At 46.0% G+C, this 71604-nt stretch overlaps 4 protein-coding genes and 1 pseudogene across 4 annotated transcripts; 2 read left to right on the top strand and 3 right to left on the bottom strand.

Moving 5' to 3' along the window:
* Positions 1 to 29566: 29566 nt before the first annotated feature.
* Positions 29567 to 32110, top strand: LOC123428296 (ubiquitin-conjugating enzyme E2 28-like). The gene is made up of 5 exons (XM_045112494.1): positions 29567 to 29694; positions 29774 to 29854; positions 31195 to 31322; positions 31487 to 31591; positions 31733 to 32110. Exons 2-5 carry the CDS (start codon positions 29785 to 29787, stop codon positions 31874 to 31876), a joined length of 447 nt encoding a protein of 148 aa, XP_044968429.1. The 5' UTR covers positions 29567 to 29694; positions 29774 to 29784; the 3' UTR covers positions 31877 to 32110.
* A 1369-nt stretch (positions 32111 to 33479) lies between these two features.
* Positions 33480 to 38629, bottom strand: LOC123428295 (actin-related protein 8). Its single transcript, XM_045112493.1, has 12 exons — positions 38165 to 38629; positions 37952 to 38046; positions 36749 to 36819; positions 36496 to 36563; positions 36143 to 36204; positions 35883 to 35980; positions 35395 to 35476; positions 34848 to 34990; positions 34416 to 34564; positions 34192 to 34325; positions 33963 to 34081; positions 33480 to 33891 (listed from the first exon to the last, which is right to left on the bottom strand). The coding sequence occupies exons 1-12, from the start codon at positions 38524 to 38526 to the stop codon at positions 33796 to 33798; spliced, it is 1479 nt and encodes a 492-aa protein (XP_044968428.1). The 5' UTR covers positions 38527 to 38629; the 3' UTR covers positions 33480 to 33795.
* A 14585-nt stretch (positions 38630 to 53214) lies between these two features.
* On the bottom strand, positions 53215 to 54737 carry LOC123431167 (uncharacterized protein At4g15970-like). Its single transcript, XM_045115006.1, has 2 exons — positions 54419 to 54737; positions 53215 to 54322 (listed from the first exon to the last, which is right to left on the bottom strand). Exons 1-2 carry the CDS (start codon positions 54713 to 54715, stop codon positions 53474 to 53476), a joined length of 1146 nt encoding a protein of 381 aa, XP_044970941.1. The 5' UTR covers positions 54716 to 54737; the 3' UTR covers positions 53215 to 53473.
* Positions 54738 to 57865: 3128 nt separating this feature from the next.
* On the top strand, positions 57866 to 60250 carry LOC123431166 (probable F-box protein At4g22165). Its single transcript, XM_045115005.1, has one exon. It carries the CDS (start codon positions 58560 to 58562, stop codon positions 59958 to 59960), a length of 1401 nt encoding a protein of 466 aa, XP_044970940.1. The 5' UTR covers positions 57866 to 58559; the 3' UTR covers positions 59961 to 60250.
* A 981-nt stretch (positions 60251 to 61231) lies between these two features.
* Positions 61232 to 66532, bottom strand: LOC123428294 (annotated as a pseudogene).
* Positions 66533 to 71604: the final 5072 nt, after the last annotated feature.

The raw sequence follows: 71604 nt of genomic DNA, 5'->3' as shown, positions 1-71604 counted from the left end.
CCCCAATGCTATTTCCGTACAGCACTGACAGAAAATGTCATCGTGTCCATCATCAAGAAGCTGACCGGCGAGCCCTTGGCCAAGTGTGGCCAAATAGGTCTTAAGCCATTCTGCAAGATCAACCCGGCACCTAAGGTAAATAACTTGACCCGCCTTTACTTTATTCCTTCCAACTTACTTGAATTATGATCCTCATAATAAAAATGCCACTTCAGAAAGGTGACAAATTCTGGTCCAAGTGGCCGAAATAGATGGCCCTGAAGCAAGCCAGGCCGCCCCCAAAGAAGAAAACCAAGGGCAAAGGCAAAGCAGCCGTTACTGAACCGTCTGGTGCGGACGAATCCCAAGTCAGCGACGTACTTTCAGAGGTAAAAATTCTATCTTCTTTGTCTTGCCATCCATTGCTATAATTTTGTGTTTACACCTCCGTATCTCTTGTGTAGAACGAGGACAACGAGAGCCAGGAAGACTCCGTAGAGGTAATTTATGTTTCCTCCGACTCATCTTCTCCTCCGCCTAAGCCGTCCAGGCGGATTTGTGGGAAGGTTCCCATGTCTCACCTAAATGCTTGTTTGGATCCTAATTTCCTTTTGAAGAAAACGCAATATCCTTCCAATCGGAAAACTCGGAGTCATTCTGGAGACTTGGTGTCCGGGTTACCAACGAAGACTCCTACCAAGAAGAGGCAGAATGAGGTATCCTTTTAACAGCATCCCCTTTCGTTTCCTTTTGGATCATATTTATAACTCGCTCATATCTTGAGGCATTACTTTTGCAGAATTCTCCCCCTTTGTCAGGCGACTCAGTGATGTCAGCCCTTCCGCCGATGATCCGCGTTTCAGGGTAAGTTGTTATAGTACTTACATTATTCTGATAATGATGATGTCTGTTTTTAAGCGCACCCCTTCCCCTTTAGGGCACAAGCGAAGAAGAGGAAAACTGGCGTGTCAACTTCCACTACAGCTCCGGAGCTTATTGAGAAACCGGCGCCGACTCAGGATGACCCGGCCAAGGATAAATCTGATGATCAAGCGGATCTCCCGAATTCGCCCAAGGAAGGCATGGAAACGCCCAATCCACCGAGTCCGTTGAAAACGGCAGAGGATCGAGATGTTGTGATCATCACTGGTACTCGCTTCTCTAAGTCGGCTTTAGCAGTCTTGTCGAAGCATGTATCATCATCATCCCAACCTTCTATTGAACATGAAATTTCCAAGGCCAAGCTATCCCAATATGAGAACCTTGAATTTAAAGAGCTCTGCTCCGGCTTCGCAAGTCGCCTGGAGGTGAGTTATGAAATGGAAAAGAGTCTGCTCCTTATGATGAAGAACAAACATGAGGTACTCCTTAATGCATACTATCCTCATTAACCCCCAAGGGCCGGGTCATCTGTTTGAAAGATGAGCCGGGTCTTGTCATTAGAAAAATCTTCCGACCTGTAACCCCCAAGGGCCGGGTCATCTTGTTGAAAGATGAGTCGGGTCTTGTCATTAGAAAAAATCATTCGACCTGCAACCCCAAAGGGTCGGGTCATCTGTTGAAAGATGAGTCGGGTCTTGTCATTAGAAAAATCTTTCGACCTGTAACCCCCAAGGGTCGGGTCTGTAACGACCAAGATGCGGTCCTTTCCGATCTGGGGGTCGATGCCCCGAATAGGAAAGAAGCGCATCTAAGCGTTTCGCAAGCGAGTAAACATAGCACAGAATAATAATTACAAGTAGACAATTTGGGATTCAACTGCCTTCTTATTAATAATACAGAGTACAACGCAGATACAAACAAGGTAGTTCCGGTACGGACTACAAAACAAGGAAAATGCTATGCTACCCGCTGCAGGCCCACGATCACGACCACGGCTCAGTCCTCTGGATAGTTCACGTAAAGGCGATCTATCTCCTCGTCGTACTGCCACGCCAGCTGGGTGCCGTCGGGATCATCTGCCTCAGGGGTACCTATACCTGCCGGGAGTTTCGGAGGAATCCGTGAGCCACGGGGACTCAGCAATCTAAGACCTTGGTGCCAGAACTAGTCATGTTATTGGGAAAGGAAGGGATGAAGTGTATCAGGCTACTGCAACCTAGGATTGAATAAGTGGCTAACTTACGCAAAAGAGAAGTGAAGGTGGTCTACACTAACGGTCGAGATTACTTGATCAGAAAGTGATCCTGAACACCTACCTACGGCATTCATAACCCCACCGTGTTCCCGATCGAAGAGAGATCTTCGAAGGGACAGTCACGATTACGCACACAGTTGGCATTTTTATTAGTTTATGTTTAAGTTCTCTAATACCGGATGTTAACAAAATATTCCAAGTTGCCACATAACCGCGGGCACGGCTTTCCGAAAGATTAAACCCTGCAGGGGTGCTCCAACTAGTCCATCACAAACGAACACAGGCCGCAAAGGCATCCTCTATCACGAATCTCGTGATCTCGTCGGATTCCTTAGAGGAAAACCTCAACCCTGGGTGAAACCAAAGCTTCATTGGGATTCCTATACGCAAGATATACCGCTAAGGTAAGACAAGGCTAGCAGGACCTCCCGACGTGTCGACGACCCCGATAAGAGCCGCGTATCTCAGTCTCAGGACACGCCGGATGGAACTAGCTACACGTACCAAACCTCAAGTTTCCTTGTGGTGGCCCCACAGGCATACCAGTTTGGACCAACACTCATGAGGAGCACTGGCCCGGGTTGTTGATTAAGAAACCTCGGGGTAGCTACTCCCTATGCAGATTATTATTAAGTGATTAGCAAATTAACACCAAAGTTGGGTCCTGCCGGACAAGCCTTAACACTACGCGATTTATCAAGGGGGTCCCCATAACAACCCCGAACGTGTTAGGAGCGATCATTATGGAATCAAACACCGGTAACCGGTAACTAAGGCGGCAATAACGGAACAAGACACCCGACAAAAGGCTAGGCCTCCCGTCATTTACCAAGTATATAGGTGCATTAAATAAATAACAGAATTTAATATATAATGATATCAAGCTCATGTCATCACATGAGTTTAAAACACCTGCAACTAACAGTGCTAACATTAGTAGCTGAGCAAGCCTACCTAGCCATACAAGTTTGCTAGGAAAGAGTACGGTGTTTGGGCTCATGGCATATGAAGAGGAAATTTAAATTCAGTGGTAGGCAGCGAGCAATATGACATGGAATTGAAACTAACATAACAAGTCTAGAGATGGAATCAAGGTCATATCATCTTGCCTGTGATATCCTCAGCTTGGAATGGTTCTGGATCGTTCTGCACGTACTCTCCTGACTCCACGTATTCGTTCTCCGCTCCCGGTGCTACCCAACATAAGAATAACAGACAATGAACAACAGCACCACAAAATGCAACAATCACATGATGCATGAGATGAAAGTTGAGCATGCACCACTATTTCTATCACTAGCACAAGCAAAATAAACTACAGCAAGTTTCTGGACAGAACTGTGCACTAAGCTATTTTGACATGCATGAGAATGACATGAACAGATGCATCTCGTAAAAACGGTGCAAAACCATATGAAGAACATTGCAAACGGAGCTACGGATCAACGGGAATCAACGAAACAAGATATGAAGCTCTACGTGAAAGATTCAACACCACACACACAATTGGCACAAATCTGGTATTCCCAGGTTGCCAAGACATGTAATAACCCAACATGAATGAAATGGAGCAAGGTAGAACACCACAACATCAATGAAGCACAAACTTTGAACAAAAATGGCAAAACTTCATAATCTGCCAGAATCTGCATCTTAGCTGTTTGGGAGCAACATGCAACATAGCTACAGGTCTTCAAACATGACAACTAATATATGTGGCTGTTGCCAACGAAGAACACTACAAGCCCCAGCAAGAATCACAGCAAAAGGAATTAAACTCTAGAAGATACAAGGCCACAAACTTTCCCAAAACCATCAGATCTCAGGGACTTAGTGAAAATTCCTGCACCTGAGTTTCTGTTTCTGTTCTGAAGCTTTTTTACAGCAATCAAAACACAACCTACTGGACTCCAAATGACTTGAACATTTACAGGAAGCTTCACAAACATATCAGGTTCAAAATACTAGCACTGAACTAAGGCCAGTTCTCAACAGAATGACCAGCACATCCTCATCTACAGGGGAAGAAAATGTTTCCAGCATCCCAGACTTAGTGAAATTTTCAGAGTTCAAAAATCTGGAATTTTCCAGCCACATGCCCACTTTGTCTAGGCATAGTTTGCACACACATGTCACCAAGAGTTAATTGACACCACTATGGTGTTGAGCACAAACCCCTACTATTAACACACAAAAACTCATGCCCTTGGGCTCCATCTATACCATGGAATCAAGGACCAAACTCTCAACAAAACTGCAAACGCAACTCCATAAGGTATTCTTCTAAGATGACAATTACATAGGTTGAGTTTCATGTGCACAATGACAAAGTGACATGGGGGTTTGAACCCCATGTTTGTGTCATGCACATCAACAACACCAACACATATACCACACTATCACTAGCATCAAGCACAACAAAATATAACTCCTATGCTACAAGAGAGCTTGCACACCCTCACATATGGGCATGTGATGGTACACACTCTCACATGCACCACAAGGAACACCCTAGGAATCATGTCATCCTCAAGGTGCAACCCCCACAAGAACCTACCCATGCTTAACTAGTAAGCTCCACCTACACATGCTTATCATAGCTAGCCACCTAGTGCATCACATACACACCAAATACTTGTGGTGAGGGGGGAGGCATCCACACTCCTAATAACACTCCACTAAACCTGAACATGCAAATAAACTACAAACACAACATAGCCCATCCAAAGCTCTTAAGATAGGGCTACACATGCTTATCTAGTACAAACTTTCACACCTTAAAGCACAACACTTACAAGTAACCAAAACAATAGAACCAACTCCTATCAAGGGTAACTTCACATCACAAAGGTGCAATCACCATAAGTTCTCAAGGCTAGCAAACATCATCTATCACTCACTAGTGTGCAAAACACACACACAAAGAAATCTGCCCTAACTATACTAGCAGGAAAAGAACTAAAACACCACTATGTCTAAGAGTTAGCTAAACAGAAAATTAGCAGAACTAAAATGCCACTTTGTCTAAGAGTTAGAAAAACAGGAAAAAAATAGGCAGAAAAGACAAGACAACAAAAAAAAGAAACAGGGGCTCCTGGGAATCGAACCCAGTACCTCCTGGTACACAGCAGCACCACCTAGCCACTACACCACTATCACTATGTCGACATGATAGGGGAAGAGAACAGGGTATCATATCCCTGATGCTCCTGCACAGGGAAAACAGAAAAAAAAACAGCACCGAGGGGGGAATCGAACCCACACCCTACTCATCAGGCTCACAGCACCACTACCACTGGACTACGGCACGGCTTCTGAACTAGAACGCGCAAGAAAAGAAAAAGAAGGGATTCTCCCGAACTGACTTGCCCTCTGATCTACCTTACTCAACAGAGACACAGCAGGCAACATACGCAGATCCATCTGCTCACTCCAACGTCGACGGGGAAGCACCCCGTCCGCGTCGCTGCTGGCACGAGGGGGAGATCCACTTCTACTGCTACGAGCCTAACTGTCGCTCTGAAAAAGAGATACACGCGCAAACACCTGCTGCCTTGGGTCCTGCCGGACAGAAGCCTGGCGACAGAGAAGAAGGCGCACGCCCTCTGCCGCAGCGGCTCATCGTGCTGGATGGAGGCGAGCTCCTGCTCCTACCACTACCAAACAACAGCAACACCCTACCACACCATGCTACGCACACGCACAACTCGCTATTCTCTGACGAACGGCAACAGAGAAGAAACGAAGAACCCTACTTCGGATCTTGACCGAACCAAGGAGGAGGAGGCAAGGGGGCGATGATCCTCACCTTGGGGAGAAGAGGGGGCGCCGATCGGGAAGGAGGAGCGCCGGAGGGGAAGAAGGCCGTCGACAAAGAAGTTCTTGAGCTGCAGAATCGAAGGAGAGGAAGGAGACACCGCGGGCACGTCCTTAACGGGCTTGGGGTCGTCGGTGTGGCCGATCTCTGGGGCTTCTAGCGTCGGGAATGGATCGCGGGGATCCACCCGGAGCTCCCGGACATGGCGACGGCGACGGACAGAGGCGGGGGCGCGACGGTTGCCGGCGGGGAGCTGCTCACTCTCGGCCTAACCCTACAGAGTCCCACCTGCCGACGGGAGAAGAGAGAAGGGAAGGAAGAGAGGTGGCGGCGGCAGGAGGGAATGGAGGAACCCTAGGCGAGGGGAGGGAGGCACGGACGCCAACGCGCTTAAAAAGGGGGACCTCGACGTCCATGAGACCTCACGGCGTCGCGCGTGTTCTCTCTAGCGCCTGACGGACAGCTCGCACGGGGAGGTAACGGCGTCAGGAAGAGGGAATGAGGCCGCTGGCGTGGGCTCCTAGCGCCGGGAGGAAGATTAAATGGGCCAGCAAGTAGGAGGGAGCCCACAGGCGACCACTATAAGAAAGGCCCAAGTGGCCTTTCCAAATAAAAGAAACACCAAGAAGGAAAAGAAATAAAACAAATAATCTGGTGGGAATAAACTTAAAAGGAAGAATCCCCTGGTCATAGAAAAATACGACCTAAATTAAAAAAATAAGAACAAGATTTTTAGAGTAGGCAAATATTTTACAAAATAGCATTAAGTTTGTTGTTTTGTGTCATTGCCACATGTATAAATCACTCTCAAAATTCACCAAACTAGCATAACTACACACTCACCTTAATCCCTAAACACAAGACATTTTAGAACAACTTTTGGGAAGATGGAATTTTTGAACATGAGATAAAAGGAAAGGAAAAGGGTTTGAAATAGCAAGGAACTTTGAGATTACATAGCACTCACTCCTACACTCCACACACCATCATCACATGTGCATCAACACAAGAAATTACAATACCACAACATCACACCTAGCAAGATCACATGCAATCATAACAGGACATAGAAACATAAGGTATGGCAAGGATGGTATGGCATGGATGCATGCATGCAAAAGAAGAATAGAAGGTGACACATGAAATCATACATGCATAGAAACTCTCATGACAAAGTCAAGGTGGTCCCACATGGAAGGTTACAAAAAGGGAAAGTCCTACACTTGGGGCATTACAGGGTCATCTTGTTGAAAGATGAGCCAGGTCTTAATAGTAGAAAAATCTTCCGACTTGTAACCCCCAAGGGCCGGGTCATCTTGTTGAAAGATGAGCCGGGTCTTGATAGTAGAAAAATCTTTCGACCTGTAACCCCCAAGGGCCGGGTCATCTTATTGAAAGATGAGATGGGTCTTGATAGTGTATAATTTTGTCTAAAAAATTATACATTAGCCCCCAAGTGTCAGAGATGTTGCTTGCAATAATTCTGAGACTTGCCCCTTGATAATATATTTTGACAGGAATCTCTTGCCCAAGCTGAGTCGGCATTTGGCGATTTAAAGAAAAGTTTAGCCGATCAGCAAGATGCACGGGCAAAATCAGAAGAAAAATATCAAATAATCTTATCTGAGATGGAGAAGCTGAAGGCCGCACATAAGAAGGCTCAGGCTGATCAAGACGCCACGGTAAAGCGAGCGGAAAAAGCTGAAGCCAAATTGGAAGCCGTGCAACAAGAGCTGGCCGGCTTAAAGCAACATATCACCAACATGGCACAGGCTATCTTTGGTAAGAAGCAAAACCCTGATCTTGCACTTTGTAAATAAATAACTTAGTATGAAGAAGTTACTGACCATCATTATCCCTTATATAGGTCCGAGAGCCGCCAACCTTCAGAATGATTGCATCCTGATGCTGAAGGCAATTTACACATTAACAGAGCAACTGCATACCGGAAGCGTGCTAACCGTGAAGGCAGTGATGGGTGCCAAGGAACCCATAACATCAATCAAAAAGATGCTTGGCTGCTTATCTACCCTTCCGCCTCAGATCGGTGAGCTAACCCGGTCAGCTGCCCGAAAAGGGGTACTGACTACATTGAGTCGGTGCTTAGCGTACGCTCTAGAGTTGAAACCCGAAGAAGTAGCAGCAGGCTTTCCTCAGCTCAAGGACGACGGGTCAAAATTTGCTCAAGAGGATTACCAACGCGTTGTCAAAGAATCTCGCTTGGCGGCGACTCAGCTTGCAGCAAGCTTGGATTTATAAAAGTATCAAGCTGCTTATGATGACAAGAATAAAAAAGTAAATCCGCCAACCTTTGTGACAACCAGCTTGACTCCGCGTCGACCCAAGAACCCTTTTGATTTGGAGGCGGATCTCTCGTCATTTCTGAACGATGAAGATGAATTTTCCACCTTATCCAAGTGTAACTGGGTATTGGGCGACTTGCAAATTGAAGTCGGTCAGAGCTCAAAGCAGGCTGACCCGGGGACATCAGCAGAGTAATTCTTCGTGGATTTGTCCATCAGAGCCATGTAATAAGTCATTCGTAGAAAACAACCCTGTTCTATGATTTCTTTAAAACCCTTGTGTCGCCCTCAGGGCGCCTTATGATGCTTGACCCGCCCTCAGGGCGTCTTATGATGCTTGACCCGCCATGGCAATAATGATTTTGATCATCAACCTGTTAGGCTTAAAAACATACATCAAACCACCTCAGTGAGTAATGGATGATAATAAATAATAACCGACTCAAGATGTTAGGGTGAGTCGGAAAAATTTGAAAAACCTTGTGGCAGTGCCAGGAAGGTGAAAAATAAGAATTTCGTTGGCTCATTCAAGTCGCGATAGGATAGGACGAGTTATATAAACTCAAGTGCTACCCGAGGGAGACTTTTGTATAAAAAAGCTCAAGTATTTAGATCGGCTGATCAGGCACGAGTCAAGCTTTAGTGAAGCAGGTTCAGTGAACCAATGGTTTCTCTATTTTCCATGTGGGGCGCTAGCCGGTACCAGACATGTTTTAACCAAGGCGAGTTCAGGGTCCATAAAGCGGAGTAACTCACCAAGAGTTCATGGGTCCATATGGCGATTCGGCCAACACACAGTCTAGTATAACCATTTGTAATGCGGTAATTTTTCGCAGACCAAATGGGTACTAAGGCTGATCTCAGTGAGAGGAAGCCCCCAAGTGACCTATGATTAGGGGAAAGACCGGTCATAGGATTGTAGAAGCGTATACGCTATTACCACAAAACGACTTGGGAACAAATTGCCCCCAAGTAAGCCGGCCTAATCCACAGAATCATATAAGGCGCCTATGTTTGAATCACGCGCTTGTAGCGACTTTTGTCCTCTTTGGCTTATCGATACCCAGTTTTGTAATAAGTGCATCATGGCGACTTATGCTCTCTGGTATGGATAGCGTCCATGCTTGGGCGACTTGTTGAGGAGCAAAATAAAAGATCCATACTTTCAATAAGATGAAATAGCAGGAAAGCCCCCGAGCTTGTAGGCATCAATTTTATTGCTTCATAAAAATGAAAAACTTACAAAAAAGCAGAGCTAATAGCTCAAGTGTAATAAGGCCGCAAGTGGGCTATGTTCCAGGGGCGAGTTGACTCAGCCTCCGTGGTTGGCCGATCAGGCCGAAGATCCACCAGATAGTATGACCCGTTGCGAAGGATTTTGCTGACGACGAACGGTCCTTCCCATGGTGGTGATAACTTATGCATGCCAGTGCGATCTTGGATCAATCGAAGCACTAAATCGCCCTCCTGAAAGGTTCGGCTCTTAACCCGGCGGCTGTGGTAACGCCGCAAGTCCTGCTGATAAATAGCCGATCGGGCGATAGCCAAGTCGCGTGCTTCCTCCAAAGCGTCCAAAGAATCTTGACGCGCCAACTCGTTGTCCTGTTCCACATAAGCAGCAACTCTGGGCGAGTCATGCCTAATGTTAGTGGGAAGAACAGCTTCTGCTCCGTATACCAGGAAAAAGGGAGTAAAACCCGTAGAATGGTTTGGGGTGGTCTGGATGCTCCATAGTACTGAAGGCAACTCCTCAACCCAACACCCTCGGGTGCGTTCCAGGGGAACCATAAGTCGGGGTTTGATTCCTCGCAATACTTCCTAATTCGCCCGTTCGGCCTGCCCATTAGATTGTGGATGAGCCACTGCAGAGATATCAAGCCGGATGTGCTCACGATGGCAAAAACTCCTGCATCGCACCTTGTGATAGATTAGTACCATTATCAGTAATAATGTTGTGTGGATATCCGAACCGGAAGATCAGTTTTTTCAAGAACTTGACCGCTGTCTCCGCATCACAAGCACCAATAGGTTCTGCTTCGACCCACTTGGTAAATTTATCAACCGCCACCAGCATATGAGTTTTTTTGTTGGACGACATCTTAAAGGGGCCAACCATGTCTAGCCCCCAGACCGCGAAAGGCCAAGTAATAGGTATCATCCTTAGTTCTTGAGCCGGCACATGAGCCCGTCGTCCGTAACGCTGGCAACCATCACATCGACGAACTATCTCTTCTGCATCTGCATGAGCCGTCAACCAAAAGAAACCGTGACGGAACGCCTTTGAAACCAGGGAGCGTGACCCGGCATGATGCCCACAATCTCCGTCATGGATGTCGTTCAGAATCACGCATCCTTCTTCGGAAGAAACGCATCGTTGGAATACCCCAGAAGTGCTTCGCTTATACAATTCGCCATTGATGATGACCATGGATTTGCTTCGACGAACAATTTGGCGAGCCAACACCTCATCCGAAGGTAACTCGCCTCGGGCGAGATATGCCAGATACGGAAGAACCCAATCCGGCGTAACACGGAGAGCCGCCACGAACTGGGACTCAGGGTCTGGTATTGCCAACTCCTCTTCTGAGGGCAGCCTTACGGAAGGATTATGCAAAATATCCAGAAAGACATTGGGAGGAACCGGCTTATGCTGTGAGCTGAGACGCGAAAGAGCATCAGCTGCTTCGTTAAGGCGTCGGTCGATATGATCAACTTGATAGCCATGGAAATGACCTACCACATTAGACACAGCCCTTCTGTAAGCCGCCATGAGGGGTCCCGAGAATCCCAAGTACATGAAACTTGCTGAGCCACCAGATCAGAATCGCCGAGACATCTGACCGCGTGAGGTTCATCTCCTTGGCGAGTCGCAAACCATGAAGAAAGGCTTCGTATTCTGCAGCGTTGTTGGTGCATGGAAACATGAGTCAGAGAACATAACAGAATTTGTCTCCCTCGGGCGAAATCAACGCCACGCCAGCCCCCGAGCCATCCAATTGCCTAGACCCGTCAAAGTAAATAGTCCAGTACGTGAGGTTGTGCCTGTCTTCCGGAATCTGTAATTCGGTCCAATCGTTGACGAAATCAACCAAGGCCTGAGACTTGATAGCCGTGCGAGGGGTGTATCGCACGTGGTGCGGCCCAAGTTCGATCGCCCATTTGGCGATTCGCCCTGTCGCTTCTCGGTTTTGGATGATGTCCTCGAGAGGAACGGAGCTAACCACCGTGATGGGATGCTCTTGGAAATAGTGTTTGAGCTTTCGACTCGCCATAAAGACCCCATAGACCAACTTCTGCCAGTGCGGGTATCGTTGCTTGGAGAGAGTTAGCACCTCACTAATGAAATACACCGGGCGTTGCACCGGATATTCCTTCCCTTCTTTCTTCCTTTCGACGGCTACTGCCACGCTCACCGTCTTGGAGTTTGCCGCAACGTACAGGAGCATAGGCTCTTTTTCAGTCGGGGCGGCCAAAACCGGAGGGTTGACCGGCTGCTGCTTCAAGGCTTCAAAAACTTCATTGGCCTCGTCTGTCGAAACAAAACAGTCAGATTTCTTAAGCAACTGATAAAGGGGAATAGCTTTTTCTCCCAGGCGGCTTATGAAGCGACTTAAAGCCGCGATACGACCCGCCATCCGTTGAACTTGATTGATATTTGCCGGTTTCCCAAGCGAAGTAATCGCCTTGATTTTGTCCGGGTTGGCTTCAATGCCGCGCTCAGACACCAGGAAACCCAACAACTTTCCTGCAGGAACGCCAAAGACACACTTGGTGGGATTAAGCTTCATCTGGTATACCTGCAGATTGTCAAAAGTCTCCCTTAAATCTTCCAAGAGCGTCTCCTTCCTATGAGTTTTGACCACAATGTCGTCAACGTAAGCATGGACGTTGCGTCCGATTTGGCCACGGAGACAATTTTGGATGCAGCGCTGGTAAGTCGCCCCAGCGCTTTTGAGCCCAAACGGCATGGACACATAGCAAAAAGCCCCGAAGGGGGTTATAAAAGTTGTCTTCTCCTGATCTTCCTCAGCCATCTTGATTTGGTGATACCCGGAATAAGCGTCCAGGAAACCCAAACGCTCGCAGCCCGCCACTGAATCAATGATTTGATCGATACGGGGAAGGGTGAAAGGGTCCTTTGGACAGGCTCTGTTAAGATCTGTGTAATCAATGCACATGCGAAAGGTGCCGTTCTTCTTGAGCACCAGGACCGTGTTAGCCAACCATTTGGGGTGGAAGACCTCTACGATGAATCCGGCGGCAAAAGACGGGCGACTTCTTCCCCGATTGCCTTGCGTCGTTCCTCATTGAACCTGCGAAGATATTGCTGAATCGGCTTTGCTTTTGGGTAAACATTAAGATGGTGCTCAGTGAATTCTCTCGGTACACCAGGCATGTCAGAAGGTTTCCACGCGAAGATGTCTCGATTCTCATGGATGAATTCTATGAGCGCACTTTCCTATTTGGGGTCCAGACCCGCCCCGATAGTGAACTGCTTGGTTGAGTCGCCAGGGATGAAATCCACTATCTTAGTGTCATCTGTTGGTTTGAACTTGAGGGGCGGCCCAGCATCTGTTGTTGGCTTCTTTAGAGGTGACATATCTGCTGGATCAACATTGGCCTAGTGATATTTGAGCTCTTATGCAGCGCAAGCGACTTCTGCATAAGCCGCATCCCCTTCTTCACACTCTCTTGCTATCCTCCTGTCACCATCAACCGTGATGGGTCCCTTAGGACCGGGCATCTTGAGTTTAAGGTAAACATAGCAAGGGCGAGCCATGAAACGGGCGTAAGCCGGTCGCCCAAACAACGCATGATAGGGGCTCTTTAACTTGACCACCTCAAACATAAGCGACTCACTCCTGTAATTAGATGTTGTTCCAAACGCAACTGTGAGTTTAACCCGGCCTATGGGGTATGCCGATTTACCTGGGACAATTTCTTGGAATACCGTGGTTGAAGGCATTAAATCTTTCTCCAGCAGGTTCATCCTTCGAAAAGTGTCAAAGTATAATATGTTGATGTTGCTACCACCATCCATCAGTACCTTCGATAAGGTATATCCCCCGACTTGAGGAGCCACAACCAACGCTAAGTCATCGGGGTTGTCAACTCTGGGCGGGTGATCCTCCCTGCTCCATGATATAATCTGCTCGGACCAGTGGAGGTACCTAGGGAGTACTGGCTCAAATACACTGTACGCTCGGTGATTCACCTTTTTATCACGCTTGCAGGCATTGGTGGTGAAGACGTGGTATTGCCCGTTGCTTAATTGTTTGGGATTGTTGCGGAACCCGCCATTATCATCTTGCCCCTGTGGAGCCCCCTGTGGGGGTGGCTGTTGAAAAACCCCGGGCGGGTTATACCGCCGTTAGTTATGCACTGGATACTGGCCGCTGCTTGGCTGCGAGCCCCCCTGAGCCCCCGGTTCGGGGAAGCCGCCGAACGGGTTCTGGCGTTGATTAGGTGCACCGAACTGTTCCTGCCGTTGGTCTGGGTCACCGCTTTACCCTTTTTTGATCGCCTCCGCCCGAAATTCCCACATCACGTAACAGTCCTCCCAGGAATGAGTCGCCGGTCCTTCTGCCATGGCGTGGTGCGGGCAGAGGCCCTTGAGTATCTCGTTATAATTGCGCGGCTTCTTGCCACTGTAACCCCTCTTCTTCTAGCGCTCGTTGCCGTTGTTGGCATTGGTGTTGGCGACTAAGTCTGAGGATTCTTCCTGCTGCCTTCTCTTGCCGTTCCCTTCATGATTATGGCAGGCGCGTCCCTGAAACCGGGTATGATTTTTGGATGACTCGCCTTTCCTCGGCGAGTTGGCCTTGCCGCCATCCTCTCCTGGGTCTTTGGTGTCGTCCGCCTCGGCGTACCTAGTGAGGGTGTCCATTAGTTCCCCCATATCCTGGACTTTTCGCTTGAGTCGCCCCAACTTCTGTACCAAGGGCTCATAGTGGCAGTTTTGCTCCAAGATCAGCACAGGCTGAGCCGCCGTGATGCCGTCCGACGAGTGAATGATTTCCGCGACCCGCCGCGTCCAGTGGTGAGCCGACTCATCAGGGCGCTGAATGCAGTGCTGTAAATCGACTATTGTCATTGGGCGCTTGCAAGTTCCCCGGAAGTTTTTGATAAAACGCTCTTTCAATTCAGCCCAAGTCTGGATGGAGTTGGGGCAGGTTTTTTAACCAAGTATGCGCCGTTCCCTCGAGCATCATTGTGAAGTACCTGGCGTAGATTGCTTCACTTACATCGAGCATGTCCATGGCGATTTCGTAAATCTCAACCCATGACGTCGGCTCAAGGTCCGGGGTGTAGTTAGGCACCTTTCTTGGTCCCTTAAAATCCTTCGGCATTCGCTCATTACGAAGGGCGGGGGCCAAGCATGGCACCCCTACCTTCCTGCCGCCTCCAACAAGCGGCGCTGGGCCGGTTTGGATGTCCGGGTGATCCCGACCCGGCGGGTCCCGATGATCAGGCGAGTTGACCTGGGGAAGGGGTCGCGGTCCGCTGGTTATGGTGGGTTGGTACTCTAGCCGGCTCCATGTGCGGCTTGCCTGGGGGGTGGAGTGCAGCCGATCGAGGCTGTGCGAGAACTGGGTGTTTTGAACCACCGCCGTCTTCAACATCTCAATGGTGTTCCTTGCTTCTATTTCAGCCGGGGTGTTGCCATGAATCGGAAGGGACTCTAAATGGCAAGTCGCGGCGAGGACGTTGTCCACCGGATTGGAAAAGTGACCTCGAGGTGTCTGGAATCGAGGGACGCGATCAACAGCTGGCTGAAGCGGCGGGTTTGGCGGCTGGCCCGGCCCTCCTCCCGGAGCTTCTCCTGCCCCGGGAGTACGTGGAGTGTCGAATAGGCGGGTCGGGTTGAGATCAGGGGGTAAACACCCCTGGTGCCTCTGCTGATGGACAACGTCAAATGCGCGCTGATGCCTCTCGAGCCGCCAGTTTTCGGTGTTCAAGCGGGCTGCCTCAGCGGTGATTTGAGCTTGTCGGGTCTCGATCCTGGCGGCTTATATTTCAGCGTCTCGCTGAGCCTTTGCCACCCCATCTCTTAGCTTTGTTAGCTCGGTGTTTATCATGTCCTGGTTTTCTGCTGTTACACGGGTCGCCATGAGCCTTGTTATCTCTGCCGCCAAATCCACCAAGATCGCAGCTGGGCTTCTCGATGCTTCGCCAGTCCCGTCGTTGCCTGTCGGGTTTGGCGGGGGCTGAGTCGCCCCTGCCACGTAAACGGTGATCTGACGGCGGGTCTGGTCGAGAACCTCGGGATCCATTGCTAGTGACAGGCCTCCGAGGCAGCCCCCATGTAGAGACTGAATTGAATTTGAGTCGCCCATGGATGATTCGTCATCAGTGTTGACCGGCGTGGTCTCCTGATTCGCCGATCGTTCTGGTTCCTCAGATCCCTGTGTGAAACCAACAAAGATCGGACGGGTTAGATTTGGCGTCGTGACAGGGCGGACGTACCTGGCCGGCTCGATGATGTCGGTGAAGATGTCCGGCTCAGGCATAGGCGATCCAACCAGGCCACAAAGACGTTGATCTTGCCGAAGGGGATTCTGTAGCCGGATTCGATTGAATCGGCCTCGGGCCCCCACAGCAAGTTATTGATGTAGTACTTCCCACGGCGGCTCCGAGTCATGAGCCCCGCTGCGTAGCTCTCTGACCCTGGTAGGGCTCCCTTTGAGAACTCAACTCCACCGTGCGCAGGCCCCACAGTGGGCGCCAACTGTCATGGTTTTGTCCCGGCAGATGTCCTCGTGAAAGGACTTAGTGTTGGAGCCATCGCACCTTGGTGGCGACTCAAAGGGGTTGAACGGGAGCGAGACAAAGATTTACCCAGGTTCGGCCCCTCATGAGGAGGTAAAAGCATACGTCCTGCTTTGTGTTGTATTGATGGTGTTTCGATTACACGGAGGGCGTAACTCGCCTGACCTAGTACTCAATGATTTCTAACCTACCCATCCTTCCCTGGGACTCGCCTTTATATATAGGTCGAGCCCTTAGTGTTTACAAGAGTCCTTCCCTCACGCAAGTCATGATTCTTTCTATCTCTAAGTCGTCGTGCTTTCCAAGACTGGAGTACTCCCTGATAATTGGTTCTCCACGAGGATCTTGAACCGCCATCCAGCTCCAGGGCCTATTGGGCCAAAGCTTAAATCGTCAAAGGATGAGTCGCCTACTTGATGACCCGGCCCAACTAGGGCGGGTCGGGTATACCTTCTATCTTAGATCCGAAGGTAAAACCTTTGTTGCCAAGAACGGATCCTTTCTAGAGAAAGAGTTTCTCTCGAAAGTAGTAAGTGGGAGGAAGGTATAACTTGATGAGGTAATTACACCCCCTCTCGAACAGGATAGTAGCGCAGCGCGGGAAGTTGTTCCTGTGGCGCCTACACCAACTGAAGAGGAAGTTAATGATAATGATCATGAAGCTTCGGATCAAGTTACTACTGAGCCGCGAAGGTCCACAAGGGCACGCTCCGCACCAGAGTGGTACGACAACCCTGTGATGGAAATCATGTTGTTAGACAACGGTGAACCTTCGAACTATGAAGAAGCGATGAAGGGCCCGGATTCCAACAAATGGCTTGAAGCCATGAAATCCGAGATAGGATCCATGTATGAGAACAAAGTATGGACTTTGGTGGACTTGCCCGATGACCGGCGAGCCATAGAAAATAAATGGATCTTCAAGAAGAAGACTGATACAAACGGTAATGTCACCGTTTATAAAGCTCGACTTGTCGCAAAGGGTTTTTGACAAATTCAAGGAATTGACTACGAAGAGACTTTCTCTCCCGTAGCGAAGCTGAAATCAGTCTGAATCATGTTAAAAATTTCCGCCTTTTATGATTATGAAATTTGGCAAATGGACGTCAAAACAGCTTTCTTTAACGGGAACCTTAAGGAAGAGTTGTATATGATGCAACCAGAAGGTTTTGTCGACCCTAAGGGTGCTAACAAAGTGTGCAAGCTCCAGCGCTCCATCTATGGGCTGGTGCAAGCATCTCAGAGTTGGAACATTCGCTTTAATGAGGTGATTAAAGCGTTTGGGTTCATACAGGTCTACGGAGAAGCCTTTCTGTACAAGAAAGTGAGTGGGAGCTCTGTAGCTTTCCTCATACTATATGTGGATGACATATTATTGATGGGGAATAATATAGAGATGTTGGAGAGCATAAAGGCCTATTTGAACAAGAGTTTTTCAATGAAGGACCTTGGAGAAGCTGCATACATATTAGGCATCAAGATCTATAGAGATAGATCGAGACGCCTCATAGGTCTTTCGCAAAGTACATACCTTGACAAGATATTGAAGAAGTTCAATATGGAAAACTCAAAGAAAGGGTTCTTGCCAATTTTGCAAGGTATGAGATTGAGTAAGACTTAGTCGCCGACCACGGCAGCAGATAGAGAGAAGATGAGTTATGTCCCCTACGCTTCAGCCGTAGGCTCTCTTATGTATGCCATGTTGTGTACCAGACCTGATATAAACCTTGCCATAAGTTTGGTGGGGAGGTACCAAAGTGATCCCGGTATGGAACACTGGACATCGGTCAAGAATATCCTGAAGTACCTGAAAAGGACTAAGGAAATGTTTCTCGTTTATGGAGGTGACGAAGAGCTCGTCGTAAAGGGTTACGTCGACGCTAGCTTTGACACAGATCTGGATGACTCCAAGTCACAGAACGGATACGTATATGTTTTGAATGGTGGGGCAGTGAGCTGGTGCAGCAGCAAGCAAGAAAGTCGTGGCAGCATCTACATGTGAAGCGGAGTACATAGCTGCTTCAGAAGTGGCTCATGAAGGAATTTGGATGAAGGAGCTCATCACCGACCTTGGAGTGGTTCCAAGCGCGTCGGGTCCAATGACACTCTTCTATGATAATACTGGGGCCATTGCCATAGCCAAGGAGCCCAGGTTTCATCGAAAGACGAAGCACATCAAACGCCGCTACAACTCCATCCAGGACCATGTCCAGAGTGGAGTAATAGAGAATTGTAACGTACACACAGATTTGAATGTTGCAGACCCGTTGACTAAACCTCTTCCACGAGCAAAACATGATCAACACCATAATGCTATGGGTGTTCGATACATCACAATGTAACTAGATTATTGACTCTAGTGCAAGTGGGAGATTGTTGGAAATATGCCCTAGAGGCAATAATAAAATGGTTATTATCATATTTCCTTGTTCATGATAATCGTCTATTGTTCATGCTATAATTGTATTATCAGGAAACAGTAATGCATGTGTGAATAAACAGATCACAATGTGTCCCTAGCAAGCCTCTAGTTGGCTAGCTCGTTAATCAATAGATGATCATGGTTTCCTGATCATGGGCATTAGATGTCACTGATAACGGGATCACATCATTGGGAGAATGATGTGATGGACAAGACCCAATCCTAAGCATAGCACTAGATCGTATTGTTCGTATGCTAAAGATTTTCTAATGTCAAGTGTCTTTTCCTTCGACCGTGAGATTGTGCAACTCCCGGACACCGTAGGAGTGCTTTGGGTGTATCAAACATCACAACGTAACTGGGGGACTATAAAGGTGCACTAGGGATACCTTCGAAAGTATTTGTTGGGTTGGTACGAATCGAGATCGGGATTTGTCACTCCGTATGACGGAGAGGTATCTTTGAGCCCACTCGGTAGAACATCATCATGAGCTCAATGTAACTAATGAGTTAGTCACAGGATGACGTGCTACGGAACGAGTAAAGAGACTTACCGGTAACAAGATTGAACAAGGTATAGGTATACCGACGATCGAATCTCGGGCAAGTTTTATACTGACAAACAAAGGGAATTGTATACGGGATTGATTGAATCCTTGACATCGTGGTTCATCCGATGAGATCATTGTGGAACATGTGGGAGCCACCAGTGGTATCCAGATCCCGCTGGTGGTTATTGGCCGGAGAGCGTCTCGGCCATGTCTGCATGTTTCCCGAACTCGTAGGGTCTACACACTTAAGGTTCGATGACGCTAGGGTTATAGGGAAATGTTATACGAGGTTACTGAAAGTTGTTCGGAGTCCCGGATGAGATCCCGGACGTCACGAGGAGCTCCGGAATAGTCCGGAGGTAAAGATTGATATATAGGATGGATGGTTTAGGATGCCGGAAATGTTTCGGGCGTCACCGGTAGCGTACCGGGACCACCGGCCCACCGGAAATGGTCCCGGGGGTCCACCGGGAGGGGCCACCAGCCCCAAGAGGTAGCATGGGCCAAAAGGTGGAGGGCAACCAGCCCAAAGTGGGCTGGTGCGCCTCCCACAAAGGGGCCCAAGGCACAGGAGGTGGAGAGGGGGGAACCCTAGGCGCTGGTGGGCCTAAGGCCGGCCTAGGGGTGCGTCGCCCCTCCCCCTGCCCTGGGCGCCACACCTCCCATCTGGGGGGCTGCCACACCACCTAGGGTGGGAACCCTAGGGGTGGCACCCCCCTCCCTTCCTCCTATATATACCTAGGGGTTTGGGGCCATTTTGCGCATCGTTTCTTCTCTCCCTCGGAGCAGCCCTGCTCCTCTCCTTCCTCCTCCCACGGTGCTTGGCGAAGCCCTGCCGGGAGACCTCGTTTCTCCATCGACACCACATCGTTGTGCTGCTAGAGATCTTCCCCAACCTCTCCCTCCTCCTTGCTGGATCAAGGTGCGGAAGACGTCACCGGGATGCACGTGTGTTGAACGCGGAGGTGCCGTGGTTCGGCACTAGATCGGAATCACACCGCGATCTGAATCGCCGCGAGTACAACTCCATCAACCACGTTCTAGCAACGCTTCCACTTAGCGATATTCAAAGGTATGAAGATGCACTCACCCCTCTCTCGTTGCTGGTCTCTCCATAGGAAGATCTGAATGTGGCGTAAGAAAATTTTGAATTTATGCTACATTACCCAACACTTTCTTCTCTAAAGTAGTGTTCACTGCTGCTACTTCTCAAACAACAGCGCCAGAAATTGGCACGTTCACGGAGACTTGGCTTGCGTTGGTTTTTCCCTTGAAGAGGGAAGGGTGGTGCAGCACTGGAGCAGTAAGTATTTCCCTCAGTTTGAGAACCAAGGTATCAATCGAGTAGGAGAATCTCGTCAAGTCTAGAGTACCTGCGCAAACACAAAAGAGCTTGCACCCAACGCTATAAAGGGGTTGTCAATCCCTTCAAGATTGATTGCAAAGTGAGATCTGAAGGCGGAAACTGCAACAAAGTAAAAGAGTAAGGCTAAAAATATGGTGTGGAATAGACCCGGGGGCCATAGTGTTCACTAGAGGCTTCTCTTAAAATAGCAAATATTACGGTGGGTGAACAAATTACTGTCGAGCAATTGATAGAACCGCGCAAAGTCATGACGATATCTAAGGCAATGATCATACATATAGGCATCACGTCCGAGACAAGTAGACCGATATTTTCTGCATCTACTACTATTACTCCACACATCGACCGCTATCCAGCATGCATCTAGTGTATTGAGTTCATGACGAACAGAGTAACGCTTTAAGCAAGATGACATGATGTGGAGGGATAATCTCAAACCAATGATGAAAACCCCATCTTTTTACCCTTGATGACAACAACACGATACGTGCCTCGCTACCCCTTCTGTCACTCGGTTAGGTCACCGCACGGTATGAACCCAAAACCAAGCACTTCTCCCATGGCAAGAATCATAGATCTAGTTGGCCAGAAAAAACCCACAACTCGAAGAGAATTACAAGGATATGAAATCATGCATAAGAGAGATCAGAAGAAACTCAAATAAGATTCATAGATAATATGATCATAAATCCACAATTCATCGGATCTCGACAAACACACTGCAAAACAAGATTACATCGGATAGATCTCCATGAAGATCATGGAGAACTTTGTATTGAGGATCCAAGAGAGAGAAGAAGCCATCTAGTTACTAGCTATGGACCCGTAGGTCTATGGTGAACTACTCATGCATCATCGGAGAGGTCATGGTGTTGATGGAGAAGCCTTCCATGTCCGAATCCCCCCTCCGGCAGGGCACCAGGACGTGCCCGAGATGGAATCTTGCGGAGACAGAAGCTTGCGGCGGCGGAAAAGTGATTACAATGCTCCCCTGGTTTTTTGGGAATATTTGGGAATTTATAGGCACAAGATCTAGGTCAGGGGACCTCCAGGGGGGCCACAAGCCTGCATGGCGCGACCCCCCTGGCCGCGGGGTGGGGGCTTGTGGGGCCCCTGGGGCTCTTCTGGCTTGGCCCCCAAGCTCTCCGATCTTCTTCCATTCCATAAAAAATCTTTTCGGGGATTTTCTTCCGTTTGGACTCCGTTTCAAAATCTCCTCTGAAAGGGGTCAAAAACATGGAAGAAATAGGAACTGGCAGTTGGCACTGGATTAATAAGTTAGTACCAAAAAATAAATAAAAGGCATGCAAAACATCCAAAGTTTGACAAGATAATATCATGAAACCATCAAAAATTATAGATACGTTGGAGACGTATCACCTGCACAAACACAAAAGAGCTTGCACCCAACGCTATAAAGGGGTTGTCAATCTCATCAAGATTGATTGCAAAGTGAGATCTGAAGGCGGAAAGTTCAACGAAGTAAAAGAGTAAGGCTGAAAATATGGTGTGAAGTAGACCCGGGGGCCATAGTGTTCACTAGAGGCTTCTCTCAAAATAGCAAATATTACGGTGGGTGAACAAATTACTGTCGAGCAATTGATAGAACCGCGCAAAGTCATGACGATATCTAAGGCAATGATCATACATATAGGCATCACGTCCGAGACAAGTAGACCGATACTTTTTGCATCTACTACTATTACTCCACACATCGACCGCTATCTAGCATGCATCTAGTGTATTGAGTTCATGACGAATAGAGTAACGCCTTAAGCAAGATGACATGATGTAGAGGGATAAACAACACGATGCGTGCCTCGCTACCCCTTCTGTCACTGGGTGAGGTCACCGCACCGCATGAACCCAAAACCAAGCACTTCTCCCATTGCAAGAATCATAGATCAAGTTGGCCAAACAAAACCCACAACTCGAAGAGAATTACAAGGATATGAAATCATGCATAAGAGAGATAAGAAGAAACTCAAATAAGATTCATAGATAATCTGATCATAAATCCACAATTCATCGGATCTCGACAAACACACCGCAAAGAAGATTACATCGGATAGATCTCCATGAAGATCATGGAGAACTTTGTATTGAAGATCCAAGAGAGAGAAGAAGCCATCTAGCTACTAGCTATGGACCCGTAGGTCTATGGTGAACTACTCACGCATCATCAGAGAGGTCATGGTGTTGATGAAGAATCCCTCCGTATCCGAATCCCCCTCCGTCAGGGCACCAGAACGTGCCCAGATGGGATCTTGGGGAGACACAAGCTTGCGGCGGCGGAAAAGTGTTTTCGTTGATCTCCTGATTTTTTCTGGGATTTTAGGGAATATATAGGCGAAAGACCTAGGGCAGAGGAGGCCCAGGGAGCCCACAAGCCTGGGAGGCGCGGGGCCCCTCTGGCCGCACCATGAAGGCTTGTGGGGTCCCTGGTGACCCTCTGCTTTGGTTCTCAAGTCTCCCGATCGTATTTTGTTTCGAAAAAAATCTTTTCGGAAGTTTTATTCCGTTTGGACTCCGTTTAAAATCCTCCTCTGAAAAGGGTCAAAAACACGGAAAAAACAGAAACTGGCACTTGGCACTGAGTTAATAAGTTAGTCCCAAAAAAGATATAAAAGGCATACAAAACATCTAAAGTTTGACAAGATAATATCATGAAACCATCAAAAATTATAGATACGTTGGAGACGTATCAACTGCGTGCTGGAATATTTGGACTGTCAGAAATGCAAGGATTTTCAACAATGAGCGTCCCAGATTCAATAAATGGAAGTCTAGCTTCACTCATGATATTTCTCTTTTAACCTATAGGATTAAGGCTAGATTTAAGGAAGATCTCCTTAAGTGGATCTCCTTCCTACCTCCTTGAGGTTTGTATATCTACACCCACCACCTCCCCTGTTGTATATTCTAATCCTCTCATGTACATAAGCTCTCTTTATGTTGGAATAAAATAAAAGGTTGTGGGGGTGATTCCCTACAGTAGTTGCTAAAAAACACTTTTATCACCTCCATAACCGAGAAACATTTCCGTAGTTCTCTAGTTACTAAGGTTAACTTTGACCGTTGTTCAGTGATCCACTCATGTATCACTCTTGTAATCCTTGACAAAATCATGGAAAGGCACACACACCAGGTGTGGTACACATCATGGCATACTATAGAGCCTACGCCTAAGGCATATGGGACGAGCTTCGTCCTTTATTTTTCTTCTTCCTTGGTCGAGCTTTGAGGCTTACTCAAAATCACACCTTACAATACATGCAAGAACTCCATCTTTGACTAATCCATTTTTAACTCCTTCAAAATCTTGTCAAGGTATGTATTCATTGAAAGTTTTATCAAGCATCTTGATCTATCTCTATAGATATTGATGCCCAATATTTAAGTAGCTTTATCTAGGGTTTCCTTTGAAAAACTCCTTTCAAACAACCCTTTATGATTTCCAAAAGTTATACATCATTTTCAATCAACAATATGTCATCCACATATACTTATCAGAAATTCTATAGTGCTCCCACTCACTTTCTTGTAAATGCAAGTTCCTTCATAACCTTTGTATAAACCAAAAGCTTTGATCACTCATCAAAGCGCTTATTCCAACTTCGAGATGCTTGCACGAGTCCATAAATGGATCGCTAGAGCTCGCATGCCTTTTAGCATCCTTAGGATCGACAAAACCTTCTGGTCGTATCACATACAACCTTTCCTCCAGGAGATCGTTAAGGAAATGATGTTTTGACATCCATCTACTAGATTTCATAATTGAAAAATGCAGCAACTGCTAACATAATTCCAATAGACTTCACCTTCGCTACGGGTGAGAAAGTCTCATTATAGTCAACTCCTTGAACTTGTTGGAAACCTCTTTGCGACAAGTCGAGCTTTCTTAATGATGATATTTACCATCATCGTCTGTCTTCCTTTTAAATATCCATTTGTACTTAATATCCTTACAGCCATCAAGTAATTCTTCCAAAGTCCACACTTTGTTTTCATACATGGATCCTATCTCAGATTTCATGGCCTCTAGCCATTTGTTGTAATCCGGACCCACCATTGCTTCTTCATAGATCATAGGTTCATCGTTGTTCAACAACATGACCCCTTAAGATAGGATTACCGTACCACTCAGGAGTAGTACGCGTCCTTGTCGACGTACGAGGTTCGATAGTAACTTGATGTGAAGAATTATGATCACCATCACTAGCTTCCTCTTCAATAGGTGTAGGCGCCACAAGAAATGGCTAGCCATAACTCTTGTTCATGGCACGCCATTTCTCACCAACGCCAACACTAATATTTTCAAATAGTGCTCAAGTTGGTTGAATTCGAAGGCTGCGGACATTTGCTTAGTGCCGGCGTTGCACATTACGCCTAGTGTTGAACATTAGGCCCATTAGGTCCACACCAACACTAGTCGGTTTTTAGCACCTCCTCACAGAGTAAAAAACTTATCCTTTCGTCCTCACTCTCGATCCCCAACTCCACCCGTCCTCCTCTCAATCCCCGCCGCCACCCCGCCCGACACCGCTGCCGCCCGACGCAACATGTCTCCTCCCGGCGCCGCCTCACCCGACACCGCCCCGCCTGACGTCGGTCGACGCTGCACGCACACCTCTCCTTACCCCCGAGCACCTCGTGGTAAGTCTCATGCCCCTCCCTCTCTCATTTTGCTTAGCGTTAGGGTTAGATAATGTATGCAGGATTAGTAGTCATGTGTTAGTATAAGTGAAGCACAATTCTTCTAAATTAAGCCATAGATAATGAAATGTGTTAGTATAGGGTTGTGGAGGCATGTGTAATGTTCTTCTAAAGTCATGTGTTAGTATAGGATTAGGGTCTGGAGGCATGTGTACTGTTCTTCTTTGAGATGATATAACTTTCTATTTTTGCTTCTGTAAGTACTAAATTAACATGCTTAAAATTATTTTGGAAATAACTGAGTGATAATTACCCAAGAAGAAAAATTAATTTGAATCTGATGTGTTGAGTGACAAGTCATGTTATAGCCATCCTATTAGAAGTGTGTACATAAAAACATTCAAATACATAGCTATGTCCGAAATATCTAGACCCGATACAATTGAAGAAGAACAATATGTTAAATTGTTTCCTTTATGTGAAGCTGAGATTGTGCATGTCTATCTGGTTATGTGGAACAATATAGTGGGATAGTGCACATCATCATAGTTATGTGGAATACATTGCATCTAATTTTTGGCACAAAGTTGATGATAGAGCTTGCAAATATATACTTTTTTCAAAGATACATTTATAATAACATATTCAAAATAGCTAAAATGAATTACAATCATTTGTGTTTCTATTTAATTTGCCTACAATCTTTTTTGATAATACACTCTAAAATATTGCATCACGAGGTTTTCTGTTTGATGCCGCCGCATGGCCGACTCTAGCATCTGGGAAGGCTCCTCTGAGCACTTCTCGGGGTATGTTGAGGAGAAAGGCCAAGTGAGCACCAACCAGGTAATTAAGGTTATAAAAAATGCATGAACATTGCAAACATCAGTATATCTAACCATTAATTAATTGTTCATGATTTGAAACGCTTGCCACACATATGTACGAGGTCAGCCTTCTCCAACACCCGTTGACCAGTAGACATGTGATGTGGACGTGCTCAACCACAAGCTAATCGCGTCACATAAGAGTACCATCAAGGCCCTCGAGGAGTTGAATGACTCCCTAAAGAAGGAGAAGGACAAGATTACCGATGACAATGTTATTGTTTGTAGCAAGATAGTAAGTCTGGAAGATCAAATCGAGTCGCTGAACCTCGAGATAAGTGTGGTAAAAAAGGACATACAAGTCCTGAAGTCCGAGAGGACTCAACTGAAGACAGAGAAAGCCCATTACATCATGGAGGGACACATGCATACGGATAAGCTTCGTGAGCTTAAGTTAGTCCTTAGAATCTAGGTATAGTGTCGACAAGGGCACATCGATCGTCCATTGTGAAGTTGGTACTTTCTTTTGTGAATTGGTGAAACGTTTTTAGTTTGTGAAGTTGGTACAATCTTTTGTGAATTGATAAAATGTTTGTTTTGTGGTGTTTGCACTGCTCTGATTTTTTATTAGATAAATATGACATTGTCGGCGTGCAACTCTGTCCAACGTCATATGTATTCAAAATACTGCCGACGTCATCTCCAACGCCACCAATAAATTATAACAATGACGCCATATTGGTGGCATCTGGTATCCACGCCAGCAAGTCCATTTTTGCCACGCCATAGCTAGGCTTTTTTGCACTAGTGCTACTAGTAACCCACATGTACCAATCTAAGATTGTGAGACAAAGATTGAATACAAGAGATGAACTAGTATTTGAGATGAGATGGTTTCGGTGAAGACGTTGATGAAGATTGATCCTCCCATGAAGGAGGAAGCGTTGGTGATGACGATGGCTTCGATTTCCCCTTCTGAAGGGAAGTTTCCCTGGCAGAATCGCTCTTCCGGAGAGCAAAAGGGCCTCTCACTGGTTTCCGCCTCAAGACGGCGGCGTTTCATCCTGAAAGTCCCTTCTTATTATTTTTTCTAGGTCAAAACCCATATAGCAGAAGAGGGGGCGGAGGGCTTGGGAGGTGGTCCCAAGCCATCAGGGCGTGCCCACGGGGGTGGGCGCACACTGTTGGCTTGGCACCAACAGGTGGCCCCCCTTTCGCACTCCGTTGCTCCATAAAATTCACATATATTCCACAAAAAGTCCTCGTGAAGTTTCAAGTCATTTGGAGTCCACAAAATTTGCAGCCTTTTTCTTGGTTTTCAGGTCCAGAATTCCAATTTCCAGCAATTTCCCTCTTGGTGATGTACCTTATAAATTCAAAGATAAAAGGCACAAGAATTGTATCATAAAGTGAAGTAATGACCAAGAATAATATAATTATCAATAAGAAATCATGATGCAAAATGGACGTATCAATGTGCACGCCATGGGGTACCACAAAACTCTCCGAGTAGCTCGTGCGCACGAGGTCTTTCGACCCCGTGCGCACGAGGTGGGGTTTCAGTCTCTGAGTACCCTGTCCATACGGGGATGACTTAGCCCGTGTGCATGGGGTCCAACGCGCAGAAACCCCCATTGAACCAAGAACACTATAAAAGGCCACTTCTTCCTCCTCCATTCCTAACCCCTATGGCTTGTTGAGCTCCACCATTGCTGCACCCCATTTTGCTCAACACCCTCAATCTCTCCACCCAAACTTGTTGAAACCTTGGGGATTTGGAGAGCAAGACCCGATCTACACTTTGACCAAATCAAATTCCAATTCCCCACAACATTTGTTTATCATTGACTTGTTACTCTTGGAGTTTGGGCTCCTAGGTGGTTAGAGGTTCCTCCGGAAGCTTCCTTGATTGTGGTGTGCTCTAGGGAAGTTTGTAAATGTGTGGTGGTCGCCTTTAAGACCAACTCCGAGTAATTCGAGGCTCATCCGTTGGGGTGACTCGAAAAAGATACGATGAGCCTTTCCTGGCGTTCCGCAAGCTTTGGCTCCGACACCACTCTAAACGCAGAGTAGTTCTTCCCCAAGGAAAAGTGAACTTGTGATAAAATATGCGTCCTAGTCTCACTTGTGGTTAATCCATTCCTGCACTTTACTTTGCATTTTATGCTTGTAGGCTTGTTAATTACCTTGTTACCTAGCATATTTAGTACTACTTGTGTTTGTCATATACATCGTGTTCACCTAGTTGCATATCTAGTGAAACCTATTTATTCACATATCCCTAAAATTGACAAAATAAAATAAAATGTATACCCTTCTATTCACCCCTTAGTCGACCGTATCGATCCTTTCAACGACTTGTATGGCTCTTTGGATACACCATGCACTAGAGGAGATTCTCCCTTATATAACCAAGACTATAACACCCCCGGTTGATGAATGAAAATTCCTTTTTTCACACAAAAAGGATATTCATCTAGCGTCATCTCCCATCTATCTCTTCTCCTCTTCTTTCACTAGATAATTACCTACACATTGCCACATGATATAAATATTTAATACATTAGCCAATGTTTTATCTGCTCATATTAATGTAACTATATAAATAAATATTTATAAAATTATGCCTGTGATTTTCAACCTAAATAAAAAATCACTTACTTGGTAATAACTTATTGGATTATCGAAGAAAACCTAATTTTATTTGATTAAGGCGAGTTTCAAGAAAAAGGGTTAAAAGTAGAGATAGTAGAGGAAAAAATCAAAACAAAGAGAGGAAGAAGGAACATACGTAAGATTTGACGAAATACTCCGCCTTGCAAGAGGAGGTAAGCTATTTTCTATATAACATAGATAACTAACCATGCCTTGCCACATGATATAAATATTGTAGTATGTTAGTTCATGATTTATCTATCCATATTTTCTTGGAACACATTAAAAATGCGAATGCTTACATACACATACATATACTCATCCCATGAATGCACGCACATTCTATCCTTTTGAGCACCCTGAGATGCTGAGCCGACACAATATTTTGAGATTGACAAAGTCATCACACACGCCTCGTAGTCGATGTAAACACCTCTTCCTACTGAACGAACTTTGTCGAAAAGTCTGAAATAAATTCAGTAAAATGCATGCATCAGTGCCAAGTCTATTACTTAAAGCGTGGCGGGTTGTAAATAAATATTATAAACCCTACCAATGATTTACCCACCTAAATGGAAATCATTTATTTATTGGTTTACCACAGAAAACATATTTTTAGTTGATAACTCAATAAAAGGTGGGATAGTTAAGACTGTTTTAATGGAAAATGCGTGAAAAAATCTCATAGAAAAAGGACAATCAAAACAAAGAGGGTGAGGAAAAACATATTTAAGGTTGGACGAATCACTTTGGAAGAGAACATTTTTTGAGTACTCCCTCCGTTTATAAATATAAGCCTTCTTTTAAAGATTTAAAGATGAACTACATACAGATGTATATAGACGCATTTTAAAGTCTAGATTCATTCATTTTACTTCATACACGCAAATTGTTTGCAAAATTTCCCAAAAAAAAACATGCTTATTTTCCTCCCCGCCCCAAAAGCACCGAAAGGGGGAGCGAATCTGTGCGCGTCCAGCGTAAGCATCACGCGAGCCGCGGGCGGCCGTCGATCCCCGATCGGACGGCGCAGGCCGCCCCTCCGCCCTATATAAAGCGCCCCCGGCCAGCCCACACCCAAATCCTCCGACTCCTCTCGCTCCCTCTTGTCCCGTGGTCCCCAACCGCCGTCCGTCGCCGCCGCAGAGGGGAGAGGCGGCCGCCGCCGCCACAGCACCGCCGACCCCGTCGCCTCCGCCCCCCGCCGGCCGGTACGCGCGACGCCGCACACCCCATCTCGTTTCGATCTGTTTTTCCAGGGCCTGATCTGTGCCGGATTTCGCGGGTTAGGGTTTGATCCCATGGCGTCCAAGAGGATCCTCAAGGAGCTGAAGGACCTGCAGAAGGACCCTCCCACCTCATGCAGCGCAGGTGATTTCCCCTCCGCCCCGTCCGATTACGTCTAGATCTTGCCCCCTAGTTGAATTGCGTCTGGATGAGCGCGCCGCCTGCGTGGTCTGGTTGTTGGCTGTTGTAACAGGTCATGGGGGGATTAGGTTGTCGATTGTTTTCCTGTGCTCGCGCAGCGCTTTTAGGGTTTCTGAATTGATTGTTGGAGAGTACTACTTATGAACTGTGCATGGACTATTAATATGATTCGACTCATGTCATGTGTGTGATGTATCTTCTGAACAGGTCATTAAAAAAACCCTAGATGTTTGTTCTGTTAGGTTTAGGTATGCCAACCTTATTACAGTATGCAGTCAATAGCTCATTAGGTTAGTACCACATGGATGGAACATCCACCACCCAGTAGCACTATATGCTATCTTAACTGCCATTAACCAAAAGACATTAAAATTGCCAAGGACTTGCAGTTTATATGGACAGTTAGGCATGGACTAGCACTATTTAAGAAACATAAACAGTGCCAACCTTATCTGTTAGGCATGTACTAGGACTATTTAGTGCCAACCAAATCATAGGGATAATTTCCAAGAGTGGCCTATGTTTTACTAGGTGAGGTCTATCAATGCATGATAAATGTATAATTACTGAAGCAACTTTGTTTTGTTAATGTTGTTTAAACCTGATTTAAGAATCATAAACAGTACCAGCCTAACCAATAGATAATTGTCAAGAGTGACCTATGTTTTTGTAGGTGGGGTTGAAATGGTCACACCTGTTTTCCTTGGTATTAATGCATACTGGAAGAAATATAATTACTGAAACAACTTTATCGTTCTTAATGTTGTGTAAACCTGATTCAAGAAACATGAACAGTACCATCCTAACCAAGGGAGAGAATTATCAAGAGCCGACTATGTTTTAGTAGGTGAGGTTGTAATGATCACCTGTTTTCTTTGGTCTATCAATGCGCACAGGAAGAAATGTAATTACTGAAGCAACTTTAGCATTCTTAATGTGTATAAACCTGATGTTCTGTGTTCTTGTGGAGATACCTGGATGCAGTGTATTTCCTGGGTAACTTGATGTTATTTATATGGCGGTTACTTCCACTAACTTCTTGAAATTAAGATCAGTGAAATTTGGATTATTCTAATCATTGTACTGGACGTATATAGGATCGATAACCCTTGATATAATAATTGCATGTCTAATTCTTAACTTGTTTGCACAGAACTAAAGCTAGCAGCCATTTGATCTCTCAGCAAATGAGACTTGTTTCTACTCATACTGGACTGGCTTTATACAGCTGTGTTTGTCTGGCTGTTGTGTAATTCTGTATTACTTTCTGTTTATTTGGACAGGTCCTGTAGGTGAGGACATGTTCCACTGGCAGGCCACTATCATGGGGCCCTCGGAGAGCCCGTTCACCGGTGGTCTATTTTTGGTCAACATTCATTTCCCACCGGATTACCCCTTCAAGCCCCCGAAGGTAATTAATTGCTGAGCTAACCTTTGCAAAAAATAGTTCATCTTGATCCTTTGATGCTGGTATTGCTGTTACACTGATGTCTTGGGGTCCTCAAAACAACTGGTTTGCTGCTGCCTGCTATCTTATCTATTATATTCTGACATTCAGACATGAACATATTTCAGGTCTCTTTCCGCACCAAGGTGTTCCACCCGAACATCAACAGCAACGGCAGCATTTGCCTTGACATTCTCAAGGAACAGTGGAGCCCGGCTTTGACCATATCAAAGGTAATAATCTGCATTCCTAACTTGGTCGTTCCATTTTTGCTTAAAGCTTGTTGCTGATATAAGCTTGGCTCCTTCCACACCTTCATCTCACAACTTTCTTTGGTTATGTTTCTCTAAACATTTACCCTTCTCTGTTAACAGGTCCTCCTGTCAATCTGTTCGTTGCTGACGGACCCGAACCCTGATGATCCTCTGGTGCCCGAGATCGCTCACATGTACAAGACTGATCGGGCCAAGTACGAGTCCACGGCGCGCTCCTGGACACAGAAGTACGCCATGGGCTAGAGCCTGGAGGGGCCAGCTGGTGACCATGGATGCGCCGAGCCCAGAACCGTTATCACCTAAATAACCAGCCAAAAGTATCACCCCACCCCGTGACGAAGTGAAATGGACTTTTGAGGTTGTCGTGCCCCTGTTGAACTCGTATGAATGTACTCTTGCCATGTCAAGTCCGTTGGGTCTGGGTAGTCTGTTCTACCTGACGTTTCGTTATCTATTAAGTTAAATCTCTGTGTCCTATCTATGATGTGTGTGGCTTTCCATTGCATGCTTTGATTGGGTTTGCTGTCTGGGAAACAACTGTGCTCATTTTTTAGACAGCCCCCAAGTATTTTGATCATTGGAGTTGAAAGTGTCAGAGCGTGCAAGTTTTGCTTTGTGTAGCTGCGATTGATTTTTTCTGATTGATTACGTAAATGCCAATTTTGTCACAGAAGCAGTATAACTCAATGAAAACTTGGTACGATTTTCTTTCTGTTATGGTCACTCGTGGAATTTCACATGGCAATATTACATGGAAACCAAGTTTCAATGGAACTACGTGGAAACGACCTTTGGAAGTTCTAAAAAAATGCATTATGTTAAGAAGGTGATGTTGCATGTGAAATTCCAAGTTCAAACACAAAACTACTCCCTCCATCCCTAAATATAAGACCTTTTAGAGATTGCACTATAAAATACATATGAATATATATAGACATATTTTAGAGTATGAATTCATTCATTTTGCTTAGTTTTGTAGTGAAATATCTAAAAGGTCTTATATTTAGAAACGGATGGAGTATTTATTAGCTATGAATAAAAATACAAATTCTGCGATTGATAGTGACATTACCTGTTCGGCACTATCAAATGCTGATTTTGTTTTTTTAGCTTGTAAATGAAATTGTGTTTGATATTCTAATAGAACATCACTCTTATGTTGGGATTTTTTTTCTTCTGAAACTTGGAAACATAGTATTGCAGGTGGTTTCCATCCAAACTTGATTTCCATATGATATTCTCTCAAATGGATCATGGCATCAAGCAGACATAGGAGGGCTAACAAAGAATAAACCCTAGTCGCCACCCTCCAGAGAGGATCTTGATTGGTGCGGAAGATAAATTTTCTTTTTCTTTTTGCCCATCGCCTGACTCAACAACACAACTTATTTTTCAAGCATTGCGATGCTGTCTGTCCGACCTCCCCAATGTGCTTAGCGGAAAATCTCTATCTGTCCGACCTCCCCAATGTGCTTAGCGGAAAATCTCCATCGTACACAATGGTCTCTTATTGTGGCAATTCAACGAGGCTTGATCCGTGCTTCATTGGCAGAATGGGTTGCAGCTTGAAATCCTAGGTTTGTCCCAAATCAAATTTAAAGTTTGACTTATAATATTATTTTTTCATCAACATCTATGACACAAAGTAGTTTCACTTGATGCAGCATATGCATACAAACATATATTTGATACTGTAGATACGTCCCAAAATTCTTGTCTTAGCTTTGTCTAGAAATAGATATATCAAAATATTAAAACATGACTAACATTCATATCTAGACAAATCTAAGACAAAATTTTTAGGACGGAGAGAGTACAAATTTAGTCTAATATACAGAAGTTTGACTTGGATAAAGCTAGAACTTCAAATAATTTGAAACAAAAAGGTGTTATTATCTGCAAACCAATAACGTACGGGTACATAAATAACACAGAATCGTTCTAATGCGCACAGCGCGATGCATTCACTTATGCTATACAGCATCCTATAACAACCTATCATGTTTTATTTACTCGCAATAATCTATCATCCATAGGTAATCGTATCTGTTATGTACACCAGGAACTAGTGCTGTATAGATCTGCGCCATCTCTTAAGAGGATAGGCAACCTCATGGCTCTTTCCCTGTGGCTTTGCCAATCATAGCTGCGGCCATCAGAATCTATCGCCATGCATTCGCTAAAGATGGACCACTGTGGCGTGACTTCTGGCGGAACTGCTTCTTGTTTATGCACCATGCGTCCGAGAAAGTGCTCACCTGAATTAGGGCGGTCATTAGTGAAGATATAAGTGCGATAAACTGATCACCAGAATCAACGCTGTCCTTACAGTGCCGATCATCTTTGCACCAAACCAGGCGGTGTCTGTGCCAAATGGAGGGGGCAGAACCCTTATTCCTTCTGAGATATATGAAGGAAGAAGTGTGTGGAGCTCTTTCTCGAGCCTCTCTGTTCACAATGAAAATACAGCCTTATCCACCGGTGTTCTACATTTATTTTGTGATATGCATTAACATCCAATGAGCTGTTCAGTATTAAAATGCATTAGGCAAGCATACCTGGCAAACCAGGTAAGCATGACGATCCACCAGCTAAAACCACCGTCTTGAACCAGCTGTGGTCACGGAGCCCCTCTGCATTGTAGCAGTGATCCACACATAGAGATACTGCTTTGTGCAAAGCCATAGCACGACTGCAACACCAACATCGAGCAAGCATAAGCGAACCGTATTAATAAAAGGAAAATGACAAAAAAGGTTACGCAACAGAGAAGATAACATACACTCCTCCCATCTGGGGCTGGAAAAGGATTTCTGCCATCTTGAATCTTTCTTCTGACAGAGTGAACCACCCTTCACCATCCACCTCACAGGAAGCTTGTGTATTTTTACATAGTTCTGCTTCATAATCATACGCGACGTAGCAAATTTTCTTTACAGATAGAAAAGGAAGGGAGGTAGAATCATGTGTTAGTATCATCTCCATTTCTGTCATGTACATAATCAAAATAGGTTGCCCAACTAATGGCTCCAAGCACAAATAGTTCATTAGTATGTCGCCCCAACTAATAATATAGGTTTCAAGCACAATTAGTTGGTCTGTAGCCCCCAACTAATCGGTTACAAGCACAATTAGCCACTAGGTGATATTTATGTGGAGAACGCAAGCTACAATAAATTACATTAGCTAAATTGAGTAATAAACAAAACATTACCTCCTTGATTGTCCGAACAGTGTACAGTGATTCAAAAGAAATATTCCTTCGCTGCAATAGCTCCTTCAGAAATCCAGTAAGTTTCAGAGCACCTTGCCCCACAGTTTCAATGCCTATCTCATACATCACCCTACCTTGGAAAACTGTTGCAAGGAAGAAACATAAGATAAAAAAATGGATATTTTTACCACTTGATCTAGACGCACTTCCATGTGTTATAAACATTTGGAAAGAAGCTCGACCATGAATAATTAACAGTCTACAGCCCACGGAGTCTTAAAACCCCTATGGTCCCACCCTATGTCTCCCTCTGATGTGCATTCCTATTAGCCTGTGTATTTCAGGAAGGACACATTTATCAATACTCAAGCAGATTATTTGCATTAAGTTGATATTCGATGTAATAAAATTGTGGTAGGCCTAAGGTTAGGAGTGGCAAACGTGGGCTTGAAATATCGGCCATGTCTACTGATCTTAAGAGAAAACATCAGATACTGAAGAAAAGAGTAAGATGCTCGACTGAGTCGAACCTTAGACCAGAACTTACTGGGAACAACGGATGTGACATTGAATCCAATGTTGACAACAATACCAGAGGTTCGTCTAGCAGCATACAAAGCTAGGAGTGCCTGTAAAAACACATGTCAACAATCCCACAAAATATCTTCTTCAGCAGGTGAAGTTAACGAATAAAGTAAACAGAAAAGGTGGCTTCTACAAGACTACAACTACATTGATGTTCGATTTAAATTTTACGCCATAACACAGGTGTATTATACAGTAGAAAATTCTCAGTTGAGAAGTTCCAGGCTTCCAGCTTGAACCGCGATTCATGATTCTGACACTATAATATGCGAATCTTATACTTTTCCAAATGCCAAATCCAAAAAACAATAGTGCCTCAAACCTCAATATGACAACAAAATTAATCAAAGGGACAGTGGTACACAAGGTTGAACCAAAAAGTACATCAAGAGGTGATAAATGTAAGCATTTGGGCGAGCAAAATCACCAAGTGAACATAAAATTCCTTACTTGATCAACAGCACAAACAGCAGGAACATTCATTTCAAACAAAACCGAGTATAATGTCTCCTTGTATTGCTTTCTTGAAGCCCTAGCAGCCTCGGTATCTGTACCAAGTTGAGTTAGAAACATACAGTTAGACAAAGAAGTTTGAAATTGTTCATCAACCATAGCGACAAATTAATGGGCAAAAACATGTAACCATATAACAGGGCCGCCATATAGAAATAGTGATAAAGTAGAAAATTGTATCACCTAAAAATACTAACCATCAGAGTGGCAGAGGGGAAGGGCAACAACAATTGGTCGAGCAGAAGGCTTTACATGCATCCTATAAAAAGTCAAGATAGATAAGAGTTTATGGCAAAAATATCTGGATATGCATATTGATTGGTCGTGTGTTGTGATCAAGCAAGATATGGTGCAGCCACTTTGATAGTAGACCAACCTAGTCAGCCAAAGTTTTCACAATATAAGTTGTGTGTGAGTGTTTCAAGTGAATTCACCCGGTGAGAACTCAGATCATCAATGGAAAATGCTGTCTATTGAAATGGAGCAAAAAAGGTAAAGCAAATATTTTATATACAAGATATTGCAGTGGAAATTAAAAGATCTTACAGACCTGTTATAGATCGTCGAGAAAAAGTGACGAAGTCTTGCATACATTGGGGACTCGATGTTACCAAATTCCTGCATGATGTCCCAGCAGAATTAGGACATAAATTATATCATCAATTCAATTATCTTATTATCACCGTGAAGTTGTTAAACCAACATCGGCCATCATGTGCCACAAAGAAAAATGTTGGTCATGATGAATGATTGATGTGCATTGGGTTGGTAGATTTCAGATTTCACTAATCACCACAGCTTACCAAAAAGGTTGCACAACGCCCAGAAGGAGCAGCATATTTGCTCCAGCCATACTTGCAGTAGCCTGACCCACCTGTTATTTAAGAAAAGAAACAACAGGGAATGCGCCATTTAAGGAGACTATGAAGCCGAAACAACCAAGATCAATAAACAATGTACATTCTCCAACAAAAAAAAACTATTACGTCGCACAAAGCAAAGGGCCAGATACAATCAGCCTACCATAACAACCTAATGATTACTGAAGATACCTAATCATGTCTAGTAATTGAAGTGTTTGCTTTCAATTGCATCAGGATGCTTGAATCATGTTATGTTCTGTTACTGTTAATAGTGGAATCGGAAGTCCGGGCACATGGCCGTTTGAAAAAAAAAATGTCTGGTAACTGAAGGTAAGATCATTGGAGTCTAGATTGCACTCAAACGGATACGCTTATCAGTATTGGTGCGATACGGATATGTAAATAAGTCATTTCTGAAAAAAAAAACGCCAATACAGGGATAGGCTTGACTATTTTTGAAAAAAATAAATAAATATATGTTATCGATTAAGCATCAAACCATTTATCATATAGTATTTAGTCACTGCAGTCCATTATCTTCTATCTTCTTATCCATGATTCCAACAAAAAGCAAGAACCAACAGCCAAAGGGTAGCAGTAATTTACCAAACATAAAAGTTCAGTTAGAGAGAAAGGGAGGAGGAGGAAATCAGCAGCCTTCCATTAGATAGAATTCTACTACTCCCTCCGTTCCTAAATATTTGTCTTTTTAAAGATTCAACTACGGATTACATACGGAACAAAATGAATGAACTTACACTCTAAATTATGTCTATATACATCCGTATGTAGTATGTAGTCCGTAGTAAAATCTATAAAAAGACAAATATTTAGGAACGGATGAAGTACAAGACAGTGGGGCTGTGGGGGGAAGGGGAGCGGGAGCACCGGGGAAAAGAGCCCACCACCGGCACTACCAGAGCTTGAAGGTATCGGGGCGCATCAGGAAAGAATCAGTATTCTCTGGTTGCCGGAGGTATCGGTGTTTTCTTGATTAAAGTTGTTGAAATGTGAGAATTTGTTGGTTGTATAGAATCCTTAATGAAGCAATCAATGCATGTATACTTACACAACTCAACTGCCCCCCTTGATTAAGAAGTAATCGCTGGCTACCTGTACAAGATTAAGCGCATGGCTACTCACCATCGACTATGATAGAGCCCGGAACCAGCGCTCGCTGTCCGTAGATGCGCTTGAAGGAGAGCTGCGGCGGGACGCGGACAGCGCCGAAGTAGACGCTGCGTGCGCACGGCACAGTGGTGTTAGACAGGCGAAGGAAACGGAGACGCGTACGACAGAATGGGAAGGCCCCGGCCGCGTGAGCAGCCAGGAGGAGGGGGGGCAAGGGCAACCGACCTGCGGGGCTCGGCGGGGCCGGCGGCGAGGTGGGTCTCGGCGAAGACGACGAGGTCCCAGGGGTCGGGGCCGAGGCTGAGGAAGAAGGCCCAGAGGGCGTTGTCGGAGGCGAGGATGCGCCAGGTGCGGCACACGGCGACGGAGCGCGCGGCGTCGGCGGGGCCCAGCAGGCGCAGGATCTGCGCCAGCACGTCGATCGGCACGGCGTCCAGCGCGCCCAGCGACCCGTACTCGGCCGCCGCCGCCGGGGCGCCGCGGCGGCGCGGGGAGGAGGAGGAGGAGGCGGCGGCGCCGTCCGGGTCGCGCGGCCCGGCGCGGGCCAGCACGGAGCCCCACACCTTGCGCAGCAGCATGGACGCCATGGTCCGGCCGGCCGCTCGGACGGGCGGGGCGGGGCGGGGCGGCGACCGCTACATGCGGCGGACGGGGAGGAGGAGCGCGGGGGAGGAGTGGCCGAGTGGGTTGGGAATGGGATCGAGGGGCACGGAATCCACCAGAAATTTGGGGGTGGACCGGGCACGGGGTGGGTTGGTCCGTCGTGTGACTCCGAGTGGGCCGCGCGGCTCCCCCCGTACACTGTTCTAGCATTTCTTGATGTTGGTTGCAGTACCCTGTCGCCGTCGTGGCCCTTCGCCAGTCGTAGCAGTGACAATCACTTGTTCCAGCAAAAAAATGTCTATCGCAGCAAAACAGCATCACCATCCATGTAAGCTGACTACACATTCCAACAAAATGTGTAGTCGATTTCAACAAAAGTCGGTGCCAACACGTGGTTGTAGCTCGTCAAAACAAAATCATGATTTCTGCCATGACCAAACAACTCGCAGGCCATGACCGCGAAAACATGTCACACAATCACACCAGTTCCAGTGACAAGCATGCAAGTTGCAACATTCATGGAAGGCCAGGAAGCTCGCACGTCGTGCCCGTGCCCGCGAGCAGGGGTAGGGCAGCCATGGCGGCGAGCATAGGGGGAGAATGAGTTCGAGCGAGAGGGTACACAAGATAATGAAGAAAGGGGTTGTGCGTGGGTATATATGGTCACATGGGGAGAATGAGTTCTCTTGCTCGTATGCAACTTGCTTGATCTTCAGTACCATCTTAGTACTTCTCAGTGATCTATATAGACGTCTTCTTCATGGTCTTATAGACCAAGTCTTATGTCTTGCTTTGGAGCTATCCTCCGGCAAGCCTTGTCGTCGGGGAGGCTATTACTGTGTGTACATAAGTCAGGGTACTAAGGCACCATATTTTAGTACACCGACACCGTTATTTTCGTATCCATCATCCCCATCTTCATCATAGTTCTTCCTCCTGTAGCCATACTTGTAATTGTGTATCACACACGACACTGACTAAGACATATTACCAATTAGTCTACGTTCATGATGTGTTCTGTGATATGTTATTCGTGTGATCTGATCTTCATGTGTGAGTAGTCTAGTAAGGTATGAGCTGAGGCAAGAGCCTTGCAACTGATGTATTTGTTGTAGGGATCAATGGAATGGCTTTGAATAAACGTCTTGTATGTGTGAACTAAAATTGTTACATAGATGTCTCTTGTATCGTTCATTTCATTTATCCCAGCAGATATCCACGATCATGGAAAGCGAGCCACGAAAAGGCTAAGAGTAGGGTGACCATGAAATGTTATTTTGAACACCAGTGACAGAAAGGTTAGTGCGGTAACACGGATCCTAAATTGGAATTCAAGATGTGTAGTCATTAAACGACCAATCGTTTTGTCTGATTATAGCAATCTTAGTTATCAAGGCAATCCTACGAGACGAATTAGGCCTTTGGTTGGACAACCGACTCTTGATGTAGGACACATGCCGGTCAAGACGTAATTTTGGCAAATCCCACACTTCGGTTCATAACAAGCACATCTTGATGGATGACTTTTAGCGCATAAATTAAAATCATATTTGGTCTCAACACAAATATATCGTTGTAAGCATTAAGATCTCATACCCATGCCTATTTTTTATAAGAGTTCTTCTTCAATTCTTTGATTTTGATCCGTATGAAAGTTGGAATTGTTTTCTTTAATAAAAGCTTCTTTGAGACCCTAGATTAAAGGGCATCGTCCTCCCATGGGTTCGATAACTCAGGGTCACCTGTGGTAAAAAAAAGCAGAATCTTTTCTTCTGCATTTCCGGATCACCAGATAAAGTAATCAAGTTATACTAAGTTTTCAGGTCTAGAAACGGAGGGCTATCTAGGCGAACTGGTCATAAGTGAACCAAAACCTTCTCGTTATTTAGGTTTAAACAAGAACGTTATTTCTGATTCAAATTTCCTTGAGGATGATCAAGTTTAAGCTTTGGGGAGTTGATGAGTGATATTTTACACTCTTCTAACCCGAGTTTAAACTAGTATATTTCATTAAAACCGAGATATTCGCTCTAATATTGCCACTAATGACTAATGAATGTTCTAATATCCTTTTCTAGTTTGTTTTCATGGGAAATGGGCTAAATATTGACGAAATCAAGTCGTAACGAGATAATAGAAATCAAGTGGATGTGCACTAGAAGAAACCGACCAAAATACGATGCATCATGCGACCACGACCGCTCGCATGAGTGGTCGTATGACATGGAAACCGAGGCGTTTCGTCCACCTGACCATACTTTATAAAGGGGCCGAGGCCAAAATGTCAACATAACAACTGTGAGAGGAGCCGCAAAATAGAAAGCCTTCATCCCATCTTCAACTATAGCCGCCACCATTTCCCATCTCCATGGTCACTATCTCCATCCTCACCACAATTCTTCCTTCTCTAGTCATACTTGTAATTATGTATCACACACAACATCTATTATAAGACATATTACCAATCAATCTATCTTCATGTTGTGTTCTATGCTTAGTTCTTCCTATGATCTGATCTTCATGTGAGAGTAGTTCGGTAAGGTATGGGTTGAGGCAAGAGCCTTGCAACACGATGTATTTGTTGTAGGCATCAATGATAGGGCTTTGAAGTAACGTCATGTATGTGTGATTTTTTTTCTTCTGTAGATGTCTTTTGTCTAGTTCGCGTTCTCCAATCCTGCACATACCCAAGATTATGGAGAGTGAGCCACGAAGAGGCTAAGGTAGTGCGTCCGTGAAGTCATTAAACGCCCAATGCATTTGTATGATTATTGCAATCTTAATTATCAAGGCAACCCCGCGAGACGGATATGGACTTTGGTTGGACAACCGACTCTTGATACACGATGCGTGTTGGTCAAGACGTAATTTGAACACACACCCCACTCCGGTTCATAACAATCACATCTCGAAGGGTGACTTCGAGCGCACAAATTAAGATCATATTTGGTCCCAACACAAATATATGGTCGTAAGCATTAAGATCTCATACCCATGCCTATTTTTATTATGAGTGTTCTCCTTCAGTTGTTTGATTTTGATCGGGTCAAAAGTTGGAATTGTTTCCTTAACAAAAGCTTGTCCGAGGTCGTAGCTTAAAGGTCATCATTCTGTTGGGATTAAACCCGATGTCCATAAACGGCTGGTGTACATGTCCGAGTAGAATAGGATTAGCATACCGAGCGGGATTGATCCTTTAGGCTCATACATGTATATAAGTGCAACCCCTGTAATCTCTGAATTACCAGAAAGAGAAAAAGCAATATAAAGTTTACCAGGCTCGACACGAGCATGTGGCCATCATACATCGATTCGTGCCTTCGCGAGATCGATCGTGTGGATCATAGCCGGCCGAAGCAAGGATCCGGCTGCACACGCACCTATGTGGGCTGGAAATCCATCCAGTTGCCTGCTTGCTAGCTTAGAAGCTAGTTTGCACGTACGCGGAAGGGTCTTGAGGGTCCAAAGCCAAGAATTGGTATCTAGAGCCTCGAAGATCTACGATCTACAACGAGGGACAACGACGCTGAGTCGGTCAAGTACGTCAACGGCGGTTTCAAGGCGAACACGAGCGGCGACAAGGTGAAGAAGGGTGGGAGGTCAGCGACTAGTGGTGGAGGAATGGGCGGCACCAACGTCCAGGCACATCGCAACATCCCCATCGAGTGCCCGATGCTCACTGACGCCAACAACAACGTGTGGACGGTGAAGATGAAGATTATTCTCCGAACCCTCCGAATCTGACACACAATCACGGACGACGACGTCGACGAGGAGTGTGACGAAGGTGCCATCGATGCCATAGCCTAGTCTGTGCCGGATTCAGTGATGATGACATTGGCGGAGTTCGAGACGGCAAGAGAGGCATGGAACACACTCGAGGAGATGAGGATTGGAGAAGACCGCGTCACCAATGCTCGCGCACAAGTGCTGAAGCGCCAATTTCACAAGTTGCGGATGGAGGAAACTGAATTGGTGAACGACTACGCCATGTGTCTTACTACTTTGGTGGGAGAGATCCGCACGCTTGGTCCAAAGCTCGAGGAGACCGAGATTGTGAAGTAAATTTTCAGTTTGATGACTGATAAATTCACGTACATCATCAGCACGCTTGAGCAGTTTTACGACATCGATGACATGACCATAACGGATGCGATTGGACGCCTATGGACGTGGGAAGAGAATGCTTGTGGCTATCGGAAAGGAAACGAAGGGGGTAGTGACCAACTCATGTACTCGCGCGCAGATTGGGAGTCCCCAAGTAGCAAACGAAGGCGTGATGGCTATTGGAAATATTCCCTAGAGGCAATAATAAAGGAGTTATTATCATATTTCCTTGCTCATGATAATCATTTATTATCCATGCTATAATTGTATTGATTTGAAACTCAAATACATGCGTGGATACATATACAACACCGGGCCCCTAGTGAGCCTCTACTAGACTAGCTCGTTGATAAAAGATGGTTAAGGTTTCCTAACCATAGACATGAGTTGTCATTTGATAACAGGGTCACATCATTAGGGGAATGATGTGATGGACAAGACCCAACCGTAAGCATAGTATCTGATCCTATTAGTTTATTGCTACTACTTTATCCATGTCAATGTATCTATTCCTATAACTATGAGATCATGCAACTCCGTGACACCGAACAAATGCCTTGTGTGTATCAAACGTCACAATGTAACTGGGTGACTATAAAGGTGCTCTACAAGTATCTCCGAGGGTGTTTGTTGGATTAGCATGGATCAAGACTGGGATTTGTCACTCCGTATGATGAAGCGGTATCCCGGAGCCCACTCGGTAATGCAACATCATAATAATCTTGCAAGCAATGTGGCTAAGGAGTTAGTCACGAGGAGCTCCGGAATGGTCTGGAGGTAAAGATATATATATGGGAAGTCATATTTTGGATACTGGAAAATTTTTGGGTTTTATCGGTATTGTACCGGGAAGCTTCCGGAGGAGTCCGGAAGGGTCCCTCCAGCCCCTAGGATGTGCATGGGATGTAAGGGGCGTCCAAGGTTGTACCGGACCCAAGGGCCCATGTGGCTAGGGGATAGGAAACCCTAAAGGGGAAGGCACCTCGTGACTCCTCCCTCTTGGCCGCCGCCCCTCCCTTGGAGGAGTGGTTACGGTTGTGCCCCTACTACCCCTTGCCTCCTATAAATAGGGGAGGGGAGGGGAGGGTTGAACACATCAAGTCCTCTCCCTTGAGACAACTCTCTCCCCCCTCGTTTCCCCTGTTCTTCCTCATTCACAGTTCCGGAGGCGCTTGGCGAAGCCCTACTGGGATTGCTCCACCACCATCTCCACCATGCCGTCATGCTAGTTGAGATCCCATCTACTTCGCCTTCCTCTCTTGCTGTATCAAGAAGGAGGAGACGTCATCGAGCCGCACGTGTGCTGAACGCGGATGTGCCATCCGTTCGTCTCAAGATCGGGACGGATCGCAATTGGATCGTGAAGACGTATGACTACATCAACCGCGTTATATACACTTCCGCTTAGTGATCTACAAGGGTATGTAAATGCACCCCCATCGTATATGTTGATCTCCATAGATTGGTCTTGGTGAGCGTAGGAAATTTTATGTTTCCTGTGGGACGTTCCCCAACAATGGCAACGAAGGCTCATGCAACGCAACGCGCAGTGGACAAACCAGAGAAGGCAAAGGAAAAGGCAAGCCACAAGGTCGTGGTAAGGCTGACCGGTCTAAAGAGAGGAAGCAACAGAACTTGGATATGTCCGAGGTCAAGTGCTATAACTGCAATGAGATGGGTCACTTTGCAAAGGATTGTCCGGAGCGTGACAAGCGGAAGATCAAAGCAAATTTGTCACAGTCGGAAGACAAATGTCCAGGTCTTTTGATGGCCAAAGTTTGTGATCTCGCTGAAACGATGGTTGTGAAACCAAACCGGAAGATGCTACTTCATGAGAAGAAAGTGATACCGAAGCTATCCGGGGATCAAAGCGTATCGTGGTATCTCGACACGGGTGCTAGTAACCACATGATGGGGTGCAAGGAGAAATTCCTCGAGGTGGAATATGACGTTGAAGGCTCGGTCAAGTTTGGTGATGGTTCTTATGTGGAGATTTGTGGGCAAGGATCTGTCCTCTTCGAGGGTCTCACAGGCGAACATTGCATACTCACCAGAGTGTACTACATCGCACGACTTCGCAACAATATCATCTCTATCGGGAAGTTTGACGAGAATGGATGCAAGGTGGATATAGAGAACAGAGTGATGAAAATCTTTGACAACCTACGAAATGTGCTAACTCGTGTTAATCGCACACGGAACAGGCTCTATATCCTCAACCTTTATCAATCTCAACCAGAGAGTTGGCTCGCCAAGAGTGATATTGATTCATGGTTATGGCATGCTAGATTTGGACACGTTAACTTCTAGCCTTGAAGAAGATGTCAAAGATGGAGATGGTATCCGGATGCCATTCATCGACCATGTTGATCGAGTATGTGACGGGTGCTTGGTTGGAAAATAGCATCGCAGGCCGTTCCCTGCTTAGTCTACCTATCGTGCAAGTGATGCACTCGAGCTCTTCCATGGTGATGTATGTGGTCCTATCACCCCGGCAACTCATGGAGGAAAGAAGTACTTTTTCCTTGTGGTAGATGACTACTCGAGATATATGTGGGTCATTCTCCTATGATCTGAAGATGAGGCGTTCGAAGCATTCAAGAAGCTAAAGGCTGCAATAGAGATGGAACACAAGATGAAGGTTCGTGCTCTATGGACAGATCGCGGCGAAGAGTTTACGTCGAACGAGTTCAACGACTAACACGACAAGATTGGCATAAAAAGGTCCTCACGACACCTTATACGCCACATCAGAACGTGATCGTTGAAAGGCGCAATCAAACCGTCGTTGACATGGCAAGGAGTTTACTCAAGAGCAAGAACCCGCTAGGACTTTTTGGGGAGAAGCTGTCTCGACGACAGTCTATTTTCTCAACCGGGCTCCAACGAAGGCGGTGCTCGGCAAGACTCCATATCAAGCAATTTACGGATGTAAGCCGAATGTGTCTCATCTACGGACGTTCGGGTGCATGGCACATGTGAAGACGGCGGAGCCGCATCCCTCAAAGTTTGCCGATCGTAGCACCAAGATGGTGTTTGTTGGATACAAGAGGAGTTCCGATACCAAGGCATCTACGATTCATGAACCAAGCATCTACGAATTTCATGCGGCGTTGTGTTTGAAGAAAACCAAGCGTGTAATTGGAGCGCCGCAACCGACGATGATCCAAAGAGTAACATATTCACAGTTAAGTTTCCAACTAACGATGATGCAGGGGAGGACATCCAGGTGGTTGGCAAGATGCCCAACCAAGGTGACCATAATGGTAGTGATCATCATGTTGCCGACTCCGACGACAACACGCATGGGACGCAAGGTGATAGACACAACGACGTGCACGACACGAGCGGGGATCTTGGTGATGACATCGACAATGAAGCGCATAGTGACGACGACAATCAAGATGATGGTCATGGTCACTACGACTACGCCAACGACGCGGATGCCAATGACACGTCCGAGACTCAACCATCTTCCTCAAGTGAATCGACACCGACACAATTTGTGTTGCCTCCTTCGCAAGCCACAACGGACTCCTCCGAACTTCGTCACTACAAGGTACTCCGGACTATGTGTGACAGCCTGAGACCGACGTTCCAGAAGATTCCCCTTTATTTCCGTTTTCGTCGTGTGTTTATTTTTATTTGTCGCATCATCATTGCATCATATGCATTGCATCGGCATCTCCGTTGCCGCCAGTTTTCAAACTTGCATCCGTTGTTAGTTGCCGGTTCTCATCGTTGTCCGTTCTGAGCCCGACCACACACGCACGCGCCCGCGACATCGTCTAAATCTTGTTTTTAAAAGTGTGTGTAAACCTTTCTCTGATTGGGTTGAGATTTGACGTGCGGTCTTATTTTAATATAGGTAGGCCGCGTGTCAAATTTTGTCGCAATCGGAGTCCGTCTGGTACCCGAACGGTCGACCGTAGCGGCACCATATTCGGCCTAGCGTCGGACGTTTTGTCGGGGTTTTAAAATCGTTGCCGCACCGCACCACTTCCCTCTCATCTTAGCAACGCCACTCTACACAGCTAACCCTAACTCGCCTCTCCGATCGGACCGTACGATCGCGATCGGAGGGTCGAAAAACCCCCCAAAACCCTAAGCCTAGCCCTTCCCTTCTATAGATGGACAGCTAATCCTCCCTCTCCTCGTTTTCAGCGCCTTAACCCCACCAGCCAGCCTTCCACCTTCTCCTCGCGCCGCCGGGCCCGCGAGCCCGCAACCGGCCCGCCCGGGCCCGATCTGGGCCGAGCAGCACGAGCCGCCGCTGGCTCCTCCCTGCTCCCGAGCCCCGCGCCTAAGGTGCCCCGCCTCGCCTTCGTCCCTGCGCCGCCCTCGCCGGACACCCTCCGAGCTCGCCGGTGCGCAACCGCTGCCCGGACCCGCCTCCTGCCGGTCTCCCGTTGCGGCCTCCTGCCCGAGCTCCTCCCATCGGAGCCCCCAACCTGTAGTAGCTCGCACCCTGCTCGATCTCTGCCAGATCCCGACAGCCCGCGCCGCCGCCATGCGCCGCAGCCGCTCCCCCGATCGGCGCCGCCGATCCCGACCGGATCTGCTCGTCCTAGCCGCCGCCATGGCCGGCAGACGCGCAGTCAACTCCCACCGCCGGCTCCCTGTGCGCGTGCGAGAGGAGAACGAGGACCCGTGGCCATCACCCCTGGCCGCGTGGGCCTCGTGTCCGTGCCGGCCCAGGCCAGCTCCTCCCGGCCCGCTCCACCGCCAGCAGCAGGCCGCCTCGCCCTCGGCCTCCTCCGTCCAGGCCGGCCCAAGAGGCAGGTGAGCGCCCCGTCAATCCCTTTCTTGCCCTGTGCACCATATAGCATGTTGCGCTCAATGCCAGATTCAGCCTGATGTCCAATTTGGCCCGTGGCATTTTTTTTAATTTATCCCTGCGACTTTTATTATTTCAGGGAATAGGGATATATTAAAATGCCCGTATCTTTTTACCCGTAAGTCGGATTTAGATATGCATCTCGTGTAGAATTTCGCGTAGATTACGAATTTACAACTTGCATAAATGTTTGAAGTATTTTGACGTGCCTAATGCCTAGTTTTGCGTGTTGTCTCAATAGGATAGTTGGCCGTATTTATTTTCCGTACGTGTCCAGATTGCTCGAACTCCGTAGATAAAATGTTTATGTTTTAGGAACCTCTTTGCCATATATTTTAAAGTAGTCGTTGGTATTTTTGAATGTAGGTTTTAGCCCTAGTTTATTATTTCGTGTTTAGGACATTATCTCGCATATACGTGTGGCGATATTCTTGTGTTGCAACCCCTCATGTTTTATATGTTTTCGGGGTAGAAAAATCCATAGGATTTAACCGTGTATTTAGTTTTAGCTTTAGAGCAAGTTAGTTCGCGTGATATTTTGCCATGTTGCCCTTTTGTTGATTTGTGGGATTTAATCCGTGCTTCATTTGAAGGAGTTGTCAACTAGAGAGTTGCCCTTTGATGTGTAGGCTAGCCCCTGGTAATTTTGGTTGCAATAGAAATCCATGTTTAGGTGTGGTTTGCTTGCTCTCAAGTTGCTACGAAATAGTGTTGTTTTAGAGATGCTGAAATATTTCTAAGTCTGAAATCTGTTATATTTTGTTGCTGTCTTTGCATGAGTTTATCTGGTGATCTATAGCTCTTTTGAGGTTGGTGCAATGGAGTTAGTTGTAGACTTTGGGATTCTCTAGCATGCTTTGAATTTTCATGCCATTTGGAGTCATGTAGCTTATGGTTTTGTTGCTGTCAATATGCCTTCAGATCGAAAACTGCAGTTTCATAAACTGTTATTTTCACCAAGTCTGAAACTGTGTGTGAGAAGCCATTTTGTGACTTCTTTTCCTAGTGTTCCATGCTTCCATGCAAGGTGTTGTTAGTTGTATGTTGTAGTGATTTTTGACCTCTATTGCCTCATGCCTTGGTTGAGCATATTGGATTTGTGTAGCTCGTAGTTGTGGGGTGTAGAAAATGCTATGTGGCTGATTTTGGCAGATTGTAGTGATTTCTTGTTTTTCTCGTAGTTGTTGAACCGTTGTTCCGTTTTGATCGTGTCCTATATTAAACTTGCTTAGAATCTCGTGTAGTTTCATTTTATCTTGCTGGTTGGGTGTTTTGAAATGTTGTGGATGCCATTTGCACACATATTGCATTCATGACATCATATCTTGCGATGCTCGTATCTTTTGAACCGTAGCTCCGTTGGAGATGTTCTCTATGTGTAAATTGCTTGTAACGACGCGTAGAATCACGTGAACGTATTTGTTTTTCTGTTTACCAAACATTTAAATGTATTAGTTCAGATCTAGACAGAATTGTAAATTAACATGTGAGGTCGTCTTGGAGGTGCTATATGTCATTTCCGACCTCATTTAAAATGCCTAGATAGGTAGTTTAATTACGCTTCACCTCTTTCCATGTGTAATCACATTTAATATTGCCGTGTACCTAATCGGGATAGAACTAAATAACTCGTATGTGGAGTTTCGTCAATATGCAACTCGTTGCATATTGAACTTCGCTTAATGTGTAGTATTTGGTGTTGTGATTGACATGCCGTGACTTGCATGTATTCAGCCGTTCATGCATCATTTGTGTTGTGCATCGTGTGGTGTATATCATGTGTTGATTCTTATTTCCGGTTTCCTCCGTCTCGATAGAGTTCCACAAGCGTGTCGGATGTGAGCACCCGTTCGACTACATCAGTTCGTCTGCTTCACGGAGTCATTCTTCTTCCAAGCGGGATCTCAGGCAAGATGACCATTTCCCCAGATAACATTACTATCATTGCCATGCTAGTATTACCGTTTCTATCGATTATGTCTCGTTGCCTACCACATGTTAAGCCTCCCGACATTGCCATGAAAACCTTCAACCTGATAACAACCTAGCAAACCACTGATTGGCTATGTTACTGCTTGCTTTACCATGAGTTAGTGTTGCTAGTTGCAGGTGCAGTTGCTTCCATATGATAACATGGGTTCCTTGTTATATCACCCTATTAAATGCTATTTAATTTAATGCACCTATATACTTGGTAAAAGGTGGAAGGCTCGGCCTTTCTAGCCTAGTGTTTTGTTCCACCTTTGCCCCCTTAGTTTCGGCTACCGGTGTTATGTTCCATATTTGAGCGCTCCTAACACGATCGGGGTTGTTATGGGGACCCCCTTGATAATTTGTTTTAGATTAAAGCTGGTCTGGCAAGGCCCAACATTGGTACTACATTTGCCCAACATAATAATTCTGTTAATACTGAAATGCATAGGGAGTTAGCGCTACCCGAGGAGTAATTCTACATAATACAGGGAGGGCCAGTGCTGGTCCAAAATAGAGCACCGTGCGGGGCCAACCCGGGGCAACTCGGGTGATGTCTATCAGGCCACCGTATGCTTCGCTTATCCGTCGTGTCCTGAGAACGAGATACGCGGCTCCTATCGGCTGGGATCGTCAACACGTCGGGTGGCCTTGCTGGATTAGTTTTACCTTTGACGAGATATCTTGTGCATCGGGATTCCGGTGATGCTTTGGGTAATCTCAGAGTTGAGGTTTTCCACTAAGGAGCCCGACGAGATCGCGAGCTTTGTGATCGAGGATTTCTATGCGGCTTGTGGTAATTTGTGATGGATTACTTGGAGCATCCCTGCAGGGTTAAATCTTTTCGGAAAGTCGTTCCCGCGGTTATGTGGCAACGTGGAATCTTTGTTTAACACTGGTTCTAGATAACTTGAAGTTAACTTAATTAAAATATGCCAACTGAGTGCGTAACCGTGACTGTCTCTTTCGCGAGTTCCTTCTCCGATCGAGAACACAGTGGGGTTATGTTTGACGTAGGTAGGTGTTCAGGATCATTCATTTGATCAATAGTAGTTCACATCCGCTATGCGTAGATCACCCCCCTCTTATTTCTTGTAGTCGTAAGTTTAGCCACTAAATAAATGTTTAGCCGCTGCTGCAACCTCACTACTTAACCTTACCTCACCCATTAAGCTTTGCTAGTCTTGATACCTTTGAAAATAAGATTGCTAAGTCCCCTGTGGCTCACAGATTACTACAACAACAGTTGTAGGTACATGTAAAGATTACTTGACGCGAGTGCATTGATTGTTCATTTGGAGTTGCTTCTTCTTCTTCTTCATCGATCTAGGATGGGTTCCAGGTCGGCAGCCTAGGATAGCAAGGATGGACGCCGTTCTTCTTTTCTCGTTTGTTTTCGTCCGTAGTCGGACCCTGCTCTTCTTCCTGATGGTTATGTATTGTACTGATGTGACTCTGATGTAGCTTCTGGCGAGTGTAAGCCAATTCCATATATCTCATCTTTTCAGTACATGTACTTGTAACGATATCCATTTTTGCGAAACGACGAGATGCACTTCTATCCCTGACGAGGCCCTCGTGCCAAATTGAGGATAGAATCGCATCTTGGGCATGACACTATGCCTGCTCGGAGTTGAGGAGACGGCGAACTTCGTAGAGGCGAGAAAACTCCTAGCTAGATGCACGTGATGGATGAAGAGATGAAGGCGATTGAGAGCAATGGCACGTGGACTTTGGTAACCCAACCTCCGAACCAAAAGGCCATCGGTTTGAAGTGGGTTTACAAGTTAAAGAAGGACACGGAGGGTGGCGTTGTGAAGTACAAGGCAAGACTCGTTGCAAAGGGCTACGTACAACGTCAATGAGTTGACTATGATGAGGTGTTTGCACCGCTTGCTCGACTCGAGATAGTGAGAGTGCTCCTAGCTTTGGCGGCACAAGAAGATGTGAAGGTTCATCATATGGATGTTAAATCCGCTTTCCTCACCGGTGATCTCACATAAGAAGTGTATGTGGAAGAACCCCTCGGCTACGAGAAAAAAAGCGAAGAAGGAAAAGTTTACAAGCTCAAAAAGGCACTTTACAGGTTGAAGCAAGCGGCAAGAGCTTGGAACTCAAAGTTAGACCGAAGTTTGGTCATGCTTGAGTTCAAAATATGTCTCATTAAGGATCCCAACGACAGTGTGCCAAGCTTCGAAGAATAGACGAAGGTTGAAGACGCGACCAAGGAGGAGCGTTGGCATCAAGCCATGGAAGAGCCGACAATAATAAAGTCGATGACCGAGATTCTGCGAGGAACGATGAAGACAATGCCGACGATAATGTCTATGAGTTGTGGTCATCGCATTTGGGATCCAGGTCGTAACGAGGACTTCATGTTTAAGAGGGTGAATATTAGGATTAAAATCGATGTCCGTGCACGGTTGGTGTACATGTCCGAGTAGAATAGGATTAGCATACCGAGCAGGATTGATCCTTTAGGCTCGTACGTATATATAAGTGCAACCCCCTGTAATCTGAATTACCATAAAGAGAAAAAGCAACACAAAATTTACCAGGTTCGACACGAGGCTGTGACCATCATACATCGATAAACCGATTCGTGTCTTCACGTTCGTTTTACTGAAAGAAGCCGAGACGTTGCGTCAAGAGATCGACATCGTAGCCGACCGAAGCAAGGATCGAGCTGCATGCACGTACGTGGGCTGGAAATCCGTCTAGCCGCCGTACGTGGAAGGGTCTCGAGGGTCCAAAGCCAACACATTCTCCCGTGGGTTTGATAACTCGAGGTCATCTCTCCAAAAAAAGAGAATCCCTTCTACTCCATTTGCGGATCACCAAATGAAGTGATCACCGCCACCCTGATTCCGGGCACTACATCAAGCATCCACTACTGCGCCAGCCGATGTCGTCGCTCATACAACGGCAACCACCGTCACGACCATCAGATCCAAGCACTATGTCTAGTACCCCTCATGTGTCGCTCCATGGTCAGCCGCACTCGACCACCAGATACGTTGCCCGACCTCTGCTGTCGTTTCAGGCCGTTGCATATTTGAATCAGGACAACGCTTGAGCACCACACACACACACTGATCCGAGATCACTCGGCCGACCGAGAGCCGTTGCAGCTAGTGTTGGCTGCACCCGTGCGACGCCCGTTGTTGTCAGTCTGTCGACACACGTCCTTCCACACCCATGCTGGTGGTGCCCAGATCAGGCCCGCCGCCCCACCGAGCCGTCATGGCTCCGTTGCCACCGGTGAGCACATCGTGCCAGGGCGCAGGAGCGCCACCGCGCCGGTGACCTAGGCCGCCGGTCGTCACCTACCGACGGGCGATTTTCCCAACTCGCAGCATCCACCACCGCGCAGAGAGACCCCGCCGCCGCCTGCTCCACGTGAGCTTCGCCCGCGGGAGACGCCGGCGATGGCGAGGGGGTGGAGGTTCCCGGCGCCACTGAAGGTTAGGTCACCCCTTGCTAGTATATTATCTTTAAAAAGTGTCCAAATTTAATCACCGATATCATACTGGAGTAGTTTAAGAATAGAAGTTCCCTAAAAAATACGAAAAACACAAGCGTTAAGACTCTTAATTAAATATTTTTTAGTAATAGGATGTTAAATTGAGTATGCATCATATGCATCTAATAAGGTTTTCTGATTTTATGTCTATAAGAAATGCTATGATCAGTACTCTATGTAAAACACTTTACTAAGCATCCATGCATTTAAAGAAAAATAGAGGAAGCAACTGAATAAAATGAAGAAAAAAGGTTTAAAATTATCGATACATAAAACTCATAACAAATCTAGCCGCACAAATGCGTGGTCGCTGTGCTAGTTAGTACTCCCTCCCTACAAAACATAATAGTGTTTAGATGATTATTTTAATTATCTAAACCTTTTTATATTTCTTTAAGGAGGGAGTACGTAGCAGAGGTCAATCTTATTATCCAGTAAAACAAGGAAGCAAACAAAGAGGCAGCGAGCGAGGAGAGGACCGAAGAACGTTTGATCAGTAGGTGAGCGCGGTGCTGTTGGCGCCGAGCAGCAGCTGCTGCGCCTGGAACTGCCTCCACTCGTGGAGCACGGCGTGGAGCCTGTCGATCTTGTCCTGCAGGCCGTGGATGCAGGCCGCGTGGAAGATGCAAATCTCATGGAAGTTGAACTTCTTCCACTCCTCGCACGCGTTATGGAAGTAGGTGGTGTCCACCAGGTACACCGTCGCGCCGTGCCTCGCCGCCAGCTCGTGCTTCATCTCCCGGAACACCACCTGGTCGTTCTCCCCGGGCCACCGCGTCCTCGCCTCGTACCAGCCCTCGAAGAAGGCCAGCGTCGCCGCGGTCGGCCTCGCGTACACGAACCCGCTGTTGGCGGCCTTGTCCAGGTCGTACGGGTTGCTGCCGAAATGGTTGTCGCAGGCGAGGGTGATGTCGGCGCCGACCGGGATGCGCAGCAGCGGGTTCCGGAACCACAGGATGTCCAGGTCGGTGAACAGCATGGTGTAGCCCAGCGCCAGCACCCGCGCCTGCAACCTGTTCCGCGCCCACATCATGTCCACGTAGTCCTTGTCGTAGAACATGAGCTTCGTGCCGTTCGCGGACATGCCGTTCGCGACCAGAAGGTGGCAGAGCGGGTGCATGCGCCGGCACCGCTCCAGCCCCTTGGGGTCCGTGGCCACCACTACCAGGTGCTTCAGGAGGTGCTGCGTCCTCACGCCGGTGCGGAGGCTGTCCAGCATGATCTGGAGGACCGAGCCGGGCATCGCATGCGCCTCATTAGTCAAGGTCAGGATGACGGTCTTGTCCTCCATGGACGCGCTCCGGAGCAGCTCCGCGAGCCCGTCGTCGCTTGCAGCCGCGGCCTACACGCGCGAACGAACGCGATCGATGCATGGTTTCAGTTCAGACATGCGACAAGACATTAAGAATTCGAAACAACAGAGAATTGACGTACGAACCGTGCTCAGCTTCCTCATGCCGAGATCTGCGACGGCGTACGGGCGCGGAGCAGACGGTGGCAGCAGCGCCACAAAGGCTGCCGTGGCCGCTGCTCCCAGAACGAAGCATAGCAAATTCGTCACGGAGCTCATGGCCAGTGATCCGGCGGAAAGTCCGAAACCTCCGACAGTCCAGAGTGCACTGTGTAGTGTGTACGACGAGGCCCTGTGCCTGTTATAAACTTCGTGGATGCCAGGATTCCTGTCAGAACCAAAGAAAAGGAAAACAAGATCATAGGTTGTGGCAATTAATGCCATGGTAGTGGCAATTAATGCCACGGTTGACGAGATTTCATCTGAACAGTATAAAATGTATGGGATGAGATCCGCCATTTGGCATATCTTACTGGAAGGGCCTCTTTCTGATTTTCTCTGTGGCAAGTCGAGATGCGCGCAATCCTCGCAGCTCTGGATCTTGATGAGGCACTGGATGGATTCGCAGGCAAAAGATGAGAAGACATTGAGTGTGCTGTGATGAGAAGCGGATGGATCGCAAGTCTTTGTTCCCGATTCACCATCATCTGTTTAATGATATTTTGCAAGAAGTGCCGCAGGAGAAAACTGCATCAGCCTTTTGGACCAAGCTGAAATCCTTCTGTTTATTTAGGGACCTAAGAGCATCTCTAGCAGACCCTGTATAAGTGGTCAAATCCGTAATTTTTTTAAGTTTTATAGTTTTGATCGAAAAAAATGTCCACAACAAAAACTGTAAAAGTGGTTCAAGCCGTAATTTTTTTAAGGGGCATGAAAAGGTCATACCCGAAACCCTTATATTTCAAGGTTGGAAGGCCGAACCGAGGGGGTCCCGTATACCGGTGAAACCTCGTCGGAGCAAACACGCCTCCGCGAAATTTGCTGGAATGCGTCCTAAACTCGTCGGAATTCATCACCGCACACCGGAAAAGACCGCTAGACGTCGCAGTTGATCGCCACCGGTTCGAATTGGACGAGCTCGACCTCATCATGGCCTCCCATGATCTCAGCATGGCTACCGGAATCCTCCCGGCACGGCCAGCAAAGTGGCACGACTCGGCCGGCTGGCTGGCAACAGAGAAGGACAGTGTCGGCGGGCGATGGGGCATGGCCGGCGAGGCTCGGCGCGGCCGACATGGTGATGGGGCGCGGCCAACGGGGACGGGACGCGGCCGATGGGCGACAGGGTGCGGCCGACGGGGTTGGATGGGGCCGGCGTGGCCGGCTGGAGGAAGGGGCCGCGACCGCCGCACTGGAGGAAGGAGCTCTTTATCTCAGTTTTACAGCTTATTTTATAATTTCTGTTCTGTCGTAGCTGAAATGGACCCTTAAAATGCTTTTTTTTTTTGACTCGTATCTCAGTTTCACAGTTTGCGTTTTTACGGAGTCTCCTAGAGATGCTCTAACCATTTTAGAATTTCGAAAATTGTTCACCATTTCAAACATTGTTCAATTTTCTAAGAAATATTGTTCACATTTATTTTCCAAAAATGTGATTTTTTTTGAATCAGCTGCTGAGAATTCATCCGCTTAACCAGTTAACTTGTCGACTAATCGCTACTCGTTGAATCATCGAGTGACCAATTAACTGATAAGTAGCCCGATTAATTAATTAATTAGCCAATTATAACTTACCAATTAGCTTATTAATTTCCTACTCGCCGGCCAACCAAGCAGCTACGACCAGTTAACTATTTCCTCTGCTGTAATTAGTCACCAACTGTTGCCAGCTAGACTGGCTAATTGCGTTAATATATATCTGAAGGTCGGTGGTTTGACTCTCATTAGGTACTAATTAAGCTAAAATAAACGTTGGGCCAAGCTGAAATCGATCTGCATATTTAAGGATCTAATCAGCAATATGCACGTGAAGGTGGAGTTGTTTACGTACAAGCTGCAAGAAGGTGGTTCGGTGTTGAATCAATCTTTAAGGAGATGGTTGCCGACCTAAGATAAAATATGATGAGCAAGATTTAGGTCTTCTACTGTTTATCATCGCTGCCTAGTTCCTTTGCAAATTTCCGAGATAACGTACTGTTAAGCCGTGATGGACTAACCCTTGAGGAAGTATATGAAACCCTCCACACGAGGGAAAAGATGAAAGGTATGGTACGGTTCGACAAGTCATCCTCCAAGGGCAAAGCGTTGCAGGTCCGAGGCAGCCCCTAACAGGAAACTTACAACAACACAAATTACACACTATTGGAAAAAGGCATTATAGGCAAACTCAAATTAGTGGCAGGCGAAGTCAGACACCCGCCACATCAAATTTTGAAAACCATCACCGGCAGGTGGCAGGATGGATTTCCTGATATTGTCCCGAACTTGTTTTTTTTACCTTTCCCTCTCTTTCTGGTTCTGGTCTCAAAACATTGTATCTCCGTTATGAAAGTAATGGAAAGGAAAGAAAGTCCGCTTCGAAAAAAAAAGGTGGCAGGATGGATGCACCAGTGCTGGTGGTGTAGCAGTGGCATGTGGGCCGGAACGACCGTCTCAGCTGGATTTGTAAAATTTGCAGCATGTTGAAACCTTCCACTAGCGATCTCAGTTGTGCACCCATCACTACTACTTCGTCTTACAATACTTTCAAATTTTTATTTTTTCATATTTAGATGTTTGAAGTGGCAGGCATTAAAGGTACTCGCCACTGCTACAATGCAGTCAGCCACACAAATAAAAAAAATTCAACAAGCCAACAGTGCCGGATGTTCTGTATTACCCGCCGTAGATCTTTATTGCCTTTTTTGCTTGCCAGAAATACAGTTAATACCATGTAAAGAGAAAGGCAACTCAAAAAGTTGTCAAATTGTAGAACGGGGCTTCTGATGACGTATATTATGGATGTAATTTTTTTCATGTCTAAAAGATAATTAAAAATTGATTTTTATGTATTGGATGGTCGTTTCGAAACTCTATACACTTGGCGGAAGAGTGTCTTGTTTGCACATGATGTGCATTAGGTTTTGATCGTAACGATCTCTAATCTTTATCACACCCTACAAGTGTTCAATGAAGGCGCCATGGAAAGTTTGAAACGTTTCCAGCCTCGGTAGCACGACCAGAATTTTGGATGACATTTCAGGTTAACATTTGATGTTCAAATTTGTTATTTTTGCACATGCCAAAATATTTAGTCTTTTTGTCTAAAAGTCTGCAGGCAACATTATAATCTGACTATAAATGCATACAATTTTTATTAGAATTTTTTAACATTCTAGAAATTATTTTTCACAAGCAGGAGCATTTTGCTCCTGGAGCTAAATTATTTTTCACGAGCAGGAGCAAATGCTCCGGGAGCTAATTGTTTTATCAGATGGTAACTGTCAGGTGGTACTACATGTCACCTGGGTTCACAATTCTCCCATTGGCATCATGCCATGGCTTGATCACCGTTTTCATTGCCTAGGCCGCTGACGGACGCATGAAGCGCGCACACACACAGCACGGATGGAGCACGCCACAGTAAAACGGTCTATCCACTGAACCAAACAAACCCTAGTACTACCCATCCAACCAACACCCCGCCGCCGCCGCCGCCGCCGCCCGACAAGGCACTGCCGCCGACGAATCCCCTCCTTCTCCAGCGTTACCCCTGCTAGCCCTGGCCACCGCTCCACACCACATAATCCCAGGCCCACCGCCCGCCTCTCTGTTCCGGCCGCTGCCGGCGGCAGAGGCGGAGGCGGCTGCACGAAGCCCCGTCTCGCCGCCGTTGGTCGCCGAAGCGGTCATCCAGCTACAGGCGTCCCGCGGGTACTTTTCCTCTTCCATCTTTCAGAATCGGAACCCAGCTTGTACAAGACAAGAGAGAGGAGCCAACAACACTCGGACTCGGAGTTGTTGCATCTACGGTGGTAGTACCAGTTCGATTCAAAGTCTGAACCGACAAGGATGCAATGAAGAATTCGGTGTTTGGACTCGGATTGTCAAAACCTGCTCGAATTGGTATTGAGGCCTCCCCATAAGTACCCAGGCCCTCCGACCTCAGAGTACCAATCAAAGGTTCTTCCAACTTCAGCTAGGTGGGGATCAGATATATTCAGATCAGAGGTTGCAGCTTTCCAAGCACCGCTGAAGCAATTCATCTTTCGTACATACATAGGTGGGGATCAAAGTTTTGCTTCAAAAAATGGAGGCTTGTAGCTTAGCCAGGACAACTGGCTTATGGAGTTTACCCATACACCCAAGGATGTTCTTCTCAACGGTCTTCAGAGTCTTACCCAAGCTGCTAGGTCTGCCCCCCAGTTTAATGAAGAAATTCCTCAAGATCAAACATGAACATATTCATCCACCACACATGGAGATTGAAGTAGGTGGATCGCCGGAGCTGCCGCACGAACTCCTCGTGGATATATTTGCCCTTCTAGAGATTCCTGACCTGAAGCGTGCCAGCTCCGTCTGCTCCTCCTGGCGCTCCGCTTATACTAGCCTATGCAACCTTGGGTTGTACAAGCGGCCCCAGACGCCGTGCCTCCTCTACACCTCTGAATCTGCTGGTGAGAGTGTTGCGTTCCTCTACAGCCTTGCAGAGAAGAGGTCATACAAGTTGACTCTCCCGGATCCACCTATGCACACTAGGTATCTGATCGGCTCCACAAATGGCTGGCTGGTTACTGCTGATGAGAGGTCTGAGATGCATCTTCTAAATCCAATCACCTGTCAACAGATCGCTCTCCCGTCGGTGATCACCATCGAGCATGTGACTCCAATTTTTGATGAAGCAGGTGCCTTATCTAAGTACCATTACTCGCGGCACACGGGATCTCCACGGCTCAGTAGGTTCTGTACTGACCAACCTTCAATCCTTGCTCTTGCTGAGCTACGGAGCTACCTCCATGAAAAGGCATTTGTATTTTATGATGCATATGCAGGTGGACATATCGTGGTGCTTATCCACAGTCCAGACGGGCAGCTTTCGTTTGCTAGGTTAGGGGATGACAAGTGGACCTGGCTGTCACAACACTCTTTTTTTCATGATTGCATCTACAAGGATGGCCTATTATATGCAGTGACATCTCAAGGGAAAATTCTCGCCTTCAATCTCAGAGGCCCTGTGGTCACAACAGAGTTAATCATGGACATTACAAAAGACTTTGCATATGAGAATATTTATATTGCCCAGGCTCCATGTGGCGGTCTACTTCAAGTCTGGAGAACCCAAGAGGATAGTGAGTATGTTGAAGATGCTGACCCTGCAACATATCTGACTAATACCGCAAATATCAAGATATTTAAAGTTGACACCATGGCTGAAAAGCTTGTGGGAATAGATAGCTTGGATGATCATGTGTTGCTTCTTGGGCTCAACCAAACACTTTATCTAAGTGTTGAAGAGTATCCACATCTGAAAGCAAACCATGTCTATTTTACAGATGATTGCGAACTGTATCTTTTTGGATGGAAGAATAACCGTCGTGATATCGGAATCTATGACTTGGCAAATAATACTTGTGAGGAACTTGTGTCCCCTCAGCTTTGGCCCAACTGGCCTAATCCCATATGGATAACACCAAGTCTTACAAGACTGTAACCCAGCGACGGGCAATCTATGAACTTTCCTTCGTTAGATCCTTAATGGAGTGACTCAATACCAGTTTCATGTTTGGATTCTTGTAACGGGGCGTGCCTGCGAGCCGCTTATATTTTCTTATTTTATATTATATGTGCCTACCTGATCTGTAGGGGCATTGTAATCTGTTAAGCACAGGATGTGTCTGTCCCTCTGTTGAAACTGAGAAGTCATGTTGTAGCATTATTTTTTCCCCTATGCAAAATTCTTTGTATTTCCTTCCAATATAAGAAAGTACATATTAGTCTTTGTTTTTCTTGTTGTCCAGTGTTCCTCGCAGATAAAGTGCGTCAAGTGTGACTGATGTGTCTAAATGTGTGATTTTCATGTATCTATCCAAATTATGTGCACTTTTTCTGCATTTTGTTTGGAGAAAATCACCATCATTGCACTTCGGATATGATCATCACGGAGAGCAGCCAACACCTGACGTCCTGGGATATGATCAGGTGTGCGAAAAAGTAGAGGTCATCAATCTTCACCACCAGAATTCATCTAAAAAATAAAATAAAATCAAGGGCTCTTGCTCAAATTTATGACCTCCAGCAGAACAAGCTGAAGGGTTTTTCATCCCTGGGTTGAAATTGAAAAGCCATTAATACAATGGCCTTGATACAATAGGAAAGCTGAGGGGTATCTTACTTTTGCTGCCTGTAGCGTTATCTCTATTTTCCCTATGCAAAAGTATTTGTGTCTCCTTCCCATATAAGAAAGTACACTGTTCGTCGCAGTCGCGGATAAAGTGCGACAAGGGTAGCAGATGTGTCTAAAAGTGCATCTGCATTCATGTATCTCTTCCAAATTATATGCACTTTGTCTGCATTTTGTTTGGAGGATATGATCAGTCACCCAAAAATTAGAGGTCATTAATCTTCGCCTCCAGAATCCGAGGGGTCTTGCTTAAATTTAAGCACAAGTTGTACAATAAAGAAGACCTCCAGGGCCAGATGTCTTTACAGTATCAGAACATATGTATACCAGAGAAGAAGAATCACTGAGCTATCTTCATGCCTCGTTCTTTCTAGTTGCTGTCATTTTAGGAGAACGATTTGCCCTTGCAGGGCAAACTGTTCGCAACAATTTACTAACCGTCTACAAATCTTGTTACTAACTGTCTACAAATCTTGTTACTAACTATCTACAAATATGTGGAGAGAATCCAAATGACTGGCTTCATATTTTCTTGGTTCTTTTCTTACGAATACGAAGATTGAAGAACAAGCCAAAATGAGTTTGTTAAATGTAAAGGTTAATTCATAAACTAACATGCGGTGAAGTCACGAGAAGAACACGAGGAGGTAAATGAGGAAAGGATGCTAGAGGTCTGAAAATTCTGCTCCTTGCCACCAGAGTCCAGCCTTTGAAGGCTTCTCCTTGCTTTGCTCATCCGGAAAAAGTGCAAAGCACGAATCAAGCTGAAAATAGAATGAACGATGGTGAGAGAATAATTAGGCAAAATATGTTGTCAATAAGACGTATTTATTGTATTCCACTTCCACAAAGCCACTGGCAGCCCAGAAACTGCCGGTTTTCGAGTTCTGTTGTTGAAACTGTTCAACCGACACCCGAATAAATTCTCATCAGTACGAGAACATATACTTGATCTTCAAATGAACACTCACATTCCAAGTGAAACTGAGGAGAAGACCCCTCCTGGGATTTCAGACTGGAGAAGGAGAGGATTTAAACAATCCCATCAGGACGCCATCAGGATGATTGAACAAAAAAATGTATAATACTTCCTTTGCACTTCTTCTCACGTTCTGCTTCATTGCAAGGTAAGGACATCAGTCCTATTGCCAAATCGCAAAAAAGACCTTAAACAGAATTCCTCAACGCTGTTCCACAAAATTAGATACAGTGGCGGTCGGATTGATATGAAAGCTAACGCTGATCGGGCCCAAATTGCACGGTCAACATCACAAAAATCTCATCGCAAGTGGTGTTGAGCATCTGCAACTTTTAAGATTCAAGCCACAGAGTCGTATTGCCCGCTAAGTGCATTATGCCCATATCTATCCAAAACACGGGGTGCACATTCCACAATATGAATATTCACATGAGTTCTTCCACAATTTCCGATTATCTCTGCTAAAACATGGGAAATCAACTCTGGGAATGGCATCTGCTGCCATGCTACAGAATGGTGAGTTTGGATCCTGGGCCTTCTCCATCTGAATAACTTTCCAGCACACATAACTGAATTGGACAACGTAAGGATAACCGACAAACGATTTTCCCAATAACCCGAACGCACCGGGGTGGTTGACATTGCTCCCATGCAAAGTATCGACGAATCATTCGACAAAAACATGCAATAGCTGTCTCCTTTTTTTTATAGCGCACGTTGATGTTCTTCAATCTCAATAACACTATACTCGTAGGCCCCTATATTTTCAGACTCGGAAAAAGGGAATTTCAAACGAAACCCATGCTACCAAATATCCACAGGACTGAATCAGGAGGATTATACAAACAAAAATGCAGTGTATTTTCTTTGCAACTCTTCCAACGTCCTTCTGGTTTCACTCCACAGTAACTGTATAAATGCAGTCTGACAGTTCCACAAATAAATCTTCAGCTACTGCTAATCTTCCCCACAGAATATACTTATTTACCTGTGCCAACGGAGACTCTTACTCCCTGCCTCAACAAAATTTCCCATACCACAACTCCGGCTTTAGCCACCATGAATCTTCCCAAAGGAGAGTTATTTTTTCCATTGCCAACTTTTGTAGGGCAAAACATGGCATGGGCAGTTCTAATATCCATGCTAGAAACTAGGAATCTCCAAACTTGCCTTCACAATGAAATATAATTTGGTTATAAAGATACTTTTGCCGTCAAAACATGCTACCACGGTCCATCCTCATACTGTAGTTTCAAAAACCTCTTAAACTTCACAGGTTTGTGGTGTAATGTCCTATTGATCTAAAAGAACATCTTACCCTCGATTTGTCAGCATAAACCAGTTGTGCTTGCAACGTGTCTAACAATCTTTCATTAGCTTTTTTGCAATGTAAGGACTTCAGACCTATTGTCACAACTCAAAACTACAAGATGGTGAATATGTTCAGCTACATATGAAAGCCTTTAACCCGAGTTTGGGTTCCCAAGCAGAACTTTAACAGAATTACCAGTGCTCAACACTTCCCCAGAAGCAGTCAAACCTACAGAAAATTGAGACCATGATACCACCGATCTGAATATCACACATCCTGTGCCAGACTGCCTGTAGAACTCGGAACAAATAACTGAAGCTACACGCGTCATGATTCCATGTCATGATGAAGACGACACTTGTCACCAGTTTCCCCAGTTGAATAATTTTCGAGCAGCACAATCGTATTGGACAAACTAGCAGTAAGTTCTACAGTAGCTCCAACACATCATCCACCAATAAAATCATTTTTTCAACAACCTGAGCGTACTGGGCTCACAATCTGTGATTGAAATTTATCTCACAGGTCATCCTACAAGAGCATTGCACTGTATCTCACATCTTTTTATCAGCACACTCTGTAGTTCTTCAATCCCAATAATGCTATACTTGTAGACGCCTCCTAATATCTCAGACTGGAAAAAGAGGATTTCAAAAGGAATCCATGCTTCCAAATATTCCCAGAAGGATTACACAAAGAAGTGCAGATCACATTCGTTGCAACCCCTCCAATGTCCTCTGGTTTCAGTCTACAGCTACTGCGGATCTTCCCAACAGAAAGTACTTAGGAGCATAGGCAAAACCTGAACTAGGCATTGCAGTGCATGCCATGCAGGTCTCGGACGTGCTCTGTACGAAACCTCGCTGGGCAATTCGTGCACTTCACGCCTGCAAAGCTCTCATGCCTTTTGCGTATGTGTGGAATTCTCTGCGAAATGAAACTGAAAGTAAACGAAAGGCACCTGAACTCAAACCAACAAAGCATGGAACAAAATATACGAGACAATGTTTCGTCTGCCACTAAAACTTACCTGTGACTGAGACCTTTGAGTCTTACTGTCTTTCTCAAAGTAGCAAAACGCGCACACCTCCATACCCGGTGGGCAGCTTGACATAATCTTGACGTAATCCTTGTGAATATCACTGCTCAAATACGGATCGAAATTCTGGTGGTCCTCAACAATCTGCAAGTATATAATTCGCAAATTATGTATAATTGTTTCTCTAACATCTTATTTCAGCAAATAGGGAGGCATAGCAGTTTCACGTACTTTACTGATTGAAGGGCCTGCAGGTATAATGCGGTCTGCTTCGGCCTCATCAAAATCACGCCCATTCTGCAGAACATGTGCAAACAAACTTAAGGTGGAAATAAAGCATTTGCTGTCTTGCTGATATAAAGAGTGTTAATTGACAATAAAATGCAAGAATAATCTAGAGATGAACATAGTTGTGGCATAGGCGCTCCTGAACATATTCCAAAAGGATTGGGGAAACTTCAACATTTTAGAGTTTCCACTTCAGAAAGATGAGTTAACTAAACATTAACACATCAAGACATTGCTCCACATAACATTTGCAAGCAAAGTTAAGAAGGAAATAAATCATTTCCTGATATAAAGAGTACTATTTGACAACAAAGTGTAATAATAACCTAGAACAACGACATGTTAGAAACTATAGTAAGAAAATTAACTCAAAGATTCAATTACCCCAAAGCTATTCTGTGTAGGAATTTTTTTGTGTTGACACCAGAACATGTTGTAAAAACACAGAGGCAACTTCAATAACATTACCTCTGGAAGTTGATCTGCAGCCTGCTGTTGAGTGTTCTCCGCCTCTTCCAGGAACCCCTTCTCCCTCTGCTCCTGATAGGCAGAACTTTCAGTGGGCGCCTCTGCCTGGGCCTAATAACAATAAAAGAATGAATTTTAGTGCGCCTGAGCATATTGCAAAAAGCAAAGACGAAATTCCAATGTTTAGGTGCTTCCACTTCATAAATATAAATCAACTAAAGCAATGGCGACAGCCTCAACCTGCAGAGAAAAAGGAAGGCAGATAATTCTCTGCGCAATCTCCTACTAAAGCAATGATGACAGTCATGGGCAGCCAAAATTAAGCAAAAAACGCAAGGTAAACATAAAGATGTGACTACTGAATACTGATCATAAAGAAATGGTTGAGGCACAATAAGCAAGCCTGCTCTTTATCGACAATTTCTCAAGGAAGGGTACAGAAAATGAAACTAGCACACACACAAATGGCGGCACCATGGAGTGTTTAGAGAAATCAAATAGTACATTCCGATCTGTAAGATTGTCTTCTTAGTGACAGGTTAGATAAGGTAGAAAATTAAGGGTGAATCCTGCTCGCTGCTACTGATGGTAAAACCTTCTTCCTGGTCCCAATAAGAATAAGAGGATGGGTTTTTTTTATCTTGACAAATTGTCTTAATGTGGCATTCATATGCAACAATGTCACAATACGGTGAAAAGGTGCACACAAAATCTGACCACATTTTCCATTTTATGTTTCCTAGATACCAAATCTGACGTGAAAGAGGAATCAAATTAAAATGGCAACTTCAATGCCAACTTCCTGCTTGAATGAGACTCGTATTGCATAGCTGAACAGGGGTTGCTCACCTCGCCGCGGGCGCTGCTGTGCACCCAAGTCAGGAAGGCGTCGAGGAGTTCCCTCCATGGCAAGGCTGAAGCTTTGTCGCACAGGAAGTTGATAAATCTCCTCAATGCTGTGTCCTGGGGCGGCGCAGCCACCTCATCTTCATCGGGAGCGGCGGGAACCACCACCTCATCTTCATCGGGAGCGGCGGGAACCACCACCTCATCTTCATCGGGAGCGGCGGGAACCACCACCTCATCTTCATCGGGAGCGGCGGGAACCACCACCTCATCTTCATCGGGAGCGGCGGGAACCACCACCTCATCTTCATCGGGAGCGGCGGGAGCGATGGGAGAGGCGGACGCCTTGTTCTTGTCCGGGACGGGGGCCTCGTTCTTGGCAGAAGCGGACGCCTTGTTCTTGTCCGGGACGGGGGCCTTGTTCTTGGCAGAGGCGGACGCCGTGTTCTTGGCCGGGGCGGGAGCATCGTCGGACTCACCTTCACTGGAAGAGGCGGGCGCCTGGTCCTTGGCGGAGGAGGGCGCCGTGTTGTTGGCAGGGGAGGACGCCGTGTTCTTGGGCGAGGGCGCCGTGCTCTCGTCGGCGTCGGATGCGAAAGGGGGCGCCCGGCGCCGTGTCCCTGGCAGCGGTGAGCGCGCCAGTTGCAGCGCAGACTCCACCGCCTCCTTGGCCGCGGAATGTTTGTCCCGGTTCGGGGCAAACTTCTTGTTCGCCATCCCCGCCGACCAGCAAGGGTTCTTGGCCGCCGGGCTCGGGCGTGGCGCGGAGAGCTTGGGGGAGCAGCGAGGCGGCGCGGCTGACCGGATTGTAGAGTATACTGGATTTAGGGTTCAGGCGGGGTGGTTCGAACTGGCTGACGGTGGATTTCTCGATTTCCGGCGAGGTGGCTGGGGAATGGGGACGGTGGTGGATTTCAGGCAAAGCGCGCCGGGTGAAAGAGGAGAGGGCACGGGAGAAGCTACTTATGGGCTGGACGGACAATCTTATCTCATGGGCCTGCGAGATATATCGGGTGACCCATGGGCATCCAGCCCAATAGCTGCCTCTGTTTTCTTTAACAACTCAATTGTCAGCCTTTTCCATTTAGCATTGTTTTTTTCTCAAAAAACAAATTAGCATTGTTTTTACCCTAAAAATAAAATAAAATAATAGCATCCCTCCCTCTCGGAAGAATTAGCATCGTTTTATTTTTGGGCAACGCTACGCATCCATCGGCGGATTATTTCCAATGATCCGTCACCTTCACACCCGTTTGATTTGGTGCATCCAGCCGATCTCATCCATCCGATCCGCACGCGGGGCTTTGGCCTAATTTCTGAAACGATGCTCGAGTTTCTGAAACATTACTGGGTGACTATAAAGGTATTCTACAAGCATATCCAAAGGTGTCCGTTGAGTTAGCATGGATCAAGATTGGGATTTGTCACTCTGTATGACGGAGAGGTATCTCGGGGCCCACTCGGTAATACAACATCACATATAAGCCTTGCAAGCAATATGACTAAAAAGTTGTTGGAAATATGCCCTAGAGGCAATAATAAATTAGTTATTATTATATTTCTTAGTTCATAATAATCGTTTATTATCCATGCTATAATTGTATTGATTGGAAACACAATACTTGTGTGGATACATAGACAAAACACTGTCCCTAGTAAGCCTCTAGTTGACTAGCTCGTTGATCAAAGATGGTCAAGGTTTCCTGGCCATAGGCAAGTGTTGTCACTTGATAACGGGATCACATCATTAGGAGAATCATGTGATGGACTAGACCCAAACTAATAGACATAGCATGTTGATCGTGTCATTTTGTTGCTACTGTTTTCTGCATGTCAAGTATTTGTTCCTATGACCATGAGATCATATAACTCACGGACACCGGAGGAATGCTTTGTGTGTATCAAACGTCGCAACGTAACTGGGTGACTATAAAGATGCTCTACAGGTATCTCCCAAGGTGTTCGTTGAATTAGTATAGATCGAGACTAGGATTTGTCACTCCGTGTGACGGAGAGGTATCTCGGGGCCCACTCGGTAATACAACATCACACACAAGCCTTGCAAGCAATGTAACTTAATGTAAGTTGCGGGATCTTGTATTACGGAACGAGTAAAGAGACTTGCCGGTAAATGAGATTGAAATAGGTATGCGGATACTAACGATCGAATCTCGGGCAAGTAACATACCGAAGGACAAAGGGAATGACATACGGGATTATATGAATCCTTGGTACTAAGGTTCAAACGATAAGATCTTCGTAGAATATGTAGGATCCAATATGGGCATCCAGGTCCCGCTATTGGATATTGACCGAGGAGTCTCTCGGGTCATGTCTACATAGTTCTCGAACCCGCAGGGTCTGCACACTTAAGGTTCGACGTTGTTTTATGCGTATTTGAGTTATATGGTTGGTTACCGAATGTTGTTCGGAGTCCCGGATGAGATCACAGATGTCACGAGGGTTTCCGGAATGGTCCGGAAACGAAGATTGATATATAGGATGACCTCATTTGGTTACCGGAAGGTTTTCGTGCATTACCGGAAAAGTTTCGGGCTCATCGGTAGTGTACCGGGAGTGCCAGGAGGGGTGCCGGGGACCATCGGGAGGGGTGTCACGCCCCAAGGGGTCTCATGGGCTATGGGAAGAGATAAACCAGCCCCTAGTGGGCTGGAATAAGTTCCCACTAAGGCCCATAAGGTTTGAGAAGGAAAAAACACAAGGTGGAAAGAGTTTCCAAGTGGGAAGGTGGAATCCTACTCCAAGTAAGATTGGAGTAGGACTCCTCCACCTCCAATTTCGGCCAAACCTTTAGGTTTTGAGGCTGCCTCCTCCCCTCCCTCCCACCTATATATACGGAGGTTTTAGGGCTGATTTGAGACGACTTTTCCACGGCAGCCCGACCACATACCTCCACGGTTTTTCCTCTAGATCGCGTTTCTGCGGAGCTCGGGCGGAGCCCTGCTGAGACAAGGTCATCACCAACCTCCGGAGCGCCGTCACGCTGCCGGAGAACTCTTCTACCTCTCCGTCTCTCTTGCTGGATCAAGAAGGCCGAGATCAGCGTCGAGCTGTACGTGTGCTGAACGCGGAGGTGCCGTCCGTTCGGTACTAGATCGTGGGACTGATCGCGGGATTGTTCGCGGGGCGGATCGAGGGACGTGAGGACGTTCCACTACATCAACCGCGTTCACTAACGCTTCTGCTGTACGATCTACAAGGGTACGTAGATCACTCATCCCCTCTCGTAGATGGACATCACCATGATAGGTCTTCGTGCGCGTAGGAAATTTTTTGTTTCCCATGCGACGTTCCCCAACAGTGGCATCATGAGCTAGGTTCATGCGTAGATGTCTTCTCGAGTAGAACACAAAAGTTTTTGTGGGCGGTGATGTGCGTTTTGCTGCCCTCCTTAGTCTTTTCTTGATTCCGCGGTATTGTTGGATCGAAGCGGCTCGGACCGACATTACTCGTACGCTTACGAGAGACTGGTTTCATCGCTACGAGTAACTCCGTTGCTCAAAGATGACTGGCGGGTGTCAGTTTCTCCAACTTTAGTTGAATCGGAATTGACCGAGGAGGTCCTTGGATGAGGTTAAATAGCAATTCATATATCTCCGTTGTGGTGTTTGCGTAAGTAAGATGCGATCCTACTAGATACCCATGGTCACCACGTAAAACATGCAAACAACAAAATTAGAGGACGTCTAACTTGTTTTTGCAGGGTATGCTTGTGATGTGATATGGACAACGATGTGATGTGATATATTGGATGTATGAGATGATCATGTTGTAATAGTTAATATCGACTTGCACGTCGATGGTACGGCAACCGGCAGGAGCCATAGGGTTGTCTTTATAACTAACGTTTGTGCTTGCAGATGCGTTTACTATTTTGCTAGGACGTAGCTTTAGTAGTAATAGCATGAGTAGCACGACAACCCCGATGGCGACACGTTGATGGAGATCATGATGATGGAGATCATGGTGTGACGCTGGTGACAAGAAGATCGTGCCGGTGCTTTGGTGATGGAGATCAAGAAGCACGTGATGATGGCCATATCATGTCACTTATGAATTGCATGTGATGTTAATCCTTTTATGCACCTTATTTTGCTTAGAACGACGGTAGCATTATGAGGTGATCTCTCACTAAAATTTCAAGAAGAAATTGTGTTCTCCCCGACTGTGCACCGTTGCTACAGTTCGTCGTTTCGAGACACCACGTGATGATCGGGTGTGATAGACTCAACGTTCACATACAACGGGTGCAAAACAGTTGCGCACGCGGAACACTCGGGTTAAGCTTGACGAGCCTAGCATGTGCAGACATGGCCTCGGAACACATGAGACCGAAAGGTCGAGCATGAATCGTATAGTTGATATGATTAGCATAGAGATGCTTACCACTGAAACTATTCTCGACTCACGTGATGATCGGACTTGAGATAGTGGATTTGGATCATGTACCACTCAAATGACTAGAGAGATGTACTTTTTGAGTGGGAGTTCTTAAGTAATATGATTAATTGAACTAATTGTCATGAACATAGTCTAATGGTCTTTGCAAATTACGATGTAGCTTGCGCTATAGCTCTACTATTTTTATATGTTCCTAGAGAAAATTTAGTTGAAAATTGATAGTAGCAAAACTTTGCAGACTGGGTCTGTAAAACCGAGGATTGTCCTCGTTGCTGCGCAGAAGGATTATGTCCTTAATGCACCACTCGGTGTGCTGCACCTCGAGCGTCATCTATGGATGCTATGAACATCCGACATACATGTTTTTTATGACTACACGATAGTTCAGTGCAAAATACTTAATGGCTTAGAAGCAAGGCGCCGAAAACGTTGTAAAACGTCACGGAACATAAGTGATGTTCTAAAGAGATGAAATTGTGATTTCATGCTTGTGCCCTTGTTAAGAGGTACGAGACCTCCGACAAGATTCTTTGTCCACAAAGTAAAGGAGAAAGGCTCAATCGTTGAGCGTGTGCTCAGATTGTCTGAGTACGACAATCGCTTGAATCAAGTGGGAGTTAATCTTCCAGATGAGATAGTGATAGTTCTCCAAAGTCACTGCCACCAAGCTGTGAGAGCTTTGTGATGAACTATAACATATCAAGGATACATACAATGATCCTTGAGCGATTCGCGATGTTTGACACTACGAAAGTAGAAATCAAGAAGGAGCATCAATAGTTGATGGTTTGTAAAACCACTAAGTTTCAAGAAAGGCAAGGGCTAGAAGGGATACTTCGTGAAACGGCAAAACAGTTGCTGCACTAATGAAGAGACCCAAGATTAAACCCAAACCCGAGACTAAGTGCTTCTGTAATGAGGGGAATAGTCACTGAGGCGGAGCAACTCTAGATACTTGGTAGATAAGAAAGCTGGCAAAAGTCAAGAGAAGTATATTAGATATACATGATGTTGATGTGTACTTTACTAGTACTCCTAGTAGCATGAGGGTATTGGATACCGGTTCGGTTGCTAAGTGATTAGTAACACGAAATGAAAGCTACGGCATAAACGGAGACTAGCTAAAGGCGAGGTGACGATACGTGTTGGAAGTGTTTCCAAGGTTGATATGATCAAACGTCGCACGCTCCCTCTACCATCGGGATTGGTGTTAAACCTAAATAATTGTTATTTGGTGCTTGCGTTAAGCATGAACATGATTGGATCGTGTTTATTGCAATACGATTATTCATTTAAGGAGAATAATGGTTACTCTATTTTCTTGAATAATCACCTTCAATGGTTTATTGAATCTCGATCGTAGTGTTACACATGTTCATGATATTGGTGCCAAAAGATACGAGTTGATGATGATAGTACCACTTACTTGTGGCACTGCCGCTTGAGTCATGTTAGTATAAATTGCATGAAGAGGCTCCATGCTGATGGATCTTTGTACTCACCTGATTTCGAATCACTAGTGACATGCGAATCATACCACATGAGCAAGGCCTTGTTTTCATTGAGATGAAATAAGATAGTAACTTGTTGGAAGTGATAC

Source organism: Hordeum vulgare, chromosome 2H (genome assembly GCF_904849725.1).
Source record: "Hordeum vulgare subsp. vulgare chromosome 2H, MorexV3_pseudomolecules_assembly, whole genome shotgun sequence".
Taxonomy (NCBI): Eukaryota; Viridiplantae; Streptophyta; class Magnoliopsida; order Poales; family Poaceae; genus Hordeum; species Hordeum vulgare.
Note: the sequence above shows the minus strand (reverse complement) of the source record. Positions and strands in the feature narration are given on the sequence as shown.

Excerpts from the sequence above, each read along its gene's own strand:
- LOC123428296 (XM_045112494.1), top strand. The coding sequence starts at position 29,785 with ATGGCGTCCAAGAGGATCCTCAAGGAGCTGAAGGACCTGCAGAAGGAC. Across the intron at positions 29,855-31,194 it reads TCCCACCTCATGCAGCGCAG|GTCCTGTAGGTGAGGACATG; the intron begins GTGATTTCCCCT and ends TTATTTGGACAG. Across the intron at positions 31,592-31,732 it reads CGGCTTTGACCATATCAAAG|GTCCTCCTGTCAATCTGTTC; the intron begins GTAATAATCTGC and ends CTCTGTTAACAG.
- LOC123431166 (XM_045115005.1), top strand. The coding sequence starts at position 58,560 with ATGGAGGCTTGTAGCTTAGCCAGGACAACTGGCTTATGGAGTTTACCC.
- LOC123428295 (XM_045112493.1), bottom strand. The coding sequence starts at position 38,526 with ATGGCGTCCATGCTGCTGCGCAAGGTGTGGGGCTCCGTGCTGGCCCGC. Across the intron at positions 36,564-36,748 it reads GGCGTTGTGCAACCTTTTTG|GAATTTGGTAACATCGAGTC; the intron begins GTAAGCTGTGGT and ends GACATCATGCAG. Across the intron at positions 33,892-33,962 it reads GTGCAAAGATGATCGGCACT|GTGAGCACTTTCTCGGACGC; the intron begins GTAAGGACAGCG and ends GCCCTAATTCAG.
- LOC123431167 (XM_045115006.1), bottom strand. The coding sequence starts at position 54,715 with ATGGCATTAATTGCCACAACCTATGATCTTGTTTTCCTTTTCTTTGGT. Across the intron at positions 54,323-54,418 it reads GCATGAGGAAGCTGAGCACG|GCCGCGGCTGCAAGCGACGA; the intron begins GTTCGTACGTCA and ends TCGCGCGTGTAG.